This window comes from Arctopsyche grandis, chromosome 7 (genome assembly GCF_051622035.1).
Source record: "Arctopsyche grandis isolate Sample6627 chromosome 7, ASM5162203v2, whole genome shotgun sequence".
NCBI lineage: Eukaryota > Metazoa > Arthropoda > Insecta > Trichoptera > Hydropsychidae > Arctopsyche > Arctopsyche grandis.
In genome coordinates, this window is record NC_135361.1 from 30884734 (window position 1) to 30952850 (window position 68117).

At 31.5% G+C, this 68117-nt stretch overlaps 2 protein-coding genes and 3 long non-coding RNA genes across 5 annotated transcripts; 2 read left to right on the plus strand and 3 right to left on the minus strand.

The window, feature by feature from the left end:
• The first annotated feature begins 1636 nt into the window (after window positions 1-1636).
• On the plus strand, window positions 1637-11429 carry LOC143914544 (uncharacterized). Its single transcript, XR_013260831.1, has 6 exons — window positions 1637-1725; window positions 8225-8312; window positions 8428-8488; window positions 10316-10401; window positions 10481-10646; window positions 10728-11429. It is a non-coding gene; the product is annotated as an uncharacterized LOC143914544 (long non-coding RNA).
• Window positions 11430-26475: 15046 nt separating this feature from the next.
• On the minus strand, window positions 26476-31931 carry LOC143914695 (uncharacterized). The gene is made up of 6 exons (XM_077434993.1): window positions 31794-31931; window positions 29530-29609; window positions 29355-29415; window positions 27367-27461; window positions 27130-27286; window positions 26476-27032 (listed from the first exon to the last, which is right to left on the minus strand). Exons 2-6 carry the CDS (start codon window positions 29590-29592, stop codon window positions 26905-26907), a joined length of 504 nt encoding a protein of 167 aa, XP_077291119.1. The 5' UTR covers window positions 29593-29609; window positions 31794-31931; the 3' UTR covers window positions 26476-26904.
• Window positions 31932-39006: 7075 nt separating this feature from the next.
• On the plus strand, window positions 39007-44623 carry LOC143914200 (uncharacterized). The gene is made up of 4 exons (XR_013260795.1): window positions 39007-39114; window positions 39325-39408; window positions 43190-43287; window positions 43398-44623. It is a non-coding gene; the product is annotated as an uncharacterized LOC143914200 (long non-coding RNA).
• A 13010-nt stretch (window positions 44624-57633) lies between these two features.
• Window positions 57634-58251, minus strand: LOC143914714 (mitochondrial cardiolipin hydrolase-like). The gene is made up of 2 exons (XM_077435014.1): window positions 57852-58251; window positions 57634-57788 (listed from the first exon to the last, which is right to left on the minus strand). The coding sequence occupies exons 1-2, from the start codon at window positions 58249-58251 to the stop codon at window positions 57634-57636; spliced, it is 555 nt and encodes a 184-aa protein (XP_077291140.1).
• A 1396-nt stretch (window positions 58252-59647) lies between these two features.
• LOC143914979 (uncharacterized) lies at window positions 59648-63140 on the minus strand. Its single transcript, XR_013260869.1, has 6 exons — window positions 62984-63140; window positions 61707-61786; window positions 61548-61620; window positions 61386-61459; window positions 61134-61272; window positions 59648-61065 (listed from the first exon to the last, which is right to left on the minus strand). It is a non-coding gene; the product is annotated as an uncharacterized LOC143914979 (long non-coding RNA).
• Between the last annotated feature and the right edge of the window lie 4977 nt (window positions 63141-68117).

Consider the following 68117-nt stretch of genomic DNA (forward strand, 5'->3'; position numbering starts at 1 on the left):
GCTGCTGGTCAGACTTGGATATTTGTGACTCCAAGTCGATCGTTTCTAATCAGAGTTTGCCAATTTATATGGTTTCATTGTTGAAACGGTTCCTCCATCAAATTGGCAAAAATCATCTTACCTGCTGTCATAAATATCTAAATTTGATTTATGTACAATATGTTAAAATTTATATACAAGTCTAAATCCATATATGTCTCTATGGATTAATTAATGAATTAATTAATTGTTTATTTCTTGTTTTTCAGCCTCTAGAAATACAGCGATTTATGTAACAAAAAATGCTGCAATATTTGTAATTAATTCTGTAAGAAGGCGCATTGGGGTTTACCTGTTAGGCCTTCCTGGTATATATCTGTGTAAAATTTAAAAAAAAAAATTTGAAAAATATATATATATATATATATATATATATATATATATACAATATTTGTAATACTTACTTAATATGCATACATATATTGTGAGATAGTTCACGTTTATGGTATTATATTTTTATTTAAAATGTTTTGAAAGTGAAAATATATAATCTTAAGTAATCAATGATGTTTTATTTGTATGCTAAGAACATGAAATAATGTACATTGTACGTATGCATGTAAATTCATAGTATGACCTATAAATTACATATGTAGGTCAAATAAATATAGAATTTTGAAATATTTACTTAATTGAAAACTTAAACTTGTGTTTATGTAGAATGATGATCTGCTTAGTTATGAATTTAATTTTAATTGATTGAATATCAAATACATGTATACTAAAGTGCAAAATGTATTTTAATGCCAGTGGTAAATTATTTCATCAGTTATTTTTTAATGTGACTGGTATTTTAAGTATGCTTATGTATATTTTATCCAGAAAATATTAAATATATATTTACATTAACTGAAACTCTATTATTAACTGAAATAGTTCACTGAAACATATCGATATCTGCGTTGTATTTACATAAATTTCCTAGGTAAGATTTAATATATTGAATCAATTATTACACATATTATATAAAGAAAGTGAATTAAATCACCCAAAATTTACGAAATATTCCTAGCGTTGATCGTAGATGTGAAATATTGTATTATTTGATATGTACATAATCTTTCAATTATACCTCAAAATAAAATAATCTTATATATTTATACTTTATTATTATTTTATAAGTATATAATATAATAATATTATGAAACAATTATCTTCTTTGATGAATTGCCCTCCAATCTCAATTTTGGAAAACTGCAAATGGCCGAAAGATTGGATGCATTCAACAACTAATCTTCTTCGTAATAAGGGTTACACACAAACACGAGGAAATTATAGAGTAATCTCTCAAATTGCACGTGCCAACAAGATTATGCTATACATCCTGCAAATCATATTGAAAAACTTTATAAATTGGCAATTTTTTATATAATAAACAGGATTTGTGTAAAGAGAAGAAACCCGGGGTATATTGTGAATATCAGTGTTGCCGTGAAAATAGCTGATCAAAAGCATTCAAAGTTATTGATCAATTGAAGTGGGCCTTTTTTAAGCCGTGAAAATATGATTGGATTAAAATAATAATTGTTATTTCATTTCTCATTGTTATCCCCCATAGATTGAATGGACAATCAATGGAGATAACATAAATCATCATCTGTTGTTTGTGATTCTTTCACTCTATCGTGGGTGTTTGAATCGTCTCACTCGTCTGCTTTTCGCTCTATATTCTCCATACGTTGTCAGGTAAGCCATTTGTATTAAAATAAAAAAAAATATATAACCATCATCATCACTCTAATAACACTGAGCAACAAAAAAAAAAAATTCGGGTGTGACCAACCCATGACTTTATCTATGTATTTGATGAATATAAGAAGGTTACAAAACAAAATTCGATATTGAACTGATGACTATGATAGCGATACAAATTGAGCGCAAATGTATGGAAACTTGCACAAAACAAAAGTTCTACTTCCGGTTGTCTGATTGTGTTCAAATTTTTTTTATTACTAAAAATCACTATCAGTATCATACTCATTAAATATCAAGAAAATAAAAATAATTTTAAAGGTCAAAATAAAATATTGAAATATTGTTTAAAAAAAAAATACTACTTCCGGTTTACGAATTCTGACCAAAACCCTACCAGCTCTAAGTTAGAACATAAAGGATAGAAATATAAATTTTCAGCTTAATACGTTCAGGGGTGCGGACAGAGTAGTGGGCACAACATTTTTGACCTTTCTACGAGGAAAAAAATCCCACTTCCGGTTCATTAAATTAAGTAATTTTTTTTTATTGTTACTTAAAACCACTATTTTTACTATACACAATAAATATCAAGAAGCTTAAAACAATTTAAAAGGTCAAATTAAAATAATGAAATATTGTTTTAAAAAAAAATACTACTTCCGGTTTACGAATTCTGACCAAAACCCTACCAGATCTAAGTTAGTACATAAAGGACAGAAATATAAATTTTTAGCTAAATACGTTCAGGGGTGTGGACAGAGTAGTGGGCACAACATTTTTGACCTTTCTACGAGGAAAAAATCCCACTTCCGGTTCAATTAATTAAGTGATTTTTTTTATTTTTACTAAAAATTACTATTTTTATTATACACAATAAATATCAAGAAGCTTAAAACAATTTAAAAGGTCAAAATAAAATAATGAAATATTGTTTTAAAAAAAAATACCACTTCCGGTTTACGAATTCTGACCAAAACCCTACCAGAACTAAGTTAGTACATAAAGGATAGAAATATAAATTTTCAGCTTAATTCGTTCAGGGGTGCGGACAGAGTAGTGGGCACAACATTTTTGACCTTTCTACGAGGAAAAAAATCCCACTTCCGGTTCATTAAATTAAGTAATTTTTTTTTTATTTTTACTTAAAACCACTATTTTTATTATACACAATAAATATCAAGAAGTTTAAAACAATTTAAAAGGTCAAATTAAAATAATGAAAAAATAATGAAATATTGTTTTAAAAAAAAATACTACTTCCGGTTTACGAATTCTGACCAAAACCCTACCAGATCTAAGTTAGTACATAAAGGATAGAAATATAAATTTTCAGCTTAATACGTTCAGGGGTGTGGACAGAGTAGTGGGCACAACATTTTCGACCTTTCTAAGAGAAAAAAATCCCACTTCCGGTTTATAAAAAATAATAATTTTTTTTTATTTTCATCAAATTGATACAAGAATTATACTTGAATTTTTTTGTGACGAACACACATGTTTAAGGGGTCGAAAAAAATAGTGGAAGAAAAATCGAACAAGAGTAAACTGCTACTTCCGGTTGACGGATGCTAACTAAATTTTATAATTAACTTGGTATTAAACTTAAACTTCTAGATATGAAATTTCAGTTCAATTAAACAAAAGGTTTCTGAAAAAACCATAAAAAACTTCGATTCTCTAGAGTAAAAGTACTACTTCCGGTTCAGATAGAAATATTTAAAAAATATGAGGTTATAAAAATTATTATTTGTATCATATTTAAAAAAAATTCAGTCCGATTCAGTTAGTGGTTTGGGAGATAATTGAATTCAAAAACTTAAAAAAAGAGGACACCTATAAGGCGAGGTACCCTTTCCGGTCAACTTAAAAATTTGAAAAAAATTTTCGTCGTGTGAATAACAATTTCAGTAACCGATACTAAGTTTCAGTTCGATAGGACTAACGGTGTTAAAAATATCCCCAAAATACACACCCACACAGACACACACAGACACACACACACACACACACACACACACACACACACACATTTTTTCTAGATCATGGAAACGTGATCAGTGATCGATTCTGAGTTCGAATCAGTCAAAATCTCGAGTTCGAATTTTCGCATGATCACAAAACTTCATCTATTGTTACTACGTACATAGATAAAGTAAAAATACCAGAGCGGAGACTAGCCAATCTTTACTAAGTTTGATCCACTGAATTCGAATATGATATTGATTTTTGTTGGTGGGTGATCGTTTACGAGATATGAGCGTTTAAAAAAATGCGCGATTTTTACAGTTTTTTGGCTTTTGCAGTCTTTAACTCAAAATTTAGGATTGTTACGCTCAAAGTGAGTATTGAAATCAACAGTCAGATATTTTTTCAATTAATTGTTATATTTCATTGCTTTAAAATACTTCTAAATAATTGTCTAGCAAATTTTAAAAGTCAAAAATATATATTTTTTTACGGATTTTTTTCCCGTGCTATTTTTCATTTATTTGGCAAATTTTTTATTTTACCACGTTTATAAGGATTGGTTTTCTATTTCAATATTTTTTTTTATCTAAACGTACTAACTCAAGCGGTAATTGCAATTTAAATGCTTTCGTTGTGTATAGGGTTGTAACGCGTAATATTTTGGGTGCAAGCGAGACGGCATGTAATCCACCTCACAGAGTATAACGGTCGGACTTTTGGATATTGAAATAGAAAAGCAATCCTTATAAACGTGGTGAAATAAAAAAAATGCCAAATAAATGAAAAATAGCACGGGAAAAAAATCTGTAAAAAAAAATGTATTTTTGACTTTTAAAATTTGCTAGACAATTAATTAGAAGTATTTTAAAGCAATGAAATATCACAATCAATAGGAAAAACATCTGAATATTTGATTTCAATACTCACTTTGAGCACAACAATACTTAATTTTGAGTTAAAGACTGCAAAAGCCAAAAAACTGTAAAAATCCCGCATTTTTTTAAACGCTCATATCTCGTAAACGATCACCCACCAATAAAAACCAATATCATATTCGAATTCAGTAGGTCAAATTTAGTAAAAATTGGTTAGTCTCCGCTCTGGTAACTCAAAAACGTGATTTTTTGTTGCTCAGTGTAATTGAACTTGTTGTTGCATTTCAATAATTTTCCAAATGAAAAAGCAAATTTATTTCAATATGATCTGGTTGTAGTTTACTATCATTTATTATATGTATATAATTATTTAAAGAATCAACGAGTCATTTATAATAACGTATTCTATTGTATTGCAATTATAATATAAAATGAAGGATATGACTTGGTTAGGAGTTGTCGAAAAAATTCAATAGTTTATCGATCTGTTTATATTATACTAGCTGTATTACCCGGCTTCGCTCAGTGTTTATAATATAAACCGCTTAAACATGACTAAGCTAATTTAATTAAAAAAAAAAAAAAAATTTAAAAATTTAAAAAAAAAATAAAAAAAAAAATAAAAAAAAAATCAAAAAAAAATCAAAAAAAAATAAAAAAAAAAATCAAAAAATTTTTTTAAAAAAATCAAAAAAAAAAAATCAAATTTTTTTTTTGCCTTCTAGGGCTTCGCCCTCGGCACCCCCCTGAGCCTTTGCCTTCTAGGGCTTCGCCCCTCCACGCCCCATGAGCAATTGCCGTTTAGGGCTTCGCCCCCATGATCAGTTGCCTTTTAGGGCTTCGCCCCTCCGCGCCCCCATGATTCAAAGCCGTCTAGGGCTTCGCCCCCCTTAGTTAATGCCTTTTAGGGCTTCGCCCCCCGCGCCCCCAAGATTAATTGCCGTTTCGGGCTTCGCCCCCCTTAGTTAATGCCTTTTAGGGCTTCGCCCCTCCGCACCCCCATGATTAAATGCCGTCTAGGGCTTCGCCCCCCCTAGTTAATGCCTTTTAGGGCTTCGCCCCCCGCGCCCCCAAGATTAATTGCCGTTTAGGGCTTCGCCCCCCTTAGTTAATGCCTTTTAGGGCTTCGCCCCTCCGCGCCCCCATGATTAAATGCCGTCTAAGGCTTCGCCCCCATGATCAGTTGCCTTTTAGGGCTTCGCCCCTCCGCGCCCCCATGATTAATTGCCATCTAGGGCTTCGCCCCCCTTAGTTAATGCCTATTAGGGCTTGCGCCCCATGAGGCTGGGCCCCCCGGGCCCCCTTCGGGGCCCCACGGGGCTGCGCCCCTTGTGGCGCCCCCTTTTGAGCCCCATGGGGCTGCGCCCCATGAGGCTGGGCCCCCCGGGCCCCCATTCGGGGCCCCACGGGGCTGCGCCCCTTGTGGCGCCCCCTTTTGAGCCCCATGGGGCTGCACCCATGAGGCTGGGCCCCCCGGGCCCCCTTCGGGGCCCCACGGGGCTGCGCCCCATGTGGCGCCCCCTTTTGAGCCCCATGGGGCTGCGCCCCATGAGGCTGGGCCCCCCGGGCCCCCTTCGGGGCCCCACGGGGCTGCGCCCCTTGTGGCGCCCCTGGCGGGGCCCCATGAAACTACTCGCCTTGCGCCCCCGCGGGGGTGAATCCATTGAATCGAAAAAAACAAATCGGCGCCCATGGATCGAAAAAAAAAAAATCGAACACGTGTTCGATGACGTCACCGATCTACGGACGACGACGACCAAGGATACATACAAAGTCTCTTTCCAAATTATAGATTAGATTAATTGAAAAATGTAAAATTGCATCATGTGCAACCAAATATATAACGTAATATCTATAATTACTTTATCTACATATGTGTATACAAATTATCTATACTTAAATCAGTATTGTTTTCGCAAGCAATTACTTACGTGTACGCAAATAATTCGTGCAGCTACGGTATCGATACAATCTTGACAATGACAATAAGTTGGGATTGATGAATTCATTTCGTTTTGTGTTCAATCATTAGTTTTATATGTATTTAATAATTTCATAATTTTTGAACAAATTTTATTCTCTCTTGGAAATCCTTACTTACATGATACATACTCAGAATTTAATTATTGAAAATTTTAAGATTTCAAATTTATAATCTCTTTGAAAAATTATTTTTACCTTAACCTTTGAAGGACGGAGCGTCGAGATCGAACGAATATCCCGAACTGGGGTCGAGTAAGACCCCAGTATTTTTAAATCAAAATATAGCTTTTCTCAATACAAATGGGTTCAATATATATCTTATCAATCATTTTATACATCAACATAAAAAGTTTTAGTTCTACAGCATGTTTTTGACTATTTTTGTATTAAAAAATAACGACAACCATCGACATGCAAACGCACATAGGTAAGGCCAACAAGCAACTACATGACTCAATAGCCACGCGCTAATAGCGACGAAATCAATATCTTACGAAAATATAGCTGTCTCTTTCTCTCGCATTGATTCATTGATTAACAAGAATATGCAAGCGAACAGTCAAAAACATGAACTATCGCTACCGCCTTTAAATCATACTTTGGCACGTAGAAATGTATAAATGTATTTTTTTACGATGTATCCCTTTTATAAATCATACAAAATTTACTAAAATAAATTTCTTGTAGTTCATTCTAAGAATACAATAAATATAGGATGTATAGCTTTGAAAACCACATAGTTATTACGAAAAACGTAAAAATTGGGGCACTTGCATACCCCACTTCAGTGAGGGAGGGTTAAAGTTATTTAGCCCTCTGCAAACCATACCTAGAATTAATAAAGCATTTGGACCATGTTTCTATTATACTTTACGTTATTTAAACGATTTATATACATGTGTATATCCACACATATATTATAGTATAATAATAGTAATAATCAAATATATTAGGCCCTGTATGTACGGGTATAATTAAAAAGGGGTTTCATAGTTTATTTATTGTTTAATTTAAACCTATTAAATTTTGTTCAATTTTTAATTTTCTTTTTTATTTTTTTTTCTTTTAATATTTTGGGTAGCATGTGAATGTTTTTTAAATAAATGAAATGTATTTTTATATATTTTATATGTACAAATGTATGTTTATATAAAATGTATATTATCTGGCCACAGTGTCATATTGGGGTAACCTGTGAAGACACTGTGGTATATGTTTTAATAAAATAAAATAAAAATAATAGTTTGTGTATGGATATCTATGGATAGCGAATTCGGCTGAAGTAAAAACATTAGTTTGTGTAATTTATCATTACATTTTAAAAAATGGTTCAATTCGTTTAGCAGTTAAGAAGGACTCCAAAAATTAAAAAAAGAGGACACCTATAAGGGGAGGTACCACTTCCGGTCAACTTAAAAATTTGAAAAAAAAATTAGATCGTATCGATAAGCATTTCAGTAACTAATACCAAGTTCCAGTTCAATGGGACTGACAGTGTTCAAATTATCTCCAAAATACAAAGACATCTTTTTCATTTTTAAAAACATGATTAGTGATCGATTCTGAGATCGAGTCTAATTTATGACAATGATATACAATGTGAATGTAATTACTTTAAAAATCTATGCTAATTTATTTTTTGTAAAGATTTGTTTTCTTTTCAGATATTCGTACATACATAATTACAAAATGTGCAAGTGTGCAGAATCCAGCCTGCGGATTTCAGCTTTTTTTTGGTGTTTAGTAGAATTTGTAAGCTGATATGTACATACATAATGTACATAAGTGTTAAAACATTGAAATATAATATTATATCGTATTATATGAATATATAATAATTCATTTGGCATTTTTTTATATTTTTAAGGCCAGCAGTCTGTATAATGTTTATTTTTTATGTTTTGATTCGAGTTCGACTGATTATGAAGGTATTTATAATTAAGTTTTTAAATTTTTTTCAATATTATACATTTTAGGGGTTGTCAATTATTTGGAAAACATAAAATATAAAAATGCACCCTTATATATAGGATGTATGCTGTGCATAGTGTTGTAAGTCGAGAATATTCTCCAAAAGATTATTCGCCGAGAATTTTCTTTTTTCTTGGTTATAAAACATCACCAGATAGTATATAAGCTTTTTAGATGATTCTAGGATATTTTCAGAACCTAATAGGAGTAATAGGGCTTTCTAGAACGTCTGAGAGCATTTTGAATGACATTTTTTCATTCTGACGGCACTGAGACACTACCACCATAAACGTTTTCCGCGAAATTCTCACAGGAATGCAATGCTTATTTAACTCTGGTAGCAATAAATTATACATTTTTTTATTGCTTTGGTGAATATATTCCAATTAAATTGTTCCAACTTATTGATTTAATCATTCTTTTAAACTTAACACACAAGACGGTAAAAAAAATTTAATTCATTTCTTTAACGTTCACGTGAATTTATCAATTCACTTTCATAGTTTTCGACGAAATTTTTTAACACAGAGTTTGGGTAATTCAATCAGTATTTCACATCAGTGCGTTCTTTTAAAACACATTACATAATATGAAATCGTAAATTTATTAAGTGTAGAAACGATAAAAATTCGTAAATAAACAATGCGAGTAGGGTTTCTGTATTCCCGGACTTTTTCAATTCCCGGGACACGGGATGGAGCCTGGGATCGTTCCCGGGATTCCCGGGATCCCGGGACACATGTAAAAAACCTTTTTTTTTCAATATAATATATTTTTTATTAATAAAAAAAATATCTATTTATTTACAAAAAAAGTAAACAGTACATAATATATCTATTAACTGGAAAAATGTAATTATAAAAGTAAACTTATTTAAAATATAAAAACAATTTTTTTAAATTATCGGTTTTTTCCCCGTACAAAAATTAAAGAATGTTTTGTTCGGTATAAAATTATAATTATTTAAAATTTGTGTTAAAAAAATCAGTTTAGGCTCTCATTTCTTCGATTTTAATTTTCAATTCTAATTCGTCGATAAGGTCAAGTCCTTTGGTATTGAGATTTTCTAAAAATACAATTACAAGAAATGATTTTGGCCAAACGCAAAGAACCATTATGCTTATAAAACTTATAAAACTTCCACGTTCAGTCGTGAAAATATTGTATATTTTCAAAATTTTTTAAAATCCAATTCCCGGAATTCAAGATAAGAATTCCCGAGACACGGGACAATAAAAATTCCGTGAATTCCCGGGAATGTCTATCCCGGGTCAACCCGGGTCAGAAACCCTAATTGCGAGTTACACTAAAATGTCAGTTGGTTTTTTTTTTTGCTTCCAGATCTATAAATAAGTGGCTTTGAGTTTCTCTCCGAAATCATTAAATCTTTTAACAAAAAGTACATAATAGGCGTAACATTTCTGTTGTGTTTCGCCAACTGCTCAAAAGTCAAATTTGCTTACCCTCTCTCTGTACATACATATGAAATGCAAAATGTTAAAAATTATTATTAATTCGGTTTTTGCATTAGTTAATTAATTTTATTCGTGTCTTCCCTCATCTTTCCGTTCGCATGAATTTATCCATTTTTTTAAATTGCAACGGAATAATATAAACGCCCTCCAGAATATTCTCGGTTTGGAGAATATTCCCGAGAATCTTCTCTAAAAGATTATTACCGAGAATTTTACAACACTAGCTGTACAATATACCTGCATATGTATATAAAGGGTAAAATATATTTATACGATGTACCCCCTTAATTATTTTTATGAATTTTTCAGTTTTGTCAAAAATTTGGTTTGTTGGTGTTGGAGTCGAGATCGTAAGCCTCGTCATGAACATATGTCTCATTTGTAAAATCTTTTCGGTTGGTATTGCTTTTTTCTACTCGAGGAAAATTTACTTAATAGTTCGTAATATTGTATCCTACAAATATTTTGTTGCAGATTGAAAAATTGGAGATACTTTCATCATTGATTACTAAATTCCTCATCATAATTATAATTGCCCTCTGTTTCAAATTTTACAGTATTCTAAGTTTCTTCGTTGTAAAAATGAAAACTTCCAAAGATTTAGGTTCTGTTTTGGCAATTTTTATTATTATATTTTACGGTATGTTTTATTTATTTGTTTTTATTATTATTTATATGTGAAATAGGTTTTTAATTATACATATATGTTATGTGATTTCAGCAATATATATTACATTTTGGATTATGTCGTATAAAATATCCTACGAAAACAATGGAGAACAAAGAAATAAAAATAAAACGACCGTGGAAAATGAAAAACAAAATAAAACGACCGTGGAAAATGAAAAACAAAATAAACCTGACATTACAGTTAAATAAGTTTATTGATTATATAAAATGGTAAATTATTAGTAGTTAGAAAAAAATGAATATTTTTTCATTTTGATAATATTGTTTATTTTAATATTGGTAAAAAATATTGTCAAAATACTGTATATTATATTCAAATGAAAGATTAAATCTCAGAAAATTACCAATGTTCCACATCGTATTAAATATACGATATTTTTGTAATCTAGGAATAATTTTTAGGAACCAATTGATTAAAAAATATTTGACTTATACTTGAACGTAGATTTTGGGTAAACTATTCTTCGCTTAAAATTATGATGTTATTTTTTTTTAATATGATACTTACTTATCTTCTTAAGTTAAGATAATATTTTATATTCAAATTTTACTCAATGTTTATAGTTCATATTTTATGTATAGGAATTTCTAATTTTTTGAAGACAAATATGTAGTTAGTAATTATATAATATACTTAATTGCTACACTATAACTGTTTTATGAAATACGAAATGTGACTGACTAAGTTATTAATTCAATTTGTAGTAGTAAAATATTAAATCGGTATTAACTAAAATTTGTTTTATTTCATATCAAATTTATTAAGTTAAGACTCATTATGAAAGAATGGATTGATTGAAAATCTGAAAATATAATGTGTTTGATAATATACATACATACATATACATATATATATACATATGTATGTACATAATTATGAATGTATGTACATAATTATTTGATTATGCATCGAGTTCCATGGTAAAGTCGTACATATATACCTAACTACATATATAACAATATCTATTACATACATATATACCTATTTATTGAATTAACTATTATATAAAACGAATCAGGGGCCATGTGAATAAATAATTCCAGACCCTATTACAAATTAAAAAAAATATAGACATATTTTTAATATGCGAAATATTTAACAGAACTATTAGATAAATACCTATATGTTGGTTGTTATTTTTAAAAATATAATATTATATTATATATAATAAAAATATTAAAGGATAGAAATATAATATTATATGAGATGGCTGACACGGGTTCTTCGAGTAGTAGTGTAATTATAATTAAAGCAATAAAAAATCACAATCAATAGAAAAACATTTGACTATTGACTCCAATACTCACATTTGGCACAGGATTACTATAAAAGCCAAAAATCCGTAAAAATTGCACATTTTTTAAACGCTCATATCTCATAAATGAGAAGAAACCAACAAAAATCATCATTGTCATTATTCGATTGGTTTTTTATTGATGATAAAAATTAACAATTTCTCAACACGCGTTGTTTTTCAGTAACAAATAAAAAAAACAAAAGTAAATTATAATAAGATGCTAGTAAAAAGTGACTACTAAAGAAATGTTGTCTACGTGCTGGTATTTTGATCATCGGTTGGTGAACCATTTCTAGACTTCATTTCGTGAAACAAATGATCTGCAAGTGTGTGCCATTATAAAATACATTTTTTTAATTAGCTTTTTTCTATATGTTACATCAAAGCGACTCAAAAGTTGAAACGGTTCCTCAAATTGGCGACAAAATCCTTTCCTGTATTTATTGTGTGTATAATTTGTAAAAATTATGTACAAAATCTAAAAATCCATAGATGTCTCAATGGATTAATTCTGTATTAATTAATTAAATTAATTGTTATTTCGTCTTCTTCAGCTTCTGGAAATACAGTGATTTATGTAATAATAAAAAAAAAGCTGCATTTTTTGTAATTAATTATGCAGGAAGGCGCATTGGGGTCTTTCTGTCAAGCCTTCCTGGTATATATCTATGTGAAAAATAAAATAAAAAAATAAAAATACAGCCATTAATGTATCTTTCTCTTTATTTTATTTAATACTAGTTATTTTACGCTGCTTCGCTCAGTATTTGTAATATAAACAGCGTAAACATGGCGAATCTAACAGTAACAAATAATTTGTTTTTTTATTAAATTTATTTGAATAGAAAAAAATATAATATTCAACCAATTGAACTGTCGTTATAGAAACTTTGTATTGCTTACGAAGTTCCCAACCAAAGATACTTACATACATATATACATACATACTAACATATAAAGTCTCTTATATAAGAAATTATATATTAGATTTTTAATTAAATAAAGCTTCAGTTAATATTTTCTTTCTTTCATTTTCACAAAAATATATATATATACATATATATAAGTAAGAATACTCAGTAAAAGCGTTTTATAGAAGTAAAAACCTTTAAGTTATTTTTAAACATTTGAAGTAGTCTATATATATATATATATATATATATATATATATATATATATATATATATATATATATATATATATATATATATATATATATATATATATATATATATATATATATATATATATATATATATATATATATATATATATGTATATAGAGATACAATACATCAAACACATTGAATATAACATATCCGATGGAGATGTTAGGATAGCAATTTTGAAGCTGAAAGGGTCTGTTGGGCCTGACGGTGTGCCCCCTGACGTATTAAAGGCATGCTGTAATTCGCTCTTAGAGCCTCTTCAGTTTATTTTTAACCTTATTCTGGGTTCTGGTAATTATCCTGAAAAATGGAAATTATCTAGAGTCATTCCCATTCATAAAAGTGGCTCTAAAAATGAGGTTGAAAATTACAGACCTATTGCTATCATCTCGGCTATTCCCAAAATTTTTGATAATATCCTTCACCGTTTGATTCTTTTGCAGTTCAAAAGATTGTTGTGTGATGAGCAGCATGGTTTTTCACCATGTCGTTCCACTACCACTAATCTTGCCTGCTTTTCATATTATACCATGTCTAAAGTTGACCGTGGACAACAAGTTGATGTAGCCTACTTTGACTTTCGAAAAGCATTTGATCTTGTCAACAATGACGCTCTTATGATCAGATTAGCTGAAGTGGGCTTTTCTCCACGTCTTCTTAAACTCTTTGCTTCTTATCTTAGTGATAGGAAGCAATTTGTTAGATATGGTATTTATGAATCTCCTTCATTTTTTACGCGATCTGGTGTAACTCAGGGGTCCACCTTAGGCCCTTTACTATTTACAATAGTCATTAATAACCTCCCAAAAGTACTACGCAATGCTTCATGTCTCTTGTTTGCTGACGACGTTAAACTATTCTTTGCTGTTAAGGATGAGAGGCAAGCCTCTCTCCTTCAAGCTGATATTAACGCTGTTTTAGAGTTCAGTTCCAGTTTAGGGCTTGAACTGAATACTAGTAAATGTGCTATTATGAGTTATGGACGTGCGAATTCGCTCTATTGTCACGGATATTCCATTGGATCCGTATTGTTGAAGCGCGTGGAATCAATGGTCGACTTGGGTATCACTTTTGATCCTCAATTCACCTTTCACAACCACATCAAGACAATCGCTGACGTTTCCATTCGTCGACTTGGATTTGTCTTGAGATATGCTAGATTATTCTCCAACCCCTTGTCTTCTCGCTTGCTTTTCAACTCACTTGTTAGAAGTAAGCTAGAGTATAATGCAATTGTGTGGAATCCGCATGAAGCAAACTACTCTCTTATTATAGAAAAAGTGCAAAAAGCATTTCTTCGTTTTCTTTATAAGAAAGAGTATGGGTACTACCCATATCTCTATCCTACTCCTTTCCTTTTGGGCATGCTTGGGTATAATTCCCTTGAACTTCGGAGAAACTTCTCGTTAATTCGTTTCGTTCTCCAGCTATTGCGTGGTAATACGTCATGCCCGTTGTTGCTGGAACAGTTGGGACTTTATGTCCCTAATAATTATGTGCGTGGTAGACATCATCATTTAATGGTTGTACCTGCTGCTCGCACAGTTCTTTTTCGAATGGCTCCTATTCCAAGAGCTATTCGACTTCTCAATGAAATCGTTGCTGCTGTCCCTGAATGTGATATTTTCCACCTTGGGGAGCGTAGATTGTCGGATATTATCTTAACATATTTATCTGGTAACCTGCGCTCATCATTACTTTCTTAATTTGAATGTGATGAATGAGTGGAATCTTAATCTACTCTCTTCCATTTGGACCTCGCTGTGATTTTATTTTTTATTCATATTTTGTTTTATTTTATTTTATTTTTTCTTTCTCTTTTGTACATTTTTATATACTATTTTAATTTTGCTCAGTGTAAACAAAGAATGGGATTTATGGATTTTATTTTTAATTTTTACACTTTTGTTATTTTTTTTCTCTCTGAATGAGGTATTATTTTCCTTTTGTTACTTTTTTTTATTATTTTATTTTACCATGTTTTCTGCTTTTGCTTTTTTCCTTTATTTACAGTATACTTGTTTTTATATCATGTTTTTATATCTTTTTCAAATGTAGGCCATTGTGGCGCATTAGGTTCTTCCTGTAATGCCACAATGGTCCAAAACTATTAAATAAATAAATAAATATCCTTTCAAAATACATCAAGTTTTATAGGAAAATATGTATGCAAATAAAAATGCTCAAAACTAATAATAAATTTTCAATTTTAATTATACATTTGGATTTATTAAAGTGATCCTCACTTTGTCAAACAATACAGATTTTTTTATATTTTATAATAAGTACATGTCTCCTGATGAAAGTAAATGGATATTTTTCAAAAGTTATTCAAGAATTATTCGAATATTCAATATCCAAAGGTTGAGAGTTGATCAAATTTTCGAGGCCTTCATTTTGATTGTGTAATTTTGCAAACTTTTCTTTTTCGATTTGTTTATACAAACTGTAAACACACACCCAGCAGTATGAACAAATTCCTGCAAATAAAATGATTCAGTTATAACTAATTTGCAAATCCTACATACATACATATGTTCATACAATAAATCATTTACACACCGACAATCGACAGACCAAACAATAAAATGATACATCCTAGGATAGTATAGTTTCTACCCTGCATAAGATAATACACACCATAATATAACACGAGCCCATTAAAAGCTAAAATACCTAATACAGACACAATTAGCCATGGTAGCAACAGCATCGTATTCGACTAAAATATAAATTGAATTAAAGGACATTGTAAATTAATAATTAATTGGATTATCGGCAAATAGTATAATATTTGATATATGAATACCATACCACACGAATGGCGTAGATAAATGTTGCACTTGTTGTAATATGCAAAATAATAACCACACCATAAACAATAAGCAATCCCGAGATTCCTAAAATTGATAGATTAATATATAATATTTTGAATAGGTTAGAGTAGCTAAATTATCGAAATTAAATTAATTAGTTTACCTAAGATTTCATCTGTTCTTGCAAGTATATATAAAAAATTTAATAAATGATAAACGGCAAACCCCTGTGAAAAGATTACATATATATTTTAGTATGCATTTTTTTTATTACATTTATATGTAATACATATAATATGTAGATGCATTTATTTAATATATTTATATCAAACTTTATATAAAAAAAGAAACTTCAATCGATTAAATTAATATATAAATTAAACAATAAAGTGTTTACCAAACCCAGCCAGCCGATGATTAGACTTCCGGTCTTCAAATCAAAATATAAAAACTTCTTAAGGACGATCATCTTGAATATTCTACCTATATAATGAAAAAAAAAGCTGTTTACTCGTAATATTTCAATAAAAATCTTTAAACTAGTGGGTGTTTTGATATGAAACTCAATTTGAATTACACACTTCAATAGATTCGTCATATATTTACTTGATAATTGATAAAGATTGAATGTGATGGTCTGGAAGATGAGTTAAGTAGAATGGCTCTATTCGAACTAAAAGTTTGTACTAAAAATATGCATTCGTTGCACTTGTTGGAGGAGTTTTGTTACATTGTATTTGCAGGATCATATTCTCGACATATGATGCGATATATTTTGTACATAATCAACATTTTTTTTTGTAGTGAAAGATGAAACCTTTCTTCGAATTTCTTCAGCAATATCTCAACTATCTATCGATGTTAAAATTCCCCGAACTGAAAAGTCGAAATTGCACAATGAAAATATTTGCAGACTGATTAAGAGAGCTGGATACCCGAAACCTTAATTTTGTTGCCGTTCCTTTTTTTGATATACATATATATTGAGTGAATGTGACAATATATATCAATATATATATATATATATATATATATATATATATATATATATATATATATATATATATATATATATATATATATATATATATATATATATATATATATATATATATATTGAGTAAATGCGACAGTTGCGCTTCGACCAGATAATACCTATTTTAAATCGACAAAATCGAGGTTTCGTATTCTCCAGTTTTCTCCTCCGAAACTGTACCAATTTTAAAATAAATTTCATCATCGGTATGTGAAAGATATTTTCTAAGTTTCTTCGTTGTAAAAATGAAAACTTCCAAAGATTTAGGTTCTGTTTTGGCAATTTTTATTATTATATTTTACGGTATGTTTTATTTATTTGTTTTTATTATTATTTATATGTGAAATAGGTTTTTAATTATACATATATGTTATGTGATTTCAGCAATATATATTACATTTTGGATTATGTCGTATAAAATATCCTACGAAAACAATGGAGAACAAAGAAATAAAAATAAAACGACCGTGGAAAATGAAAAACAAAATAAAACGACCGTGGAAAATGAAAAACAAAATAAACCTGACATTACAGTTAAATAAGTTTATTGATTATATAAAATGGTAAATTATTAGTAGTTAGAAAAAAATGAATATTTTTTCATTTTGATAATATTGTTTATTTTAATATTGGTAAAAAATATTGTCAAAATACTGTATATTATATTCAAATGAAAGATTAAATCTCAGAAAATTACCAATGTTCCACATCGTATTAAATATACGATATTTTTGTAATCTAGGAATAATTTTTAGGAACCAATTGATTAAAAAATATTTGACTTATACTTGAACGTAGATTTTGGGTAAACTATTCTTCGCTTAAAATTATGATGTTATTTTTTTTTAATATGATACTTACTTATCTTCTTAAGTTAAGATAATATTTTATATTCAAATTTTACTCAATGTTTATAGTTCATATTTTATGTATAGGAATTTCTAATTTTTTGAAGACAAATATGTAGTTAGTAATTATATAATATACTTAATTGCTACACTATAACTGTTTTATGAAATACGAAATGTGACTGACTAAGTTATTAATTCAATTTGTAGTAGTAAAATATTAAATCGGTATTAACTAAAATTTGTTTTATTTCATATCAAATTTATTAAGTTAAGACTCATTATGAAAGAATGGATTGATTGAAAATCTGAAAATATAATGTGTTTGATAATATACATACATACATATACATATATATATACATATGTATGTACATAATTATGAATGTATGTACATAATTATTTGATTATGCATCGAGTTCCATGGTAAAGTCGTACATATATACCTAACTACATATATAACAATATCTATTACATACATATATACCTATTTATTGAATTAACTATTATATAAAACGAATCAGGGGCCATGTGAATAAATAATTCCAGACCCTATTACAAATTAAAAAAAATATAGACATATTTTTAATATGCGAAATATTTAACAGAACTATTAGATAAATACCTATATGTTGGTTGTTATTTTTAAAAATATAATATTATATTATATATAATAAAAATATTAAAGGATAGAAATATAATATTATATGAGATGGCTGACACGGGTTCTTCGAGTAGTAGTGTAATTATAATTAAAGCAATAAAAAATCACAATCAATAGAAAAACATTTGACTATTGACTCCAATACTCACATTTGGCACAGGATTACTATAAAAGCCAAAAATCAGACCGCTCAGATGGAGACCGAGTGGCAGTTTCCAAAACATACGGCAAAGAACGTGAAAGATGTTGCTCCTGAATTTAAAATTCAGGAGAAAAACAAATTTGAAGGGCTCTTGGAAGTTTCCGATGTCCCCAGAAGCGGTGGAAGAATCCTGCCCATCATCATGACAGCTACTGGCACTCACGGCAGCATGATCGAGTCGATCAAGAAGTTTATAAAAGACTTCACAATGACTTACATTGGTCAAAATAATGTCAAGATACAATGTAAAAGTCTTGAAGACTTTAAAAAACTTCGGGATGGATTGACACCAGACCGACAATTCCATACCTTTTCCAGGAAGGAGGAAAAGGAAATAAAAAGTGTCGTACGTGGCTTGCCGAAATTGCCGGAAGCTGATATTAAAGATGACATCATCAGACAGGGATTCCCTGTAACCAAAGTCATACAGATGAAGACGAAGGAGCCTAGGAGCAACGCCACCGAGCTATACTTGGTGTTCTTCGAGCCATCGGTATCGGCAAAGAAGATTAAAGAAATCCGGTACATCTGTTACACAAAGGTCAGTGTCGTTAAATATACTAGTAAATCACAAAATATTACTCAATGTTTCAGATGCCAAGAATATGGACACGCTGCGAAAAACTGCAATCGGCAGGCCAAGTGCGTCAAATGTGCCGGCACTCACCTCACCGCACAATGCAATCAAGGAATAGTTACCCCTGCTGTCTGCTCAGGCTGTTCAGGATCTCACCCCGCTAACTTCAAAGACTGTCCAAAAAGACAGAGCTATCTAAAAATGCTGGAATCGAGGAAGAATCGAGCATCAATTGTCAAAGCCAACCCTTGGAAACTCCCAGTGGCGCAGCCACAAAATATCCCGGTCGTTAACGATCATAACTTCCCAAAGCTACCGACCATTAAAACTCCTTCACCAAATATCCCAAATATCCCTAAAAAACCCCACCAACCAACCAATCCCAACATTCAACCAACAACAGACCTAACTTCCATGGCGTCTATGACGAAGATGTTGAAGATCCTCCAGGAGATTCGTGCCAAGGCCAGCGGTTGCACCGACAAACTAGAGCTGGCACTCATGCTTGTCGAATATCTCGATGTCTTTGATTAACGGGAGGCGCCTGAACATTCTAGCTTGGAATGCTCGTGGACTTAAGAATAAGATTGACGAACTAGAGTCGGCGATCGGTGAGTACTGTGTTGACATAGTTTTAATCTCCGAGACCTTCTTAAAACCTCATATCCGTATTAACCTACCTAACTTTAACTGCTATCGCGAAGACCGAGAACAGCATGGAGGGGGAGTTGCCATTTTTATAAAATCGTCAATTAAACATTGTCGCGTAATAACCCCGCCACTAAAAAATTTAGAACTAACCGCCATCGAACTAACAATTAACAACACCCGTCACATAGTAGCATCCGCTTACAATCCTCCCCAAAAACGATTATTGGCATCCGATCTTAACAAAATATTTAACATTGGTAGTTCGGTAGTGGTAGCTGGTGACTTTAATGCCAAACATCCGTTATGGAGTTGCGTAAACACTGACCAACAAGGCACAACTCTTTTTAAATACATTCAACTAACAGATACAATCTTACTTCATCCGGATACATACACACACTATCCCACAAATAACTCACAACCATCCACACTAGATCTTGTCCTCGTCAAGAACTGCCCAAAAATATCGACACCAAATGCCCTTCAAACCCTGTCGTCTGATCATCTCCCGATAATCTTCTCAATCGACGGGAAACCCGAGGAAATCATCAAGCATAGTTGGGATTACGGGAGAGCTAACTGGCGAGAGTTAAAGTCGTATATAAATGACCAAACCATTCTAACTTCTACCACACTCACAAACAAAACCGAAATCGACAGCTCCATAATACACCTAACGGAATCAATAACTCGATCCAAACACCTTCACATACCTAAGACACAATACATTGAACAAAAATTAGAGATAACTGACTTTGTTGCAAATCTAATTAAAAGTAAAAATAAACTCCGTAAAATTTGGCAAACATCAAAAAATCCAACATTGAAAACATTAATTAATAAGCTCACATATCAAATTAAAATTAGAATCAAAGAAATCAAAAATGAAGCTTGGTCTAAAAAATTAGAAAAATTGAGCTCAGTTGATGGCTCTCTATGGAAATTAGCTAAAGCGATTCGCAGGACAAAAAACTCGATTCCTCCATTAGATGATGCAGGAATCTCAGTGACGCGTGATTGCGACAAAGCAGAACTATTATCAAAATCCTTCCAAAAACATCACACACTCACACAACATTACAATCACATACCAACGCATAATAAAGTCAACCGGTCCATTAAAATCATCACAAAAACTCCCACTAACAGTACTAAAAATATAAAATTGGTGCATCCGTGTGAAATCCAAAATATAATACGTAATTTAAAAAATAAAAAGGCACCTGGGCGAGATTCAATAGATAACATCACAATCAAACAACTTCCATTTAAAGCTTTAGTCTCACTATCTAAAATATTCAACGCATGTTTACTCACCGGGTATTTCCCAGAATACTGGAAAACAGCCAACGTAATTCCCATACTTAAGCCCGATAAAAGCTCAAAAAACCCGGCCAATTATCGACCCATTAGCTTACTTTGCACGCTTTCAAAAATTCTGGAAAAAATAATCTACACACGCTTAAGTCGTAAATAAGAAATTAATAAATGAACAATTTGGATTTCGCACTGGACATTCCACGACCCAACAACTAACAAGACTAACTGAACACGTGACGAAGAACTTTAATATGAAGAGAAGTACCGGAATGGTATGTCTCGACATAGAAAAGGCCTTCGACACGGTTTGGCACGATGGACTCATTCATAAGCTCATTATTAACAAAATACCAAACTACCTAATTCTCATCATCAAATCGTACTTAACTCGTAGAAAGCTAGTGGTTAGCGTAAATAATGAATTATCGTCTCCAAAAATAATCGCAGCTGGCGTTCCGCAGGGGAGCTTGCTTGGCCCACTCTTGTTCTCCATATATATAAATGACATACCTATTCCAAAAAACTGTCACATAGCCCTATATGCAGATGATACAGCTTGCTTCACAAGTAGCAAAAAACCAGACACTATTCTTAAAAATCTTGAATTTGCAATTAAAACAATGACTGAACACTTCACTAAGTGGAAAATTCAAATTAATCAAACCAAAACAGACGCCATATTCTTTAGTGTTAGAAAACATAAGCCAAGTTCAGATCTGAAAATCCCCTCTGGAGAAAGTCTGAAATGGCAGTCAGTAATAAAATATTTAGGAGTAACGTTTGATAAAAGAATGAGATGGGCACCTCACATTGAGGCAGCGAAATGCAAGGCGATGCGGGGTATATCCTCAATATATCCAATATTTAATCGCCATAGTTCTTTATCAACGCTAAATAAAATAAAATTATATCGCGCGCTCATATTACCATTATTAACCTATGCTTCACCTGTATGGAATAACGCCTCGAATACTAACCTTTCCAAGCTCCAAGTAATACAAAATAAATCCCTTAAAATAATTTATAATACACCCATATATACTAACCTGAAAAAACTGCATGCTATATATAATATTCCGTTTGTTACAGACATTACTAACAAACTAACCAGTAGATTCTATGAAAGAATCACTAATAACCATACTAACACACTTGTGAAGAGTCTCGGTGATTACAATAAAATGTCTATACCCTTCAGGTATAAACACAGATTACCTAAACACAATCTGCTTTAGGTCATCGACTTTAGATAGTCTTTAATTAATATTATGTATAAGATGTATTATGAACATTTATAAGGATTGTAAATAGGTTTTTGAGCTCTTTTTCCTATTATGCTTTAGATTAACATTAGAATAATATAATACTGTGATTACTAACCAAATTAAATTAAAATTGTAAAATAGAAAATGATCAGTAGATCAGTAGCTATTAAAATAGATATAAGATGTATTGTGAACATAATTTCGTAATAATAAAAAGCATTTAAAAATCAAAAAATCAAAAATCATTGAAAAAAATAATATTTTAAAGAAAATATATAGAAGTTATTGTTTGATTATATTTTATAGTTGCCGAATCTGATAAAAGCTTATTTATTATATAAATCAACACTAATGGCGTATAAAGCCTTTCGTTTTGTATTTAATAGTAGATACTAATTTATTAAAGTGATAAAAGCATTTAAATTTTGTAATGTCAAATATTGTCAACGATTTACTAAATACATATGATTTGAAAATTTTGATAAACAGTTTTTCATATTTTTATTAATCATTATTTTATATGGTTATTGTGTTTTAATCGACAGAGGTTACTAGTTTTTTATAGACAGTGATTAATTTCTCTATAATATTAATAAGCACTTCTTATTTTCTGCGTACGGACCAAACCAACGACGATTTTGGTCCAACGTTTTAACCAGCAGGATAAAACCAGTAGCGTACAAAATATCGAAATAAAAATTAAATTAAAAAATTGAAATTAAATATCAAAATTAAAACTATTATTATTATATTAAAATTAAATTCAAATATCAAAATAAAATTATAATCAATATATTAAAATTAAAATTAAATATTGAAAGTTAAAACAGAACATGCCCAATTTAAATAAATTTTCGAGATTGACCTAAAATTAGATCATCAACAATCACATACAGGTAATCCTCGACTTTTTTTTGTCGAAGATGTTTTGACTTACGAAGATACGCACTAAGATCGAAAAAAAAATCAAAGAATTATTATTTTTACTTCCCCGTAATGCGCAGTTACTGAGAATATCTGATGTATTAGTATGGGTGACCGAGCGATGATCGCAATCCGGAGCGTTGTCGGTCTATCAATCGAATTTTTTTTAGTCTTCAATTGTTTCTCTCGTCGAAATAAATCAATTAATTAAATCATTTCAGAGGTAAATTTTATCGGATAATGTCTTCAATTGTTTCTCTCGTTGAAATAAATCAAATAATTAAATCCATCTCAGAGGTAAAATTTATCGGATAATGTGTGATTATTAATTTTAATTCGACGAAAGAAAAAAAAACCCTTTGACAAATCACCGACATTTTTTTTGTTAAATATTTCATCGACGGCGGAAACACAGTAGTATATCGTGACGACTAATAAGAAACAATAACAAGGTTTTTTATTTTCGCTCGTAATTATAATATTTCTCTGGTTGTAATGCGTATCGTCGTAATTCAAAACATTGTTGCAATTCAAAACATCAACGATGATCTAATTTTAGCTCAATCTCGCTCGTTAGCTTAATTTTGATATTTAATTTCAATTTTTTAATTTAATTTTTATTTCGATATTTTGTACGCTACTGGTTTTAAAAGTTGGCCCAAAATCGTCGTTGGTTTGGTGCGTACGGACCATTATGGTGCTTACGGACTAAACCAACGACGATTTTGGGCCAACTTTTTTAATCAGCAGGATAAAACCAGTAGCGTACAAAATATTGAAATAAAAATTAAATTAAAAAATTGAAATTAAATATCAAAATTAAGCTAAAGAGCGAGATTGAGCTAAAATTAGATCATCGTTGATGTTTTGAATTACAACAATGTTTTGAATTACGACGATACGCTTTTAAAACCAAAGAAGTATTATAATTTCTCTGCTTACGAGCGAAAAAAAATCTTGATATAATTTTTTAAAGTCGTCACGATATGTTACTGTATTTCGACGTCGATGATCGATAAAAAAAAACAATTCATAAAAAAACGCGGTGTCGGTTGTCGGTGATTTGTCAAAGGGTTTTTTTTTCTGTCGTCGAAATAAAATTAATAATCACACATTATCCGATAAATTTTACCTCTGAAATGATTTAATTACTTGATTTATTTCGACGAGAGAAACAATTGAAGAATAAAAAAATCCGTTTTATGTGACCGACAACACCCCGGGTCAGCAAAAATCGTTGGATCACCCATACTAATACATGATATATTCTCAGTAACTGTGCTTTACGGGGAAGTAAAAATAATAATTCTTTGATTTTTTTTCGATCTAAGTGCGTATCTTCGTAAGTCAAAACATCTTAAGTCGAGGATTACCTGTATGTGATTGTTGATGATCTAATTTTAGGGCAATCTCGAAAATTTATTTAAATTGTGCATGTTCTGTTTTAACTTTCAATATTTAATTTTATTTTTAATATAATGATTATAATTTTATTTTGATACTTGAATTTAATTTTAATATAATAATAATAGTTTTAATTTTGATATTTAATTTCAATTTTTAAATTTAATTTTTATTTCGATATTTTGTACGCTACTGGTTTTAAAAGTTGGCCTGTGGGCCGTTCGTTGGCTTGGTGCGTACGCACCATTACGCCCACTTCCGATGAGTTGGTTTACATTATATTGACTTCCATGACAGTAAAATGGGCATTTTAAATATAATATTCATAATTAGTGGAGATTCACCACATACTTTTATTGAAATACACTAAAATAAAAGTTATTTTTTAAAGCATAACAAATTAAGTTTATTTCCTATCAACATTGTTAAACAACAAATTTATAAACCCAGCACAATAATTCTTCAAACGTTTATCTGTTGTAATCTTGGAATACACTGAAACAGCAATTCATATTTTGTTACAGATATTTTTTCATATTGGTTATGTTTATTTTTCTTATTTTCCACTTTTTACATACATATTATTTTTTACAATGCTGTTGAATATTCATATGTATACACACTATATACAGAATCTGGTGTATCATACATGTTTATTTGCCTTGTTAGTCATATCCGTTGTAGTAATTCACCTACCACACGTCTTTACAAAGAAGTGCGCATTCATGAGAAAGGAAAGCAACACATTTAATTGAAGTATGAATTATTTACAATATGACTTATTAAAAAAAAACCACCCACAGTTACCTCAACGCTAAATGCTTGTGCTAAATATTCAACCAGTATTATACATTATTGTTTCAATCAAATTACACTCATGTATACCTGATATTATTTGGCAATTCAGTGAAATTACACTAAATGAACAATAACAGAACAATGTAAACAATGATAAGGATTTGTCGCACTCTATATAATACGAAACTGTACGTATGGTCAGCAACAAGACGACTGATAATCTCTGATGTGTTTCGCTATACCTACATATAAATACATCTCTCGTTTGTCAGAGATTGTTAAACACGTTTAATTTTGCCGGCCAATTCAAAGAAGAAGGGTTCAGGTATCTGTTAAACACTATAAAAATATATTAAATACAGTTAAATAATAAATTTGAATCTCAATACAATCTGATATTGCATTAAAAACATCTTCATATCAATATATTATATGAAGACACATAAAATTTGTCACTTACTTATTGTTAATTGTGACCAAACTGCAAAATTCATCAACATCTCTGTTTGATATGTTTATGAATTATTTAAAATAATTGAGTACATTGAAAAAACATTGATCGCTATAGTTTGAGAATGAGGTGATTGCCAGTTTGAGACTGGATACAATGGTGAGTAATACCGAGAATATGAGATTGAATTATTGGTTTATTATTGAAATAAATATTCTCTGGTGGATTTGAAACTTGTATAAAATACTGATCAACATTTTCTACAGGGTCATCGTTTGTGCTGTTTATGACATATGCAATCTTTCCATATGATAGCCGATGGTAAGTTTGCAATTTTCAAAACAAAAACAAGTTGTTCTATGGAAAATGTTTATTTGTATAAATATATAAATTAATCTTATCATTTCAACAGTAAATAAATAGTTTCCAGCTAACAATAAAAGTGGAGATGTTTTCATTGCATTACATTTACATTTCATGGACAAAGAAAAATATGTTATTACATTAATTCTTAAAAAGACGTAATTAGTTTTTAAAAATATTTATTATATGTACATAGTATTAGTATATACCAGAATTTTTATACTGCGTTATTTTTTAATTTTTATAAATACGAGTCAAAGTTAAAAAAATCTTAACTGAATTTTTGAATAAATGATGCCTGAGCATTATTACTCCCAAATAACAAATATATCATATCTAAACGCAAATGGAAGTTTTGGAATTTTTTAACATTTAATCTATCTACCTACATTGTATGTACTAACAATCTACCATTCTATATACTATACTATAACCTCAGGTGAATACTTAGGCACATCATTTTCTGCAGCCGTTTCATTTTCTATTCTTTTTTTTGGTTTTATTTTGGCGAATTCATCAGACAATGCACTCCAAAATGAAATGTATAATACTGAAATCAAATAAAATATTAAATGCAAAAAATATTTCACAAATAATATGAAGCATAAATAAATAAATATAATAAGAACAAATAAAATATAGCATACCGCATACAAAAAATGCAAAACCAAAAGCAAAAGCTCCGTCAGCTCTCATATCTTTAGCAGAAAAACGTAGAAAACTATACATTTTTAAAAACAGGGCAATTGAAATACAGATGATCTCTTTAGTAACAAATGACAGAAATATATCCAATGTTTTATTCTGCAACGAAATATGTATGTGTTATATATGTATGAACAACGTTTACGAATTTTCTTCATTAATAAAAAAGTAGTACCAACCGAAAAGATTTTACAGATGAGATTATAGTATATATATAGGTTTACCATCTCGACTATGACACCGAAATATACCATATACAATTCTATCGGTGTATCTGAAAGATTCATGAAAAAGTCATTTACAAAATTTAAAAGTTTAAAATAAAATAATGCAATATTGTTTTGAAAAAAATTACTACTTCCGATTTACGAATTCTTACCGAAACCTTATCAACTTTAAGTAAGTACATAAAGAATATAAATATAATTTTTCAGCTTGATACGTTCAGTGGTATTGAAAAAATCATGTGGTCATTTTTGACTTTTATAAGAGGAAAAAATCCCACTTCCGGTTTATGAAATTTACTGATTTTTTTTTATTTTCATCACATTGAGACAAGTATTATACTTGAATTTTCTCGTGAAGAGCACATACATATATTTAACGGATCCAAAAAAATAGTGGAAGAAAAATTGAAATAGAGTAAACTGCCAACTTCTGCTTGACGGGTGTTCACAAAATTTTATATATATAACTTAATTTTAAATTAAAACCTCTTAATATGAAATTTCAGTTCAATATAATAAAAGGTTTCTGAGAAAAACATAAAAAATTTCGATTCTCTAAGAGCAGCGGTCACCAACCTACGAGAGATTTTCATCCCGCCAAAAAAAAAATGACCTGATTTTTAAAAACTAATTTAGAATTTAAAATTTGACCTGATCGTGATATTTTATACGAAGAAGCAAATTCCTTCACAATTTCTATTGGGGTATAGCTTCCAGGTAGTTAAGACCCAAATGAAATGCAAAAAGCAACTTTCCGTTCTTCTTTTGTTATCATGCTAAATCGTTTGAAACAAAATTGGAATTATTTAAAAATCACCTCGTGCAAAATAATTTTACTCATTTTCCTCATTCTGGTAATTTGTTTAAAACTATCCCTATTCAGAATTTTCCGATATTCCGAATCAATATCAACGATATTGAAGAAGATTTTTAATTGGAATTAATCGATCTTCAAAATGAAACGTTAATTATGTAAATTTTATGCTAAATTGGAGGAGTCTGATTATACAAAAATAAAAGCATTTGTAAGAAAAATCATATCAATTTTTGGTAGGACATACGTTTTCCAAAATGAAATATATTAAATCCAAAAATCGAAAATCGGAATCTGGAAATTTGAAACCATACATTACATATAAAAATTAGTTCCTCAAAACAGGCGCATACATCGCACTAATTAAAATATTAACATATTTTTGTTCCATCAATAATTATCTTATATGGGTGAATGTAAAACTAATAAAATAAAAAAATATAATAATTTTAATGCATTTTTTATAGCTATACAACTGTTTTTTCGAATTTTTACATATTTACAGCACATATGTATGTATGTACATGCAAGCATATTGATTGTACTCGTATGTCTCATTTTTTCTAGGTTCTCCTCAGTAAATACGTGTTTTGAAAACGAAACCTCTTCATGATCGCTCAATGTTGTTTGCACGCTAAGTAAATATGTACATATATTGATTTTTTTTTTAATTTAAAATATTTTTAAAAACCATGTTCATTATAGAAAATTATTATGTAGCGTAAAAATCACAGGAGGAGGGGTGGGGAAAATACATCCTAAGTCCGGTCCGTGAATTACACCAAACAAATAAGCAAAAAAAGTTTGTATAGCACTGGCATATGTATGTTGGTGACACGGTCTGTAGTCTCCTTTACGTCAATTATTAATTAATTTCCAAAACTGCACGCATTTTTAACGAAATGTATGTATGAACATACGTGTTTGTAGTTTCATTTGCAATTCAAATTCTGGCATATTTTTATTTCGTTTTCTTAACACACATATTCTTCTCATATTTTATATTTTCCAGATGCTTAACATGGTGAAAAATATATGACATAGTTTAATTATATATGACATACATATGTATGTATACATATCAGATTAAATTAACGATGAAAGTGTAAAATAAAATTATAATCACCTTTATAATCAGTCGAACTTGAATCAGAATATAAATACAAAACATTTAACAGGCTGGCGACCTTAAAAATATAAAAAAATTGCAAAATTAATTATTATATATTGGTTAATACTATTAATATTTTGACGTATGCATTATACAAATTTACAGATAATTTGTATTTATATCAGCTTACAAATCCTGTAATACACCATATTAAAGCTGCACACCTTAGGCCGCCTTCTCCACGTGCCGACATTTTGTAATTACAAGTATCTGAAAATAAACAACAAATGTTTTCAGCAAATAAATTGGCAGGGCTTTCTATAATAGTTGTATTAAAATCATACCATCGACGTAAAATCCATTTTCAAAATTTGAATGATTCTTTTCATTGATATTTAATCCAAACTTACATGTATTCATGTACACATTTATCTCACTTATAAATGGGTACACTCGCTGTCCATTTATGCTGAATTTGCATGTCCATTTATACTCGTGAAACCCCTTGTTTATAATACACGAAAGTTATAGTGTGTTTACAGATGAGAAAATTATACACAAAACATAATATCTAGATATTGTCCCCATATATGTACTAATAACGTAAAATAGATGTACATAATATGTACAAGTACTTGATTAATTCTGGGTATGATTTTCAGGGGGCTACACAACTTCATATATACACATACATATGTGCTAGGGATCCCAATCGAATATTAGAATTATTCGTCTGATTTTTCAGGCATTCGTTATTCGAATATTTCATCAACTATTCGAATATTGTTTGTGTATATATTTTTTTATAAAATAAATACACAAAATCAATATGAAAAGAGTGATGACGAAGAAGCCGACGATTATGAAAAAAATTAAATATGTAATGGGGATAATTGTGATGAAAATAAAGATAATGAGGAAGATGAAATGTCTACATGTGAAGAAATGGATTTTTGTTCATTAAATACAGAAATGTTTGAAGAAAATCACTTTTCGATCGATAATAATCTATACGAAATTTTAGAAAACATCAGAAAAATAATACCAATATTTAAGAAGTTACCGATGAAATATACATTTTTTAGCATAAATCATAATGAAAAAATAAAATAAAAAATTTAAATTATTATTGGATGTAAAAACGAGGCGGAATTCAATGACAAATATGATAAGACGATTTATTCGTGTTTACGAAAGTGTAAACATAGCACTAAAAGAATATAATCTCAATACTGTTTCTAAGAATGAAATTGATGTTCTTATTCCCGTTGAAACCACAATCAAAGAATTAAGCTGAGAAGAGGTAAGTAAAAATAGTGCATCTTTAATAACAGGAGAAGGAGTTCATACATTTTTATCTTATATTTTATGTGTGTATTTTAGTTTTATATGTTTATTTCTTTTTTTTCAATTATATATTATTAATTGTAATATATTACATATATAAATATAATGTAATATATGATTAGTACATATGTTATTACCTTTTTTTAAATTTTCGAATACATTCAAATATTCGAATAGCTCTTGATTTACTATTCGATATTCGAATAGTTGAAGTCGACGAATAATTGGGATCCCTAATATGTATGTGCACACAAGAAAAAGTGACAATTTCAAAAATGGATGGACTAGCAATGCTACATAGATACATATATACATAAGTGGTGTGTAAATTGAGAATTCCAAATTGATAAAATTATCTAACAAAATCGCACGATAATAATATCCTACGCGTACAAGAAGATTCATAATGACACGTTCAAAATTAGAATACAGGTGACTACATCAGTATAAACTTGCAAGTAAGGTATTCAAAGAAATATTTATTTTTCAAATATGATGAATTTTTAAAACATATATGTATATATCTAATGAGTTGATGAAGTGATTGAACATGTCAAGATTATATTGATATCCTACCAGCACGAATTGTTTGCGTACACGTAAGTAATTGCTTACGAAAGCAATACTAATTTACATACGTATCGATAATTCGTATATTTATACGCAGATAAAGTAATTATAGATATTACACTATGTATGAATTTTCTTGGACGTGATTGTGATTTTACATTTCTTAACGAATAACGTTTCGATTAGCTTTTGGAATTTTTTTGTATCTCCTAACAATTCCATATATTAAATTTTATAATAATTGTAATAGAATAGAATACTTTATAATAAACAACTTTTTGATTTTTTTTAAATATATTTAATAACTTTTTAAACAAATAAAACTACTATTTTTAATATCAATAGTCAGAACCAAACCAATAACTTGACCCTCAAAATATTGCTAAACTACAATCAGATCAAATTGATATAAATCAAGTCTGCATGTTTATTCATATTGCAGATTTATACTACATAGGTTGAGTAAAACCAACAACGAATTCTATTGAAACAATGTTGTAACGAATAGAGTGATGATGGTGGTGATATTTGGCTCACCTGACAGACAACGTAAGGAAAATGGAGAGTGAAAAGCAGACGGTGAGCCGATTCAAACACCCTGGACTTAGTGAAAGAATGACAGATGACAGATGATGATGATCTATACTATCTCCATTGATTATCCATTCATCCAATCTACAGGGGTTACCAAAAAGAAATGTAATTACAAATAGTTATTTTAATCAAATCGTATTTTCAATGTCTAAAAAAAGTCATGATTGATCAGCTATTTTCACTGCAATTCTGATCAATTCTACAATTAAGGCTTCCAATCCCGGGATCCCGGTGTATTCTGGTACCTTAAATCACGGTACTGAAACTAGTCGGACTACCGGGATTACAAGTGCTAGTAGACATTTCTTTAAAAATAATAAGGAAAAATATAAAACGACATTATATAATGCGGGAGGAACTATGACAGTCATAGTCTATTTGTTTGCTCTGATTCGTTTCCATGAAATTTACTTTTTATGAGACCTGTGTTATTCAGGATCGAACATGATCCATTGTTTCTCAGTCGCACTGTGGATTTTCAAGTGTTCGAATCCCGTTAAGTGGTGTTTGTTGTACTAAGACGCTGTTGTCTTTGTTAATTGTACGAAGATTATCTGTTTTGATGTGGGTAAATTTTATTATAATATTTATATGTCCAGTTTTTTGATATATAGCACTATAGACTACATTAAAATTAATTATTGAATGAAATTCATTGGAAATTTTCAGTAATAGGATGAACACAGTGCAATAGGATGAAAACGGTGTTCAAAATATCACCAATATACACAGACACACACATACATTTTTTCTAGATCATGAAAACGTGATCAGTGATCGATTCCAAGTTCGAATCAGTCAAAATCTCGAGTTGGAATTTTCACATGATCACAAAACTTCATCTATTGTTACTACGTACATATGTACGAAGTTACTACGTATGTACATACGTACTACGATGAAGTAAGAATATCACTGAAATATTAATAAATATTAAGAATATCCAATGAATTTCATTCAATAATAATTTATTTTTACTACGTACATAAAGAAAGTAAAAACGAATCAAAGAATCAAAGTCATGTTTTTTTAATTACATACATCATAGGATGCGTTTTTTTTAATATTACAGAAATCTATCCATTTATGCGACCCGAAATTTTGCAGAATGTAGCCAAAACCAAAACAAGATCGCCAATATGGGATTTTGTTTTGCCTGAAACATAGGGATAGTTTGCAAAATGCAATTCAACATTTTTGAAATATGAAAATATGCAATTTAACATTTTTTTCTTATACATTTAATTTCCCGATGGTAGCACCGGGATTCCGAGGTCTTAAATTCCCAGCATCGCAATCCCGGTGCTGAAGAAACCTTTCGGGATTGGAAGCACTATCTATAGTATACTCTCAGGTTCCTCGTCCTTTCACAAATCCTATATGTTATATAGTGTTTTAATCAGAGAGATTCTTAATCAATTTTTTATTAAGAGATTCTCAATCCTTCTATTTTAGAAGACATCAAATTTTGATCTTAATGTACAAAACTTTTGGGACCAATATTCTCATGAACTCGCCTCTATCAAATGCTATTAATCTTTTACATATTGGCAGTGCATGTTGATATGATAACTGCCAATTATATATTTTTCGTGATTTAAATGTATATATTATTTGCTTTATTTTACTGTATCGTTGTTCTAACCTTTTGTGCTATTTTTTTTAATTATATATTTTATGTATAATATTTATTGATTTTTTGGTCTTATTGACGGATTGAAAATACTTTAAAAATAGAAAAAAATACTTCTTCGGTTTTCGAATTCTGACCAAAACCTTATCAACTCTAAGTTAGTACATAAATAATAAAAATATAAATTTTCAGCTTGATACGTTCAGGGGTGTGGAAATAACCCTGTGGTCACAACATTTTTGACTTTTATAAGATTAAAAAATCCTACTTTAAGTTTATTAAATTTATTTTAGTTTCATCACATTGATACTACGATTATACTATAATTTTCTTGTGAAAATATTTCAAGGATAAAAAAAAATAGTGGAAGAAAAATATAACAAGAATAAACTGCCATTTCCGGTTGACGGGTGTTCATTAAATTTTATATATAGCTTTTTATTAAGTTAAAACTTCTAAATATGACATTTCAGTTCAATACAAGAAAGGGTTTCTGAGAAAAAAATTAAAATATCGATTCTTTAGAGTAAAAGTACTACTTTCGGTTGAGGTAAAAATATTTTTAAAAAAATTGTATGAAATTTATAATTTATATTACATAAATAAAAAATCAGTCTAATCCGTTGAGTAGTTAGGGAGATAATTGAATCCAAAAACTAACAAAAAGATGACATCTAAAAGGTACAGTTTCCGGTCAACTTAAAAATTTAAAAAATATTACGTAGTATTATATAATATAATAGTAAGAATTTCAGTAACCGTTATCAAGTTTCAGTTTGATAGGACTCACGGTGTTCAAAAAATCCCCAAAATTCACAGACTATTACTATTCTATCACACAAACAGACAGCATACACACACACCGACATTTTTTTCTAGACCACGAAAACGTGATCAGTGATCGGATCTGAGTTCGAATTAATCAAAATCTCAAGTTCGAATGTTCGCATGATCACAAAACTTCATCTATCGTTACTTCGTACATACATATGTACATAGATAAAGTAAAAAGTGGAAAAATGGTGCATATGCCAAGAATATGTTTAGGTTTATAGTAGCAGAAGATGACGGTGTTTGTGACATTTTCTCAAGCTGTTAGATATTATTTAATTTACATACATATATAATTTGTTATTTAGTTCAGGATATTTGGGAAAGGTGACAAATCTACATAATGGACCCAATATGGACCCGATATATGACTAATTTACTTTAATTAATGTATCATTAAAAACTTGATACCTTCCTGGTCGAAATGCGATATTTAGAAATTGCATTTAGCCAAGGAATAAAATTTGGGTTTTTATGTTTTATTAGAGACCCTTTGTCAAATAATATTTATGAATTTATGACAGACAGTGCTTTTGCTGGAAATAGTATTTTATTAATACGGTTATTTCTAAATTTGAACGTTTCAATCAGATTGTTTTTAATATTTGCATATTGAAATCCAAAAATGCTTACGGTATATTCAGATAACGAGTCAACTATTTGTTATATAACTGTGGTTTGGTGAAGGAAATATCTTGGTGATTGGTAAAAACCGAGTTCTCGCTAAAACTGTATTTGTATTCTGTAAATTTTACTATTTTATTAAACACTAAAAATAGCATACTTTCGGAAACGCTTACAATGAATCATAATCAATTATCTAAAATGAAATAAATCTACTAATGCCGACTGTAAACTGTTATGATTTAACAGAATGTGAGGGAACGGGAAAAAGTGTCGGTGAATGTCTCCAAGGCAGCGTAGTCCAAGTCCAAGATCGTTTTTCGTTTATATTTTTACGTTTATTGTTGGTGGTAAGTTACAGGGTACGACCGACATGGGTCGTTTGTCGATCAACAATCAGCAATTGTTTATAAAGTAATTTTAAGGTGGTTTAAATTGAACGATCGACATTTTGTCGATCGATTCAATAGACTGACTCTATTCTACTGACTATTTCTAAGTATATCTCAGAGCTTCTAAGGTTCTCTCTCTCTCTCTCTCTGACTAACTGGTTACAAGTAGGGGGTTTATATATTGAATTTATTATAAGGGAGGAGGTGTCTTCGTATGTTTACTACCAATCAGATGGCAGCGATTTCTCGGGTCGATACAATGATCTAGGTGTACAGATGTTCACACATAGTGGTGAATTGACTTTAAAAGTTACAATTGGCTTTGAAAAGAGAAATTTCAGCGTATTCTTAACAATGCTTGACCCTTATGCGGGTGTTGTAAATAGGTACATATCGTAGCGTATACTAAAAAGAGCCGCCGATTAAGTGCAATCGGATTAGGCCGAGGCGCATCCCTGACACTGTGCGACCGTTATAATTGGTTTCAAGGATTATCTCTAGACTAAGTGCATGTAGGCTAAACAATGGCCTCCGAATTGGCCGCTATTGGTCACTTCTCAGAAGTGACCGATACCGTGGGACTGAGTGTCGTGGGAATACATATCCGGGTACATGCCTAAACAATAGGGAAGTAACCGGATGTCGAAGATGCTCGAAGATCAGTTATAAGGCGGTACTTAGGCGATATCAAGACATTCTGGACGGAGCACTGCCAGTGTGTGTATCTGCTTAATCACCAATAAATGCTGTGAAACGACTTTGGCCTTTTACTTGGATCCTCCACCCAAGTCTACGCAACAATATGTATGTTAAAGGGATGATACAATGTGGACCAGGTGCATTTCGCGTGATTGTTCAATGTTTCGGACTTTGAAAGAAAACATTGACTTCTCACGATCGCAGATTTTCGCTCAGATAAAAGGGAGCTTTGCACCTGACTAATAAATTTGATCTTGACATTGTGAAAGTCTTTTCAAATCATAGTTTCAGATACATTTTGTATCTTAAAAGTACGCAAAATCAAAAGAACATCTGCACCTTGCTTTTGACCATTGTATGACACCTTCAATGCATTTAGAATTGTATGGTATTCCAATATATAACAAAATCATTGATAATGTCCCCGGCTTTACGATAGTAGATATCGCTTCTTACGATATTTGTATTTACGCAGCTAAGCAAATCAAGATATATATACATACATACATACATAGTTAAATCAGTTTTCAATATCAGTTTACATATCATTTTTAAACAAAATATGTTAACCGTAACAAAACTACAATAAAATGTCTATTTTTTATAGTATTTTACGACTACTTACAATGTCTACGAGCGACAAAATCTCATTAGTCAGTAAATTGTAGAAATAAACATAAAATTGTACAGTATATGTATATCGAAATTCATGAATGTAAACCGATTTTGAAACAAAACTAAAATCAGGCAGTGAAATTTAACCAAAACAAAAACCAAGATCAAGTGGTGTATAGTAATAGGCCAGATATGTATGTATACATTTATATTATTTAAGAAAAAAAAAACTGAAAATGAAATTCTTCGCCTGTTTAAAAATCGTATTTACTATAAAAAGTTTTTACTTTTTTGTGGCAATTTATTATTATTATTATCAATTGCGAAACACTGGAATAGATGTATATATTTGTATGTGATATGATATCTTATTTCTACATACATATACGCATATACAGTGGCGGACTGGGACTGAAATTAGTGCATGCCAGGAGTTAAAGGGGGCCCCCCCAGGGTTAAAAAAATTTGTCCTCCCCCCCCATATAACAAAATTTTCTTCTTTCCATCACGCTAAAAATCAAGGGTAAAAAATAAATAAAATTTTCAAAAATGGGAATAAACAAATTTAGGTACAATAAAAACGGCAAAAGCAAAATAGATCCATAAATTACATTGTATATTTCGTTTTAACCCTTGTCCTAGGTAAATAGAATGCATCATAAAATAATGCGGCATAAAACCGGCTTTTACTTTCGGTAGAAAACAATCAGGGACGTCATTTCAGCTTTTTCTTGGGGAGGGCAGGCAAAGATTTGTCAAATTGAATTTTTTTTCAAAAAATATTTTTTATATCGGAATAAAAATGGAAAATATTCTTTGCATACACCTTATTGAGTTATAAATATGAAAAAAATAAGTTTATTTTTGAAAAAATATTATGTAAAGTGAAAAAAGCGCCGCAGGCGAAAATTTTTTTCCAAAAATCTTCACATAATCGATCACTGATCACGTTTACATAATATAAAAAAATGTGTGCGGCTCTGTGTGTCTGAGTGTGTTTCTGTGTGTCTTTTTATTATTTTTACTATTTTATATATGGATATGTATGTAAATAAAAAAATATTTTTATCTCAACCAGAAGTAGTACTTTTACCCTATAAGATCGAGGTATTTTTATTTTTTTCTCGGAAACTTTTGTTTCGACGTATTCAACTGACATTTCATATCTATAATTATAAACCTAATGCCAAGTTATATATAAAATTTCGTGAACACCCGTTAACCGAAAGTGACAGTTTACTCCTGTTGGCAGTTTACCGGATTTTTCTTCCACTATTTTAATCGACCCTTTAAATATGTCTGCTCTTCACGATTTTATGTATAATTCCTTGTATCAATGTGATGAAAATATAATTAAAAAAAATCGTCAAATTTAATTAACCAGAAGTGGAATTTTTTCCTCTTAAAAAAGTCAAAAAAATTTTTTACCACACCCCTAAACGTATCAAGCTGAAAATTTATATTTGTATTCTTTGTGTACTAAATTTGATAAGGTTTTGGTCAGAAAGCAATTTTATTAAATAACTAAAACTTTTTTTGGACCGAATCTGTTACACATGAAGTTTAAATTCATCTCATTCGTTGTTTCGTGAGAGAATGGACGTCTGCAAATACATAAAATAAAAATACGACAAAAAATAAAATCAATTGTGATTGAACCGATTCAGTAAAATATTAATTTAAAATCTTTCTTGAAAACAAAAAATATACAAACTTTCGAAAAAATAAACGTTACACATCTGTTTTTGAGGCGAAATAAAGTAAAGGGGACCTTTCTATAGAATGAACAATTTCTAAGAATTTTACCCACGGCATACCACTTAAAAACCAAAATATACTTGCTTTGAAATAATTTTTTTTTCAAAGCACATGGCAGCGATTATTTTATTAGTTACCCAAAAGTAACATACATAAGAAATAAACGTAGCATTCATAGATCCATAGAATCTCATTAATCATTAAATTCATAATATTTTCTAAATTCACACTATTCCTTAACTTAGGGGGTTGAGTGCCCTCCTATGCCCCCCCCCCCCCCCAAATTACGTCCCTGAAAAAAATGCATAATATTTTCAATTAATGTTAATCGAAAATCGGGATTTTGGGGAGGGGGCCCCTATCCTATATTTCTATATACATGGATGTGTGGATGGAAACTGTTTAAAATTGTGTATTTAAATCTTACTATATCGTCGAAGTATAATCAAATGTTATTTTTAAAGTATGAACTTAATTTAAATCACTGGTTGATGATGAGTTAATTTAATAAAAAGTTATTTAATTTTACTGAGGGCCCATATTTTCTAACAGATAGTGGGGCCCACATGCCATCGGGCATGTTCGCTTGTATGGCCAGTCCGCCACTGCGCATATAATCTTAGTAATGCAGGCGACGACTAACAGTACATACAACGTCTTTTGCGGAACTTTCTTTTAAAACATCCAGTCGACACTGAATAGCTCGTCCAAAGTATGTATGGAATTTCTTGGATATGGTTTCAATACACATTTATATGAATGATTTTCTATCAAATCTAGTAAAATGAAATTTTTTTATATATTTCGATTTTTGATATATTTGTATACATATTTATCAATAAACTTTGGAAAAAATCAGCTTAAATTTGATTTATTAGATTTTGAAAAATCCTATAGAATTATATTTTGATTTCTGTTTCAGGTTCAACATTTAATTAAAAGAATCTTGCGGAATCTAAGATCGTCATAGAGGAAATTGAATTTGGAAATTGTATTTGGCATCCAGGTATGCACATATCAATCCATATATGTTAAATATATTATGTATGTATATGCAGGATTTAGTTTTCAAACCCAGAAGATTGTATTATATATTGCATTGTGTATTTATTTATTATATATATTATATTTATTATTATGTATTTGTTTATTGTATATGTATTGGCATGCTTGGGTCGAGTGTACGTGTATGTGTCAGGGTTTTCAACAGGTCTTTTTTCAAGAGAATATGTCCTCTTTTTTAATAATTCTTTTATTCTCTCTCTCTGTTTTCAAATTTATTCATTTATTTTATTTAATCAATCATGCACGCTCATCTTAACAGATTACTCGAATGCGACGAGTGTGATATACAGATTAAAAATTCTAAATTCTATATAAGGTACATAATTATTAATTCTTCTTCTTCTAATGCCGAATCCGTATTCGGACGTAGGCGACTACCATGGGCAAACATCGTTTATGGCCCGTGCGAATTCTTCCCTATCATGGACAAGCCAAAATAACTTTTCGAGAACGAGTCCCATCCATGACCTGATCAGTTCCGGAGCCAAGAGAGCTTCTTTCTCCCAAGCCACCGTTTGCCTTCTATTTTCCCTTCTATGATTGTTTGTAGAAGGCGATATTTGGGGCCGCGAATAATGTGGCCAAAGTATTCCATCTTACGGCACTTCACCGTGTCAAGAAGCTCTCTCTTTTTATGAAGAAGCTGGAGGACTGTTTCGTTTCTTACATGCTCCTTCCACGAGATCTTTAGCATCCTCCGGTAACACCACATTTCAAAGGACTCTATCCTGTTCATGGATGCCACCAACAGCGTCAACGTTTCGCATCCGTACAGCAACACCGACCAAACATACGAGTGCAGGACTCTTAAACGCAATTTCATAGACAACCTTCGACAACATAAAACATTTTCCATTTCTTGCTATTTCGATCCTTCTTCTTATCTCCATTTCGGAACTGACGTCCGTATTGATCATTGCTCCTAGGTATTTGTATTGTTCGACCTGTTCAATCTTTTTCCGCGCACACTCAGGTTTAATGGATCCGTCTTTTCTTTACATATTACCATTGATTTTATCTTGTTGATATTAATAGACAGACCCCATTTTTGACATGAATGATCGATTGCGATCAATAACGATTGTAGGTCTTCGGCACTGTTATATCTACATAAGTCTTTATTTGTTTTATGTTAGCTGTATTCTATTCCCACGACCTTAAAATCAATCTGCGAGACGAATCATGTTTCCCCCAAAAATATCAAAGCCCTTCTTAAGCCTGCACAACAAATTGCGTGCTTCTACTCAACCATTTCTCGATACATTCAAGACACATATGTTAACACTAAAAATATCGTTTTTCAATTAACTTTATCGCTTTTCTGCATTATTCCCACGACTCTTAATCCGCACAACGAATTGCGTGAAATCTACCCTCAAGGGATACATATGCAAACACTAAAAATATTGTCTTTAATTAGTTTACCAGCATTTTTCACACGACTCGACTCGAATCGTATTCCCTCAAAAACCCTTTTAAAGCTGCGTAACTAATTGTGTGAAAACCATTTCTCGATACACTCAAGGGTCAAAGTATTAAAGTCTTAAGATATTGTTTTACTTAACTCGAGTTCCCCCCTATTTTATCACGAACTATGATTGGTCCAAATTGTTACGTTTATTAAATATATACTTATGTTAAACATATGGAAGATCACTTGCGATCAAACTCTCTTACTTAACACTTGCGATCGAGCCGTCTCTTACTTATCACTTGCGATCAAACACTCTTACTTATAACTTGCGATCGAGCCGTCTCTTACTAATCACTGACTAACAATTGAACCGTCTAACTAGTGACTCGCGATTAGACGACTTAACTAGTAAACTACTAACTAGTAACGTGTAATACTAACTAATCTCGTGTATACTTACTACTATTAAAGAAGATAATCATCTTATAAAATAAAGTGAGTTTTATTTACGGAGTAGCGTTCCGCAAAAACGCTTGGTGGCAGCGGAAATATTAATAACAACAAAATACACATCACCCACGAATGTAACAGCACTCTCAGTCAATATTGCCCTATCATCAGCGAAACGGATATTATTTATAATTTCGCCGCCTATTCTTACTCCTATTCGACTATCGACTGCCTGGTTGAACACCATTTCCGAATACAGATTGAAGAGCATGAGCACAATACACATCCCTGCCGTACCCCTCTACGAATTTCTACTTTTTCGGTTTCCAAGTCTTCAACCTTCACGACAGCAAATTGGTTCCAATATACATGTAGGTTCTTCAAAAAAGTGATATCCTGTGCATCTATCCCAGTTTGGTTTAGTGCATGGATTTATTTGTCATGTTCCACTCAATCAAATGCCTTTTCGAAGTGGATGAAACAGACGTTTATCCTTTTTTTGAATTCCCTATACTTTTGTAGGAGTACAATCATGCTGAACAACGCTTCCCTTGTTCCCAATCCTCCTCTGAATCCAAATTGTGAATCACTTATCATACTTTCGCACTTACGCCTTATTATCTCTTGGATGATTTTAAGGGTGTGGCTCATTAAACTTATCAATCTATAGTCATTGCAGCCGGTTGGCCTATTTTTTTTTGGTAAGAGAATAAATGTCGACTGCAACCATTATTGATGGATTTTACCAGTTTCATATATTTGATTTTTTCATCGACTTTAGAGAGTCTTTAATTAAAATTATGTATTAGATGTATTATGAGCATTTATAAGAATTGTAAATAGGTTTTTGAGCTCTTTTTCCTATTATGCTGTACATTAACATTAGAATAATATAATACTACGATTACTAACCAAATTAAATTAAATTGTAAAATAGAAAGTTATCAGTACATCAGTAGCTATTAAAATAGATATAACATGTATTTTGAATATAATTTCGTAATAATAAAAAGCATTTAAAAATCAAAAAAAATATATTTGATTGAATAGTTTCGTCAGTATTCGAATGCCTTCTTCATCCAATAATTTTAATAATTCTACAGGAATAGAATCCTTTCCTGGAGTTTTTTTTTTATTTTTGGCCTTTTTAATTGCATTTTCAACCTCAGATTGTAATATACTCAGACTTGAAATCCTTCCCTTATTTCTGGTTCAGTACGTTGTGTTTGAAAATTTTCATCTATATATTCCTTCCAAATGTTACATTTTTAGCCGTATTGCTTGCAAATTTTCCATCTTTTTTTATCAAATAGATTGTGTTGTTGCTGTTTTTATTAATGACACCACTAACAATCTCTATTTGTTTGTGTATGTTGAAATGATCATGTATTTTTTCCATTGTCTTTATTTCATTTCATTTTTCCTTCTCCTTCTCTTTCGCTTCTTTTATTTTTTTTTGCGAAACAAGCTGTGCTATTCCACACAACTTTATCTGATTCAAACAGAATTCAGGACCAACAAGTTTTTTTTCTCGATTTATGTACATGCATAAATAAAAGTCAACCATTTTGGTGAATTATAATAATCTGTCTTAAAGTGACAAATATATTTATACTTTATCTATGTACGTAGTAACAATAGATGAAGTTTTGTGATCATGCGAAAATTCGAACTCGAGATTTTGACTGATTCGAACACCGATCACGTTTTCATGATCTAGAAAAAAATGTGTGTGTGTGTCTGTGTGTCTTTGTATTTTGGGGATTTATTGAACACCGTTAGTCCTATCGAAATGAAATTTAGTATCGGTTACTGAAATTCTTATCCAAACGACTTAAATTGTTTTCAAATTTTTAAGTTGACTGGAAATGGTACCTCCCCTTATAACATACATAAGTTTTTGAATTCAATTGTCTCCCAAACCGCTAACTGAATCGGACTGAAATTTTTTTACAGGTAATAGAAATAATAATTTTTATAACTTTATATTTTTTTAATATTTTTATCTGAACCGGAAGTAGTACTTTTACTCTAGAGAATTGAGGTTTTTTTTATGTTTTTTTCAGAAACCTTTTCGTTTATTGAACTGAAATTTTATATCTAAAAATCAAGCGTAATACCAAGCTATGTATAAAATTTGGTAAGAACTCCTCAACCGTAAGTGGCAGTTTGCTCTTGTTCGATTTTTCTTCAATTATTTTTTTCGATCCCTTAAACATGTGTGTTCTTCACGAAAAAAATTCAAGAATAATTATTGTATTAATGTGATGAAAATAAAAAAAAACACTAAATTTAATAAACCGGAAGTGGGATTTTTTCCTCTTAGAAAGGTCAAAAATATTGCCGCCTCGATTTTGTCCACACCCCTGATCGTATCAAGCTGAAAATTTATATTTGTATTTTTTATGTGCTAACTTAGAGCTAATTAGGTTTAGGTCAGAATTCGTAAACCGGAAGTTTTATTTAATTATTTCATTTTTACCTTTTAGCTTCGATTTATTAAAAATAATTGTGTATAGGTTGTATACTTTAATGTATAATTAATATATGTATAAAAAAATATGCCAGCTCGGACATATGCGGACGTGGAAAGTTTTGGCCCAATAAAACACAAAATATCTAAAATTATTGATAAAAATGATTCTTATACAAATACAATATACAACTCTTATACAAAAATGACTCTTATACAAAATACAAATATACTTGATTTGTTTCGTGAAGAGCACACATGTTTAAAGGGTCGAAAAAAATAGTGTTCTCTTGTTATCATGCCGAATGGTCTTAAATCAAGATTGTCAGCGATGCTGTTTTCAATAGATAGAGTTCCCAAACTGGAAAGTCTATATTGTGATATTGTAGACCGGGGATAAGTTTTAATTAATTGAAGTTTCGAAAAACTTCGTTCACCACTACAGTTATAGATAATGTTGGCATTATTCGCATATCAACCCAAATGTTCGGATATAATTCTTGTAAATTATGTCGTTTTGTGAAATTTAAATGAGTGGATTAATTTTACCTTGAATTTTATTTGAACTATAGGCTTTTAAACTAATATGTTCATTACTAATAATATCAGATTTTGAATTCGCGGTAAGCTTAATTTGAAGATCGACACAATATTTATGAAGTTCATCTCTTTCCGGTAGATTGTTTACAAAATACAAAAACCCCCACGTCTTCGGATATTCGTTCTGCTCAATCTTTCTTTCAGTGACACTAATGTTGTATCTAAGAGAGGATTAAAAAACTCAGTCTCTAACTGTCTCTTGGGACAAATGATTATTACAAAAAAAAAATGATTATTAATTGTTTAAATACCGGCTCCATTTGTAATTACGCTGCTAAATCTTTAGCTGTGATTATAGTTTTTTTTTAAAACAGTTTTTCTATAATCACTCAAAAAAATAAACAACATTTTTTCCATCAGCTTCAGATAGAACGTTTATTTTGAAAAGAACATCGTACCAAACAACTAATAAAACAAGAAATCTGAAATCTTTTAATTGTTCCGCTAATGTGGTTGCTTCATGAGCTACACCTAAATCCATTCTTTAAGTTTCAGATAAAGTAATAAAAGTATCGTGAACGTCAGCAATTTGATAACGAACTGCTTTGACGCTATTTTCGCTTGTCAGATAATTATTTTAAGGAATATAATTGCACGTGATCAGTTAGAATCTTCCAGCGATATATTGAAGCTGAAAATAGTGTAAACAATCTTTGGAGAATATAGGAAGAGCTTTGCGATGTTACAGAAGGGTGACCGGAAAGGTGGCCTAAGCGAGGTTCGCACCCTCGATAAGTCGCCTATTGTGAACGCACCGTAGAAAAACTCGCCTAAGCGAGGTACACTGAGAGGGGGTAACACTAACGGAAAATATTGAATCAATTTAGCAAAAAGGTTACTGACATAAACGAGCTTGCGGAAACTATAGGAATAGGTGTAAACTATTTCTCCCTTGTTGGTGGAGTAGTGAAACTATTGAAGGATCCTCTGAGTATTCCGTTTGAAAAATACAATAAGGGCAATAGCTATTCGTATGCTGATCTTGCTTATAGTTTTCAAGAATTCAAACAGGACGGCAGGGCTTTGTTCGTGAAGATTGGTATCGAGGTGTTCAAAAGTTTCGAACACCAATTCATGGGTGTCACCACAAAACATGGACATCGTACAGCTATGATGAGACTCGGAAAGGATGCAGCTCAGAGATTTCTAAATTTTATGAAAAAAAACGAAGAGAAAATTAAAAAAAATGAACCAGAAGAAAGAAATCAAATGGATGGAAAAGAAGGAAATTCGTCTGAAGAATTGCCGAAAATGATTTTGATAGCACTCAATGTTATTAATGGTAAATCCAAATTATTAATGAAATCTCATTACGAATTTTCCAAGAAAACGAACAACATTACATCTAGTGCTGTTGCAATAATTGGCATGGAAACAAATTTCGACATAAATTTTAAAAGCGATACGTCCAAAGCCCAATCATGGAAAACATACGAATTGTATGAGAAAGCTGGAATAATTAAGATAGAAAATGGCAACGAATTCAAATTTTACTATCGAAATTCGGTGGATTGCACAAAATATTTCTATCGCCAACTTTTGGTGAAATTTTAGGAAAGGAGTATTTGGAAACTCTTGATCCACCTGAATCTCCATTCAAATATACTGAAGACAAAATATATGAAGAACACGAAGTATTAATACTTCGTAAAATTAATGATAATGATGAAGGTTTTTTTCGAAAAGCATCGTTAGAAATACTCGAAGAATTGAAGAGAGATATTCAAAGCAATACTGATATCTTAAATAGTGAAGACAAAAAACAGATAATAGAAGATATAAGCAATCATATCGTATCGATTCAAAGCGAGTTGAAAGAATATATAAGTGAAGATGGCGATAAAACGAGAAATTTTCTTGGGGAAGATTTAAAAAAAATTGACGGAAAGTTAGATGCCTTGGGATCGAATATTAACGTTGATTTAATACAAATTTCATATAAATATTCTATGATAATAGAAGATACCGCATCGATTAAAAGCAAATTAATAAAAATAGACGAAAAATTAGATGCCTCGAAATCGGATTATAGCGTTGATAAAGACCCAATGTCATTTGGGGTATTCGCTCCTGTCAAATCGTTCACTGGAAGAACAGAAGAACTTGAAAAATTACACACAGCTTTAACAAAAAATCAAAAGACAACAATAATTTCTCAATCAGCTGCTATAACAGGACTCGGTGGTATTGGGAAGACCGAACTGGCAATGAAATATGCAGAGGCTCAACCTGAGTTTTATTTTAATATTATTATGATTAAATCTGAAAAAAAAGAAAATATCATTAAAACTTTCAAATTCTTAGCTAAGGAGTTGCAAATTCCTACAGAAATAAAGGTAAACAAAAAACAATCCGACAAATCAATAAATAAAACTGATGTAAATGAAACTGAAATACGAGATCGAGATATTAAAGAAATTGTTGAGGAGATCTACAGATATTTTAATGGCATTAAAGGAAAATCATTAGTTATATTGGATAATGTTGAAGATTATAAAGATGTGAAAGATTTCATCTATAAAGGAGGCCCAAGGAATAGAAATATTTATACATTGATAACTTCCAGAAGCAGAGAATGGGATATGGGAGATAACGGGAACTTTCAAGTAATTTCATTGAAGGTGTTTTCTGTAGAAGATGCTTTTGAATACGTCAGTAAATATTTAAATCAAGAAAATGAAGAAGATATAAAGAAATTAATTCAGGAATTGGGTAGACTTCCGCTAGCCCTCAAACAAAGTGTTGGTTACATAACACAGGGAAATAAAGGAAAATTGACAAAAACGAAAAAAATCACTATCGCAGATTATTTAATTTTATTTAAAGTAAAACAAGAATCAATACTAAAACTGGGCCATAGTGAAAAGGATGATGTTTATGGTAAAACATTAATGACAGCGTGGCAGATATCTTTGGATAGAATAAAAGCGGATCCTGATTTAGGCCATCTTGCTCTGAAAATCTTTTATATAATTGCCTACCTCTCACCAGATGATATTCAAATTGACGAGTTGTTTTCCAGAATGGAAGAAGATATTGATGACGTAAAAGAAGCTATAGAATTGGTGGAAGAATATTCAATGATTGATTTGATTAAAGACAGAATTAATGTGCATCGTCTCGTTCAAAAAGTGACCAGAGTAAATTTAAAGACGAATAATGAAGAAGAAACGGTATTGAGAATGGCTTTAGATTTGTTAAATAATACGCAATTTGAGGAACATGCAGCTTATGTATGGGAGTACTCGTGTGATCATCCTCAAATACTTAAAGACTATTATTCAAAATCGAAATATGGTAAGAACAAAAACAGCCCATTGCATTTATTGGTGGCGTATCGCAATGATTCTACAACAATAGAAACCATTGCGAAAATATTGAAAGATATCGATTTAAATTCCGAAAACCTCATCGGCGATACACTTCTTAATAGAGCAGCTCAATATGGCAACGAAAATGTGGTGAAGTTTCTTTTTGAGAAAACAGCCCATTATTATCATAAAGTAAAATCATTTCGTATTGCAGTAGAAAACGGTCACGATGAAGTAGTTAAATATTTGCACGATAAAGACAAAACACTTGCAAATCAAAAAAACTGGAAACATGAAAAACCATTAGATGTCGCCATTTTAAAGGGGCATCCTAAAATTGTCAGCATATTAAAGTCAAATGATAATGATGAATTCCTATTTCAAGCTAATCTAAGAGAAGCTATTATTCAGAAAAACCTAAAAATGTGTGAAATTCTAATAAAAAACGCGACAGAAAACAATCCTCAGTATTTAGGATTACAATTTGGTTTTGATAATGAAACAATTTTTCACTTCGTTATTAAAAGGGTCGAAGTTGAGGTGTTGGAAATTCTGATAAACTCCAACATTCATATGGATTGCGAAGATACCAAGTCGCATCCGATTCAATATGCTTTAGAAAAAGGAAACTTAAATATCATTAAGTGTTTTTTGAAAAATGGTACATATGACAGAATTGCCAAATGTTATAGAATAATTGTACTTCATTATGTTAATAAAGGAAATTCTCTGACTATAATGAATGAAATATTAGAGACAAAGAGTACAAACTTTGCCGACAACGAAGGTAAAACTGCACTTCATTATGCAGTGATCAATAAAAATGAGGATTTGTGTAAAATGATTTTGGCAAAGGGAGCAAATATAGATATTATCGATAAACAAGGAAGAACTCCCCTTCATTGTGCAATGATGTATAGAAATTATAAAGCGTGTGAATTTATTTTGATGAGAGAGCCAAATATTGACATTGCTGATAACGAAGGAAAAACTCCGCTACATTATGCAATGATCAATAAAAATGAAATGATTTTTAAAAATGTCCAAAATATTGATTTTCTCGATCACAATAATAAAACTATTCTACACCATGCAGTTATAAATGAGAATGAAAGTTTGTGTTGTATGGTTTTGATGAAGGAGCCAAATATTGACATTGCTGATAACGAAGGAAAAACTCCGCTACATTATGCAGCACAGTGTCGAAATAAGAATTTGTGTGAAATGGTTTTGGAAAAGAGCCCAAATATTGACATTATCGATAAACAAGGAAGAACTCCCCTTCATTGTGCAGTGATATATGAATATATGAAAATGTGTGAATTGATTTTGATGAGAGAGCCAAATATTGACATTGCTGATAACGAAGGAAAAACTGCGCTACATTATGCAGCACAGTGTGGAAATGAGAATTTGTGTAAAATGATTTTGAAAAAGAGCCCAAATATTGACATTATCGATAAACAAGGAAGAACTCCCCTTCATTGTGCAGTGATAAATGAATATATGAAAATGTGTGAATTGATTTTGATGAGAGAGCCAAATATTGACATTGCTGATAACGAAGGAAAAACTCCGCTACATTATGCAGCACAGTGTCGAAATGAGAATTTGTGTGAAATGGTTTTGGAAAAGAGCCCAAATATTGACATTATCGATAAACAAGGAAAAACTCCCCTTCATTGTGCAGTGATATATGAATATGAGAAATCGTGTGAATTTATTTTGATGAGAGAGCCAAATATTGACATTGCTGATAACGAAGGAAAAACTCCGCTACATTATGCAACGATGTGTGAAAATGAGAATTTGTGTAAAATGATTTTGGAAAAAGATCCAAATATCGATATCATTAATAAAAAAGGAAGAATTCTACTTCATTATGCAGGATTAAATATAAATCAGAAAGTTTTTCAATTAATCTTCAATATGTTCCCAAGTGATCGAAAAACCCCAATTTTTCTCGCAGCTTATTATGGCAAATCTCATTATATTAATGATTTATTAAAACATGAAGTTATAAATTTATTTGACTTTTCTGGAAAAACACTGCTTCATTACGCGGCTTATGGATGTAAAGACGATTCTCTAAAAATTCTGATTCAGAAAGGACTAAACATCGATGCAAACGATAAGCTTGGAAGATCTCCTTTGCATTATGCTGCGGAAGGCCGAAATGAAAGTGCCATACAATTTCTCATTCAAGAGGGAATCGACGTGAACTTGACCGATAATGAAGGATGTACACCACTTCTTTTAATCATGAAGAAATATGAACAGATGATACAAGTGATAATTAAAATTACAACCAGTTTCAACGACCTTGACACATTTCAAAAAGATTTTATAAGTAAGAACAAAGTGATTGCTAAAACATATTTTTTGAAATTTTTCGAGGAAAAAGGGGCAGATTTTACTTTATTTCAATTTAATAAATATAAAAGTTATAAAGAAACTGTAGAATCCTTACTGGAGAAAGGGGCTAATCCCAATTTGTCGAACAAATATGGTGAAACCCCACTACACTTGGCAGTTCAATATGCTTCAAGTTATTTTGTAAAGTTGCTTATCTCCAATGGAAGTGATACTAGCGCCAAAAATAACCGTGGAAAATCTCCTCTTGATCTTGCCAATATTCGTCAAAATGCAAAAATCATTCGATGCTTAACAGAAGGCATTAGTGATTACGAGTTTTTGGATAATGATAATTTATATGAGTCTTATCCACATTCATTGTGGTTTCTTTTCAGTAAGATTCATTGCTTAGTGATAAAGTATTTAAACTATGATATATTAACTTGAATACATAGTCATTAATCATTTATTTTTATTAAGATTCATTGAATTTTGTAATTCATTTACATATTTAAGCAATTTATATATTTATACATTTTATTTGTTTGTATTTGGATGTATTCGAGGGGCAACCTGGGGGGGTGTTGGGGTCGAGCCTCGCATTTATTTTAAATATTAATTTTATATACATACAGGGATGTTTTGTATTTGTAGTTGTTTCTTACATATTTATTGAAACTGGCTGTAGGTGCAAGGCATTCCTTATGCTATATTTTATTTGATATTTTTACTTTATCTGTTATTATTAAATGCTATTTTTTATGTTTATGTATGGATGTATTTATGTTTATGTTTAATTGTTATTTTGTTTTTTTTCTTTTTTGTGTTATATTTTTTGACCATTGTGGCGCTTTAGGAATTCCTGTTATGCCACAATGGTCTGTTTAAAATAAATAAATAAATAATTTACATGTTTTTACTCAAAACAAATTATGTACATGCTTTACAGGGGAGCAAAAAACGCTACCCAACTTCTTAAGCACACTTATTGTTTATATAAATATTATACTAGTTTTGGATTTACCCGGCTTCGCTCGGTATTTGTAATATAAACCGCCTAAACATGGCTAATCTAATAGTAAACATTGTATTAAATTTATTTGACTAGTTTTATTTTATTAATTTTATTTGAATATTCATTTGTTTTTTTATTACCACCTAAACCTTACATATTATACTGTAGCGTTGCATAGGGAGACGCCCCGTGGACCGGTGACGTCATGGTGACGCCGACCAATGGTGGAGTCGGGCGTTGTGGCCAATGGCTACACCCGACTCCTTGACCAATGACTGTACTTGTTGACGTGTCATAAACGTGTATGCGCTGAGCGCTCTATGATATAAGAACGGTACGCTCTCGATCGGTGGCATTCGGATCCTGACCTCCACCGGACGAGCAGCAATAAAGAACTGGAACCTGCCTGCGTGTTTTCTTGTACCTCGACCTGACTCCACTTACCTTTGAATACTCTTCAATACATTAAACCTTATGAAGTATTTTTCGAAATTATATGAATATTCCCAACATTGTTGGAAAATGGGCCGATTTGGAATTTTGAAATGTATAGAGGGCCATATAAAAAAAGTATTGGAATCATTTGCATATGTATATTTAGTAATTTCGCATATGAAATTCATACCTAATGTGAATGTATGTGTTGTAAATATATACAAATTCGAAAATAAACATTATTCAATAAAACCTCAAAAATAACTAAAAATATTACATTAACATGAGTTTGGGATTATAAAAATTGAAATATTTGAACTTTTGAAAAACTTCTAGGACATAACGTAAATCCTTAATAAGAAATTGTACAAAATTGTTTTATATAATAAATATGTTTATGTGTATTTTTGTATAATAAATTGTTTAAAACGAGTGAATTTGTTTAATTTTTCGAAGCTTTGGATTGATTTTTGTACATTATAAACTAAAATTATCTACAAATGATAATAATGCTGTAATTAAGAAAATATGTGATTAAATTTTTTTGAATTTTGATTTTTTTCATTTAAAATGTTGAAAATGTTTTTTTTTTCAATGTCAATCACATTCATATTTTAAATAAAACTTTTAACAGCAGAAAGTGTATCATTTTGCCATATTTACAGGACTGTGGAGTCGTTTCAATATTTACCTACTCCGACTCTGACTTTACCTTATGCTTCGACTCCGACTCCAACTCCATCACCGACTTAAACGAAAAAAGTAAGATCGACTTTTCTTGCCTAACCTAACCTAACTTGAAATTGATACAATAATGAAATTGGAATTTTTTTCGTGAAGAGCATACACATAAAATGGGTAAACTACTAAAAACACGAGTAAACTACCACTTTCGGTTGATTGAACTTCACTAAATTTTACATGTCACTTGGTATTAATAGAAATAAATTGACGTTAAAATATCCATTAGCAGAAGATTACTAACTGAATGGGTGCCATAGAGGAGAACAGCATCCGTTAAAATTCCAATAATCTCTGTACTGAGAAGTAAGCTGAATTCTGGTGAGACAACTGAAAAGGTATGAAGGTTTGTAATGTTTGGTCATGAAGTGGTGTCAATCTACATATAGGGACGAATCCAGTAATCTTTCATGGAGGGGATGGTAATCAAAAAAAAAAATACAACCATAGAATAATATGTTTTTTGGTAGGAAACTTATTTCCATTTTAAAGAAACGAGACTCTTACACAAATTGCACATATAAATAAAGGAGGTAAGTAAAAAGAACACATTTATAATATTTATATGTATATATTATAAATAACAATAAAAAATAAAATTAATTTACTTTATTATGGAAGCTTACTTCCTATTTCCATTATTTACAAACGAATTTATAACATCATCAATATTTACATCGAAATCCCTATAAATATTTAAAAACAATAAACCTAACAATCTATCTTGGCCTATTATATTTCTATCGTATTATATGTAAGTCTTCAATCTCTTTAAACACGAGAAACTTCTTGTGTGAATGAACTGTTTCAATATCATAATTTCCCCATTCAATCGATAAATTAAATTTACTTTATCTACATATATAATACATATATCAAAAACATTGGAGAAATGATTGCATATATCATTGATTTTTAATTTTTAATATTTTTTACTAACCTCTTATACAGTTCACATGGTTTTCCTGTAAGTGGTAATTTTTTATATCTCTTATCCGATCGTTTTCATACTTTGCCATATTGCTCATTTTTTTATCTATAGCTTGATAAGTTACTTGGTATTAAAACGTTTAAATATATTATATTAATTAATTTATTTGAGAACCGGTGAACTAAATCCAAAATAACGTAATCTAAAATATGTAGGAATACATATATAGTCTTTTTATAAAAGTCTTTTGGGCCTGAATTCACAATATTGTAACCATTTAATTGATAGAACTTGAATATCTACAATATGTATTAGCTATAGGTTGAAACATTTTTTTAAATTGTAGAAAACTCATTATCACAATTTTTTTTTATCTGTTTTAACATTTCAATTATTGATTAAATTTCGAGCGTATAATACATTTATGGATTTTTTTGAAAAATTTTGTTCAAATGGTAAAAATAAATGAAGAATGGAGACTTCATTTCAAAAAAGTTTTTTTTTTTTAATTAATTTCCCCGCTCACTTTTGGTTCCTACCCATTTTCCCGATTTATAAATATTGACTTATGAACAGACTTCGGCGGCCAAGATGCCGTCTTAAAATAAAATTAGTCCTCTCCATTGTAAGAGAGCAAAAAAAATGGTTGAGAATAGTAATTGAGAATAGGAAACCATTTTTTTAGTCGTCTAGTATCGTCGCTGCCGATGTCAGCTCATGAACATCAACAAATTCTAAAATATCCTAATATCGCTTCTTATTATAAACATAAATCAACACTTTCCTAGCTAAATACAGTCAGTGTACCTGTTTGTTTTTTTTTTTTTGTACACTGATAGCTTTCCCTAACTTCTATTCATGTTGCCGTTCCAGATGGTCATTTGGTTAGATAAAAGAGAAGTGCGAATTCAAAAATTCTGCTATGGGGGGGTAATTACCCCCTTTACCCATCCCCCACCCCCCAGGGATCCGTCCTTGTCTATATATGTAAAGTGACACTTCTTTTTGTAAGTATCGTTCTTCAAACAACCTCTGTCAAAATTTCTATAAGATGCAAGATGCATCCACTAGTCGTTTGACAGATATTTGTACTGATTGCTTCAATTTCAGATTTTTAGCAATTTTTCATTTCGCTACCACTAGCATATATGTATGTACGTATGTACTGATTAGTGCTTCCAATCCCGGAAGGTTTCTTCAGCACCGGGATTGCGGTGCTGGGAATTTCCGATCCCGGGATCCCGGTGCTAGCACCGGGATTTCAAATGTATAACAAAAAAAAGTTCAATTGCATGTTTTCATATTTCAAAAACGTTCAATTGCATTTTGCAAATTTTTACAGTTTTTTGGCTTTTGCGGTCTTTAACTCAAAATTTAGGATTGTTACGCTCTAAGTGAGTATTGGAATCAATAGTCAGATATTTTTCCTATTAATTGTTATATTTCATTGCTTTAGTCCGATCGCTGTACTCTGTGAGGTGGATTACATGCCATCTCGCTTGCACCCAAATATTACGCGTTACAACCATATACACAACGAAAGCATTTAAATTGCAATTACCGCTTGAGTTAGTACGTTTAGATAAAAAAAAAATATAGAGATAGAAAACCAATCCTTATAAACGTGGTGAAATAAGAAATTTGCCAAATAAATGAAAAATAGCACGGAAAAAAAATCCGTAAAAAAAAATATATTTTTGACTTTTAAAATTCGCTAGACAATAATTTAGGAGTATTTTAAAACAATGAAATATAACAATTAATAGGAAAAATATTGATCTATTGATCTGACTATTGATTCCAATACCCACTTTGAGCGTAACAATCCTAAATTTTGAGTTAAAACCCGCAAAAGCCAAAAAACTGTAAAAATTGCGGATTTTTTTAAACGCTCATATCTCGTAAACGATCACCCACCAACAAAAATCAATATCATATTCGAATTCAGTGAGTCAAACTTAGTAAAGATTGGCTAGTCTCCGCTCTGGTATTTTTTTTTGTTGCTCAGTGTTATCATTTGTCGATAGAATTAAAAACACATGAAACTATTTTAATTGTATTTTAATTGTAATTGTAGCGAATCGATTCAAGAGCTGTTCAGGATCTAGGTCCATTTCCCAATGAATGTGTAACAAAGCCAGATTCAATAATCTTCCTTCACTCAATCGATTTATTAACCAGGTTTTTAAGCGTTGTAACGCAGAAAAACTTTTTTCTGCGGAAGCGACGCTGATTGGCAACCTTAATAAAATTCGTAATAAAGATTTACAATTACATGTCTCATAAATATCCATTAATCTATTTGAATTCACATCTATACTATCATTTTGATTCAGAATTTTCGTAAAAAAAATAATAATAAAAAAATCAATCGCCACTAACGTATGTATAAATCGAAAAACTGGAAGAAAAAATAAATAAAATCCAATCTATCGACTAATAGGAAAACTAACACGAAGACGAAGCAGTCTACTGTTTCACCATTGAAATAGTGCTAAAATATTTCCATAGATTTACAAATTCATATATCTCGTTACCAGGGACCCGAACCGTTACATATTTTGTTCCAGTTCGGTAAAAAAATAAATATCAGTTCAGTTTTCGGTTTTAGTTTTTCGGTTCTCTTTATTAAATATTAGCTAATGTAAATACACCCACACCATCTATACCTCTCTTTATACGGTTTTTCGCTATAACTTATAGTGACATACATATTTTTAATATACATACAGACATTCCTGTGTGTTTGTCCATTAATTCCAGGGACCACCAACCAAACCGGAACCGAACTGAAAACCGAAAACCGGAATAACCGTTATTTTTGCCGGAACGAAAACCGAAACCGAACCGATATTTTTTTGTGGTTCGGTAAAATTAATATACATACACCCAGTGGCGGATTATGCACCTCGGAGTCCACAGACGCAATGTAATTTAGAGACCCTCCCCCCCACTAATTATGAAGTGACTATGTTAATTAGTTATTTTTTTGAATTGTGAATTATGGGTGCTTTATAAAAAGTGTGTGTTTTTTATATTTACAATTCTTTATTAAATAATAAAAATATATTTACAAACTTATTAGACGCACGGACATCTCAGCGCACGACAACTCAGCGCACGACAATTCAGCGCAAAATCAATTCTCTTAAAAAGTTTTAAATGGGTTTTCAAAAATAATTACTCTATTGAAATTTTCGACCATATCTAAGATATCAGCCACAAAACCATTTCTTCGCGATTATTTAATATTCTGTTCAAATCTCAAATATTCATTATTTAAAAAAAATATTTTTGGATATATAATTTGAAAGAGTTTGATAGATTTTAAAATTTAAAAATGAAAAAAACTTACCTCAAATTCTTCAAATTAAGATTTGAGAAACAGAATTATCTAAACCCACCGAAATTGACTTCTCCAATGAACATGAGATGCTGAAATAACGGTTTTTTACGTAAATACGCATTTTCATACATACGAGTACAATACTAATTAATAAGTACATGTCAACCGTAGATGTCACTATTAATTGTATATATTTGATTGTACATATGTAGGTGTCGCTATATTAAAAATGGTGCGGGTTGTATCTAAAGTGGTCCAATTATTTTTTATCACACTCTTTATACTTCTCACACAATTTTAACTTCTAGGAATTGAGTTTTATTAAATCCCTACAAACAAACATTAAAGTGTCACATTGGCTTTCACTGATATCGCATTTTTTTTAAATGAAACTAATAAAAACCTTGTAAAAACCCTACAAATAAACATTAAGGTATCACTTTAAACGCTGAATGTAAAAATACTAGTATGGAAACCACCTGTGTGTAATAATAAATGATTCATTAAGAGTTCATTGTATACATTAATTTAACAAATTAACTATTCGATAGGTTGTTTACCAAACCCAGCCAACCAATGATTACGCTTCCAGTTTGCAGTCCAAAACATCCACAGAATTTATTGAAAAGAGCCATCTTCAACTTTCTGAAATCAATTAAACAAAATCATTAGTAAACAAACATCCACTTTCCAATATGTTTGGCATAAGTCATCATTAAAAAACATTAATATTTTAAAGAAAATTATTGTTTGATTATATTTTATAGCTGCCAACTATGATAAAAGCTTATTTATTATGTAAATCAACACTAATGGCGTATATTTTCATTTTTCGTTTTACGTTTTCATTTTTGTATTAACTTCTAGGAATTGAGTTTTATTAAATCCCTACAAACAAACATTAAAGTGTCACATTGGCTTTCACTGATATCGCATTTTTTTTAAATGTAACTAATAAAAACCTTCTAAAAACCCTACAAAAAAACATTAAGGTATCACTTTAAATTTCACTGATATCGTTGCATATTAAAATTAAGTAGTATAGTAATAGCAACGAGATTTAGAAGCATTTACAAAAATTTCAAGACAAACTTGCTAATAGGGCTGAAATTCCTTGAAAGTCTTCCATAGCTCATTGAACTCGGACTGAATCAGTTCAACGATGGGCAAATGGGACGTTATCAACACATCTTCCCAATTTCCACAGGTGGCCTGATTAGTCCAATTCAACGATCCAGTCACTAATACTCCTCTGCGTTGTAGATTAATTTTATATAAAAAATATTTCACGAATGTCACGTGTGGATTGTTACTATATATTTCTCCAATTCGTGACGGACTATCGATAATGCAAAATTTGTGATGCATAAGATTTTTGGAGTTTTTGCTTTTAATTTTGATCCCCTGCTCGTAGAAGCGGCAAATGTGGGAGCTGGTGTAGAAGGCCATGTCGAAGTCGGAGATGATCCTGACGACCACCCCTCGGTCGTGGGCTTTCTTGACGGCCCGAGCCAGAAGATCGGACGTGAAGATGTAGACGCAGATGTCGATGCAGATGCGGGCCTCGTCCAGGAAGTCGACGATCCGCTGCAGGTTGTGGACGCAGCAGTACTTGTTGTAGCACTCATCCCTGACTATACCCTTCATCTCGCACCGGAAGCCCGAGTCGTTGAAGGCCACCAGCACGTTGACGGGGGCTCGCCGCGCCCCCATCTCAGCCCACTTCCACCACACCCCTACCCCGGCCAGCAGGGCTGCGCCCACCACCCCTCCGCCCCACTTGACCCACATTCCACGGCACTGTCACCGCACCAGGACTGCCACAGCTTGCTTCCACTCGCGACGGCCCAAAGGGTGAGGCTGGGGGGCGAGGAGTGGGCGTGTATGTCTGATAAAATCGATAAAGCTTCGTAGGCGGGGTAGGAAGTGTTGACCGTATCCCAGCCTAACGAAACACTGTTGTGCTTGTTTTAAGTTGTTTTATTGTTTGCCTAAATATTGTACAAGTGTATTAGAATATTTGAGGAAGCTTTCTCGAAGCGGCTATTGGCTGTTGACTTGGTGTCGTGATGGCCGCTGGATCTGCAATGTGTCGTTGCTCTGGATCCGGCTATGTTCAGATGTCTCTGGATATGGCAGTGTGTTGCTGGCTCGGCATTCGGCTATGTTCAGCAGGTCTCTGGATGTCGACTGGTCCGCTGCTGTGTGTCGACTCTTGTTGCTGTGGGTCGACTGAAGTTGTTTGGGGTGGACCTCCTTTTATATTGTTTTTGGGGATCCACGTGACTCGTCGCAGGTGGTGTTTATGTGTGCGAGGAATGTGGTTTGTCGATTAGGGTGAACGTTTCTCGAATGTTTGGCGTCGTTCCACTCGATTTAGTTTAATGGATGCAGGTGTTCTTCGACTTGAGATGACGTCATTGAGCGTGAGAAATGTATTCTCCGTCGCAATAGATTTCGATAGTTTCGATTTGCGGTGACGAGATTCCTACAGCTTTGTCTAGTATACCCTTTAAAATTCAAGTACAAATACGTTCCCTTACGGGGTATGGAGCGTAAGGGAATGAAACGACGGGGTGTTGTACACACGATTGTTTATTATGACGGATGAGAAAGAAATCGATCAGTGGCGAGCAATATGGTGGAGTTGATCCCAGCTCGCAGGCCGATGACCGAAACTCGACCATGTCGTAGAGCCGCTACATTACTCCCCTCTAGGGTTGCCAACTTTTTTTGTGACGATTCCTGGACAAATAGCTCAAAATTGAACATCATCATCATCATTATCGGTCAGCCATTACCTTGTTTTCAGAGGAAACTTTTTATGTACGATAAAATTTTAATTTTAATTTTGTTGGGCCGCCTTTATATCATTACATACGTACTTACGCGGCGCAAGCCTCTAAGTAATATATTTAATTACATTAGTTTAAGCCGGGGTCATAATTTTGATTGAAATCCTAATCGTGAAATCCCACACATTTTATATATTTATAGATTGTATTGTCGTACATTTGTTATTGAAATATTGTTTAAATTGCCTTTTTATTTTATTTTATAATTATTTTTTATATATTGTCTTATTTATAATTATTTTTATATTTTTCTTAATATTGTTGCGTAGGAGTGGGTGGAGGATCCAAGTAAAAGGCCAAAGTCGTTTCACAGCATTTATTAATGATTAAGGAGATACACGCACTGGCAGTGCTCAGTCCAGAATGACCTGATAACAACTAAGTACCGCCTTATAAGGGGTAGATCTCTCAGGACTTCTAATCTGTTTACCTATTGTATAGTCACGTATTCGGATATGTATTCCCACGACATTTGGTCCCACGGTATGGGTCGATTCTGAGAACTGCACGGGAATGTTACCGCTGCTAAGTGCATACGGGGGAGATAATCCTCGAACGGTCACACAGTCTCTGGGATTCGTAACAATATTATTTACCAAACATAGAAGAGGCTAGTTTTTAAAAAACTTTTTTTTTACTAGGTTTTTTCTAAAATAAAATTACGCAATCTCTTTTCTGTAGCATTTGTCCCATGAATATTTATTGGCAAATGATTTGAAACAACTCTAATAATAATGGATATTTGTTTTAGGTGATTCATATCGGTCGTTCAATCAAATGCAATTGAAAGATATTTGGAAGCTTTAAATGTCAGGAACTCTTCAGGATCATAACTGATTCAGGATTCACAGATTCACAACACGAAAGCAAAAAAGCGTCACGAGTCTTCAACAGATCAAAGAAGACCAGTCTGAGAAAATGTTTTAGTCCGGACACTTCACTGGTTTGTTTGATATAAATTATAATTACGATGTTTCATTGCATTAATCTTAGGCTACTCGAGTTCACTTATTTATTTTTGCATACACGATATTGACCGAGCAATTATTTTATAAATTTGATCTGATGTTTTGATCTATCTTTTAATTTCAGGAATAGGAAAACAAACAACTGTTGGGTTCTTTCGGCCCTTCTCCACCAAGGTCAAATTGAGTATTTTTACATAAAATAAGTTAAATCTAAATCTTTGTACAGATACAATATTTGAAAACACTATACACACAAATATTTACATATTCATACAATATCTTGTAAGTTTAGATGTCCAATATATGCGCATATGTATGTATATACAATATTGGGCACTATAATTTTGAAGATTTTTTCTTTTATTTAAATTAATTAAGAAGTCGACTTTCCAGCATCCATCCCAGTAAATCAAAAATATTCATAACGGACATTGCATATTTAAATATCACTATATTAAGTGATACATATTAAATTCTTATAGTGTTATTGCTATTGTCATGTCGGCATTGGTATTCATGGTTATTCAAAATAAATTTTATTTTCGTATTCACTGTAATCCGGTGGTGGTTTTTCATCTGAAATAGGTGCCGAAGAAATTTCTTGGAGTTCAGCTCCTTTATTTTGACATTCTAACTTTGACACCTCATTTCTTTGATCTTTTGATAGAAACTAACCACACACAGCCAGAAATACAAGAAAAGTCCTGAAATCACAATTTGATAAATAGCTTGAAAACTATTTATACATTATTCTACGATATTTTACACATACCGTCAATCACCATTAAAATGCTTTCAATCACATCTGGGTAACGAAATGATGAAATAGCTTTTTCCGCCAAATATGCTGCAAATAATAAAATTCCCAAACCAACCGTTAGCAGCCATGGAACCAACATTCGCTTCGTATTCTGAAATAAAAAAGAACACAAATTTGAAAAATAGAAAAGAATATCTTAAAATATTACAATAACAATATTTTGTAAAATTGTAATGATAAATTTAATACAAAACTAAATCAAACCTTGAGAGCTGCATATATGAGTGCTCCCTGTGATAAAAGAGTGAGAATGACAAAGGACAGTTCCCAACTTATTACTAGAATAAATTGATAATAATCATTAGTTGAATTTACACAATCCAATTGCTTATTTTGATTAACGTATAAAAATAGAAAAAGACAAACCATAGATGTTAACATTAGAATAAAAATACGAAAACGTAAACGCTGAATGTAAAAATACTAGTATGGAAACCACCTGTGTGTAATAATAAATGATTCATTAAGAGTTCATTGTATACATTAATTTAAGAAATTAACTATTCGATAGGTTGTTTAACAAACCCAGCCAACCAATGATTACGCTTCCAGTTTGCAGTCCAAAACATCCACAGAATTTATTGAAAAGAGCCATCTTCTACTTTCTGAAATCAATTAAACAAAATCATTAGTAAACAAACATCCACTTTCCAATATGTTTGGCATAAGTCATCATTAAAAAACATTAATATTTTAAAGAATATTATTGTTTGATTATATTTTATAGCTGCCAACTATGATAAAAGCTTATTTATTATGTAAATCAACACTAATGGCGTATATTTTCATTTTTCATTTTTGTAAAAATCTGTTATTGGACTCGGATGTTACATATATTATTTATTTACTATTTGTTTTTTTATACAAATCTATGTACATCCTGTCTGTTGATTTTTCAATTAATAAAATAAAAAAAAATAAAAATAAAATAAAGCCTTTCATTTTGTATTCCATAGTAGATAATAATTCATTAAAGGGATAAAACATTTAAATTTTTTAATGTCAAATATTGTCAACGATTTACTAAATACTTTGAAAATTTTGCTCAACAGTGTTTCTTTTTTTATTAATCACTATTTTATATGGTTATTGTGTTTTAATAGACAGTGATTAATTTCTGCATAACAGTGATAAGCACTTCCGAAGAGTCGATTTTCATTATATTGACTTCTATGACAGTAAAATGGGCACTTTAAATATAGAAATATATATATGTATAATCTGTAGACTCACCACATATGTACATATGTACTTTTATTGAAATACACTAACATAAAAGTTTTTTTTATTTATTTCTGAGCATAATAAATTAAGTTTATTTCCTATCAACATTGTTAAACAATAAGGTTTATAAACCCAACACAATAATTATAACAACAGTTATCTATTGTGATCTTGGAATACACTGGAACAGCAATACATACTTTGTTAAAGATATTTTGGCACTGTTAAGTATAAATAATTTTTTTTTCTTATTTTCCACTTTTCACATATATATTTTTCATATTTTTCACAATGATGTTGAATATATATGTATACATGTTTGTTCTGAATCTGATGTAGTATACATGTTTATTTGCCTTGTTAGTCATATCCAATGAAGTAACACACTCAATACACTTGTTTACAGAGAAGTGCGCATTCATGAGAAAGGAAAGCGACAAAAATAAATGGAGTATGAATTATTTATATGACTTATTAAAAATAGACCATCCCACAATTACCTTAGCACTAAAATTCTGTGCTAAATATTCAACCAGTATTGTACATTACTGCTTCAATCAAATTCCACTCATGCATACCTGAAATTATCTGGCAATTCAGTGAAACTACACCAAATAAACAATAACAGAACAATGTAAACAATGACGAGAAATTGTCGCACTCAATATAATACGCAACTGTACGTATGTTCCGCAACAAGATGACTGATAATATCTAGTGTGTTTCGCTATACCTATAAATACATCTATCGTTTGTCAGAGATTGTCAAACACGTTTAATTTTGCAGTCCAATTCAGATAAAAAAAGGTTTAGGTATTTGTTTAACACTATGAAAATCCTGTTAAATACACTTATATAATAAATTTGAATCTCAATACAATTTGATATTGCATTAAAAACGTCTTCATATCAATATATTATATGAAGACACATGAAATTTGTCACTTACTTATTGTTAATTGTTGCCAAACTGCAAAATTCATAAATAACTCTCTATTTGATATCTTTATGTATTATTTAAAATAATTGAGTAGATTGAAAATCATTCATCAGCTATTGTTTGAGAACGAAAAGATTGCCAAATTGAGTTTGATACAATGGTGATTAATACCGAGAAGTTGAGATTGAATTATTGGTTTATTATTGAAATAAATATTGTGTGGTGGATTTGAAACTTGTATAAAATGTCGATCAACATTTTCTACAGGGTCATCGTTTGTGCTGTTTATGACATATGCAATCTGTCCATATGATAGCCGATGGTAAGCTTGCAATTTTCAAAACAAAAACAAGTTGTTCTATGAAAAATTTTCATTTGTATAAATATATAAATTTATCTTATCATTTCAACAGTAAATAAATAGTTTCCATGGAGATGTTTTCATTTCTTTTCATGAAATTTTCATATATGAGTTCTAATACATAAGTTGAGGCAATTAAAATTGATTATAATAAATACTTAAAAAGACGCGATTAGTTTTTAAAAATATTTATTATATGTACATTCATATCAACAAAATTCCTTCTACAGCTGTAACATCTGGGACCAGATTTCTGACCCATTAAATACAACAAGTGTAATAATACATCCACATGTAACCTCGAAATCTTACAAAATTAATACATAGATTTTTAATGTACAAACGGAATATGTATAACTGATAAAAAACAATAATGCCAGTTGTATTCATAATCACAGACCTATTGATCTCTAGAATGAATTAATTTCTTAATAAATATATAATCAATGGTTCATTTGATTTGTGATTGTATAAACATTTAAAATATTTAATCTCCAATACTAGCATAATAATAATATCAATGAATTATTTTCTATTACTAAGCGAATACTATTGTACATATTATTATAATTTTAACGAAATTACTTTTACTACTTTCATGGATGCAAAAGCAATTAAAATTGCGATTTATTTTGGAAAAACACATTTATGAGATTGAGTTACAAAATTCACCCTAATATGAATCTATCGCCATTATTGAGTAGACCAAACATTCACATATATAGGTTAAAAAAGCAGATACTTATTTGGCCTGCTATTATAGATGAAATTTTGAGGTTAAAGATACATTTAAAAATATAAACTTTGTTAGCTCTTGACCAACTTTACTGAGCGACTTGGTCTGGATATATTATAAAATAGGTTTCATTCAAAATTGCTTACATTCTAAAATAAGAAATATTGAAGCATCACTTATTTTACACCTAAATGCAATATGTATGTGGTGGAGAATCCCGACAGATGACGCTGTTCAGCACCACGATTGGGATGTGGCGGTTTAGGTGAAGACCAAACACGTTTTCAGTCATGTTGTTTATTAAGATGATACGTACGGAGGCTTAGCAACCAACCGCGCGGAGCACAGGTCCAACTGCGACTAACCATTACATCTCTATAACATATTTAATTACATTAGTTTAAGCCGGGATCATAATTTTGATTGAAACCCCAATCTTTGAAATCTTTTTGATTGAAACCCCAATCATTGAAATCATTTTGATTGAAATTTTAATCCCACACATTTGTACATTTGTTGTTGAAATATTGTTTAAATTGCCTTTTTATATTAATAAATTAATTGTATTTAATTTATTATATATTTATTATATTTTAGTACATTATTTGTTTATATACATTTATTTTACTTGTTTACTTTTTTTTTGTATAGTTTTTTTACTAAAGTTTTTTATATACATTTATTTTTTATATTTTAGTTTATTTTTTTTTTATATACATTTATTTTGTTACATGAGTTTTTTTACTAAAGTTTTTTATACATTTACATTTATTATCACACACTTTACACTTCTCACACAATTTTAACTTCTAGGAATTGAGTTTTATTAAATCCCTACAAACAAACATGAAAGTTTCACATTGGTTTTCACTGATATCGCATTTTTTTTAAATGTAACTAATAAAAACCTTGTAAAAACCCTACAAACAAACATTAAGGTATCACTTTAAATTTCACTGATATCGTTGCATATTAAAATTAAGTAGTATAGTAATAGCAACGAGATTTAGAAGCATTTACAAAAATTTCAAGACAAACTTGCTAATAGGGCTGATATTCCTTGAAAGTCTTCCATAGCTCATTGAACTCGGACTGAAACAGTTCAACGATGGGCAAATGGGACGTTATCAACACATCTTCCCAATTTCCACTGGTGGCCTGATTAGTCCAATTCAACAATCCAGTCACTAATACTCCTCTGCGTTGTAGATTAATTTTATATAAAAAATATTTCACGAATGTCACGTGTGAATTGTTACTATATATTTCTCCAATTCGTGACGGACTATCGATAATGCAAAATGTGTGATGCATAAGATTGTTGGATTTTTTGCTTTTAATTTTGATCCCCTGCTCGTAGAAGCGGCATATGTGGGAGCTGGTGTAGTAGGCCATGTCGAAGTCGGAGATGATCCTGACGACCACCCCTCGATCGTGGGCTTTCTTGACGGCCCGAGCCAGAAGATCGGACGTGAAGATGTAGACGCAGATGTCGATGCAGGTGCGGGCCTCGTCCAGGAAGTCGACGATCCGCTGCAGGTTGTGGACGCAGCAGTACTTGTTGTAGCACTCATCCCTGACTTTACCCTCCAGCTCGCACTGGAAGCCCGAGTTGTTGAAGGGCACCAGCACGTTGACGGGGGCTCGCCGCGCCCACATCTCAGCCCACTTCCACCCCACCCCTACCCCGGCCAGCAGGGCTGCGCCCATCACCCCTCCGCCCCACTTGACCCACATTCCACGGCACTGTCACCGCACCAGGACTGCCACAGGTTGCTTCCACTCGCGACGGCCCAAAAGGTGAGGCTGGGGGGCGAGGAGTGGGCGTGTATGTCTGAGAAAATCGATAAAGCTTTGTAGGCGGGGTAGGAAGTGTTGACCGTATCCCAGCCTAACGAAACACTGTTGTGCTTGTTTTAAGTTGTTATATTGTTTGCCTAAATATTGTACAAGTGTATTAGAATATTTGAGGAAGTTTTCTCGAAGCGGCTATTGGTTGTTGACTTGGTGTCGTGATGGCCGCTGGATCTGCAATGTGTCGTTGCTCTGGATCCGGCTATGTTCAGATGTCTCTGGATATGGCAGTGTGTTGCTGGCTCGGCATTCGGCTATGTTCAGAAGGTCTCTGGATGTCGACTGGTCCGCTGCTGTGTGTCGACTCTTGTAGTTGTGGGTCGACTGAAGTTGTTCTTTGTGGCTGCGTTTTAAAGATAATTTATAGGGTAGTGCCACTCCCTTAACCTATCGTTCGAACGTGTTGTATGGGATCGGACTCTCGGTGATGTTTGTGGTGCGGGCTGGCGGCTGCTCGCTTGTGGGGTGTTTGTCGATCTGGAACACTTAGCAAAATTAGTGCATCATCTGTGGGATACTGTCGGGGTTAGTGTGTTAGTGGGTGGTTAACGGGTATGGACCGTTTGGAGGTGGTTGAGTCTGGTTAATTAAATTGGGTGCTATTTTAGCCTATACCTATCTTCAGAATGTCGATGGGTCTTTGATTGGACGTGAGTTTGGTCACACTGAGGGAATTGATCAGGGGATTGTCTATTTTGCCGAGAGACTTGAAGTAGTTCACGGCAAGTTTGTGTACGTGTTTGTCGAGGTAGTCAATGCTTAGGTCATTGTGAATTATAGTGTTTCTTGTGTACCAGTCGTAGTTGCCCGTGGCACGCAAGAATTTGTTTTGAATTGTCTGTAGTCTGAGTATGGATCTGTTGGAGATGGTAGTGTGAGCCCACACGGGGCTCGCGTACGTGATTTGTGGGCGGATGATGGATTTATACAGCAAGCACTTGTTTTTAAGCGAGAGCTTGCTGTTTGGTTTGCATAGTGGGTAAAGCTTTGACGCAACTGCCCTAGCTTTACGCACCGCGTTAGTGATGTGGGGTCTCCAGGCTAATTTGCGGTCGATTATTACCCCCAGGTAGCGGGTAGACGTGGTCCAGTTGACTGGTTTGTCGTTTATAATGACTGGCTTGGCTGGTTTGCACCGTTTTTTACGCCTGGAGAAGAATATTGCCTGACTTTTATCCGGGTTGATTTTCATCAGCCATTTATCGTACCACGCTACCAGTTGGTCCGAGTACTTCTGGAGGGCGAGCGAGACTTCCTTGGGGCCGACGGAGCTCGCTAAGATGGCCGTGTCGTCGGCATACTGTGCGATGTTTGTGTACCTATCAGTGGCGTAACGTGAATTCCAGGCGCCCCCCCGCAAAATATTTTACGGCGCCCCCCCCCCCCCCCCCCATATACACATATTATTTTCTTTTCGGCAAAATAATTTTTCAAAATACATACCTTTTTACGTAGAAAAATCTGTTCTTCTGGACTTCGCATTGGCAAACACTTCGATTATTTCGTTAAAATTCATTTTATTTGTTCTCTCATGTTCAATACTAATCAGCGCTAATCCTTTGAGTCGATGTTGTGACATAGTTGACCTTAAGTAATTTTTAATAAGTTTCAACTTAGAGAACGAGCGCTCAGCAGTGACTACAGTTACCGGAAGCGTGAGGAACAAGATGATTGCGGTGGCGATATCAGGAAATGACGAATTTATAGTGTAAAAATCACAAATGAAGAGCTTCGCCAAATTATGAACACTGTCGATCTTCTCTATTTTTTCTCTCAAGCATGAACGAAAATCAAGCACCTGGTTAGGTAGTGACTTGTCAA

What these genes read in the sequence shown, in the direction of transcription:
- LOC143914714 (XM_077435014.1), bottom strand. Translation starts at nt 58,251, where the DNA reads ATGGGGGCGCGGCGAGCCCCCGTCAACGTGCTGGTGGCCTTCAACGAC. An exon ending in ACGAATTGGAGAAATATATA is followed by an intron (nt 57,789 to 57,851) that starts GTAACAATCCAC and finishes TACAACGCAGAG; the next exon opens with GAGTATTAGTGACTGGATCG.
- LOC143914695 (XM_077434993.1), bottom strand. Translation starts at nt 29,592, where the DNA reads ATGTCGGCACGTGGAGAAGGCGGCCTAAGGTGTGCAGCTTTAATATGG. An exon ending in AAGTTCGACTGATTATAAAG is followed by an intron (nt 27,462 to 29,354) that starts GTGATTATAATT and finishes TGAATCTTTCAG; the next exon opens with ATACACCGATAGAATTGTAT. An exon ending in TCATCTGTAAAATCTTTTCG is followed by an intron (nt 27,287 to 27,366) that starts GTTGGTACTACT and finishes ATTTCGTTGCAG; the next exon opens with AATAAAACATTGGATATATT.